We start from the raw sequence: 72,089 nt of genomic DNA, 5'->3' as shown, positions 1-72,089 counted from the left end.
AGTAACACAATTAAAACATGCACTTTAACAATCTAACAACATTAACTCATCCAAAATCAAGGATTAAGCAAACCCATTTCAAATGTTCAAACTAGTTACTCAAAACAACGAATCGAGCAAACAAAACATATATTCATGTTATACACGAGCCATAGACACTAACTAACACAATTTCAAGTATATAAAACGAATTTAGAGAAATTTAGTGTTTTAGAAATGTTACCCAAAATGGATGAAATTGGTACCAAATCGAAGAGGATGATGAGAGGATCACGAATATGTAATTTGTTTTGAAGTTTGCTTCCCGATCCGAATTTAGATGATGAATCTATGAAGTTGGGGTTTGTGTGTGTTCTTGCTAGAGAGAAAGAGAGAGAGAGGGAGATGATGGAAATGGTGGAAAAATGGGTTGACTAGTTGACCTAGTCAACTAGTTTGCCCATTTGGCAACTCCGGTCCCTCGAGTTTCAAAGCGGGTGCGGGATTTAACCGATCGAATATTTTTAAAACGCTCGAGTAAACGGGTGATGTCAAAATTAAATAGCGGGAATATAATGAACGTTACTCACGGAAACTATTAATTTAAATACGAAAGATATTATTTAAAAAAAAAAGACGGTGTTAAAAATAAATTTAACGGAAAAAACGCGGGATGTTACATTATCCACACCTCAAAAGAAATTTCGTCCCGAAATTTAGTTGGAAGTAGTAGTCGTTGTTTCTTCCTCGAGATCTTGCGTTGTCGGTTCTACGAATGAGTGAAGGTACTCCCTTGGGTATTTCAGCGAACTTGACGGTCGGGATCATATGTTGTTTTAAGGTTTGGTTTCACGATCCCTGGTTTTAACTGGTTTTCCCATGAAGAGAAGTTTGTCATCAATAGTTGGTGTATCTGGCAGGATTGCACGTTCCTGTTCCGCAGGACACGTTTCCAAATTTGTTACACGAAATGTAGGGTAAACGGAAACTTAATTGAGTCGAAAGTTCTAAGCGGTAGGAAGCGGTCCCAATACGCCCCAAGGTTTCAAAAGGTTCGATATTGCGGCTAGCCTTTCTCGATTTCCCCAAAATGGATTACACCTTTCCAAGGTGCGGTTTCTCAACATTATGCGGCTACACACTGGGATTTGTGAGGTTTTCATCTAAGCTTGGTATAACTCTTCTGGCGACCATGGGTTGTCTCGAGCCCTTCTCGGACTTGAAAGATCTCAATTGTTGTTTCTTGATGGAGTTCAGATTCGGTGATTTGCTTTGATTGAATGAACAGGGGTATGACATTAGCAGTCATATGGGGTTTCGGAAAGTGCGTGCGAACACACGAGTGGTAACTACTGTTGTAAGAGTGATCTACTAAAGGTGACAATACGAGTTCGTGACATGTCTTTTCAAGACGTAAATCGTTCGTTTGCTTGGTTCATCGGTTTGTGGGTGGTACGCGGTACTCATGTCTAAGCGGGTCTCCAAGGTTTCTTGTAAAACTAGAGTGAAACGAGTATTTCGATACGGGATAATTGACAAGGATACACCGTGTTGGAATAGAATCTCTTAAGATATGTTTGAACAAGTCAGTTAGGGTTCGAAAAATGTTCGTTAGGACTATTCACCCTCGTGGCGAATACTAATGTAATATGAGGAGTTTCTCTATCCATGGAGAAATGTTACAAGGAGTTTCCTTAAACGGAAATGTGAGCGATAAAGATAGGAGTGAAATGAGGACTTAGAATAGGATGAGCTTACATCTCGAGGTTGCCATATCGTGCCTCTAGTTGTCAAAAGTTGAAGTCTGAAAGAGAAACGAGATCGTACACGTAGTTGTTTAGTTCGGGGTTGAATAATAGTTGGCCGATTATTAGAAACACAATGACATTAAGTCAAAGAAGAGTGAAGTATCATTGGATCGTGTGTTATCTTACGTTCCAGTAATATCAGACGGTAACGGTGAAATAACAGAGATATGTAGCGTGGTATGTGATGACGAGAAAATTGATCGGATCCACAATTTAGTATTAGAATTCTTCGCGCAAAATAACGAATTTCAGTTACACTGATTTTGAGTCGAGAGAGCATGCCTTCCGGCGTTCATGTAGAAATATTTTCATAATTGAATTCCATCTGGTGCTATACGATTTTAACTAGAAATGTTGGTGTGAAGTATCACGCTCAAGGTTCGGACATGGGGGGGGGTTTAAATTTTTCCCTCAGTGAGTTAACGAGGTTAAAAGTCGTGTAACACGAGAAAAGGCAGAAATGAATCTTCGGTAATAACCGGCGAGATCTAAGATTTTACGAATACAAGTCTGAGTCGGGGGAGCTTCCTGATTACATGTGGCTTGATTTCGAGATTGATTGAAATGCCTAGACCATTCACATCATGGTTTAGAAAATTGTACTTCGTTCAACAGAAATTCTCACTCGGAGAATTTGGTATAGAGTTGCTCTTTTCTCAAAAGTTCGAGCGTAAGATGGTGATGTTGTTCGTTTTCCTTCTTTACTTGAATAACCCAAGATGTCATCTATAAATACGATAACCGATTTGTCTAGATAAGTTTGCATACGTGGTTTAGGAGGTTCATGAATACGGACAGAGTCCTAAATAAATCGAATGGTACTAAGAGAGATTTACAACTAACGTTGTGAGTTCGGAAGATGGCTTAGGAGACATCGTCTCCCTTAACCCCCAATTGATGATAACCAGAACGGAGGTCGTTTTGGAATACACACGGGATTCATGCAAGAAATCATGAGGTCATGGATGCGAGGGAGAGGGTATCGGTTTTCCAACCGAAAATTACTCAGTTCACAATAATCTATACAAGATGATGGGGAAACAAATTTTTTTTTTTTTTTTTTTTTTTTTTTTTTTTTTTTTTTTTTTTTTTTTTAACGAATAGGTTTCGAGCTCCCTAGTTCTATAGGTGTCAAGTCAAAAGTCTTAACGTATATCCTCCAATAAAATTTATAGGCACACAATATTTTCCGTTGGTCACTTAAATCGTCTAAGTAGTATCTAGGGGAAAAAGTGGAATGTAAAGAGCACGAGTCAAAGACTTGTTTATAAAATGTCTAACGGTAACCGAATCGAATAAACATGAAACGTGAGAATTTCGAGAAGAAACATACCCGTGACTAGTCCATCGTCGTCTCGGGCATCCTAGGCGTTGATGTTGAAAGTTTAACGGCGTGCGTTGAGGTTGATTTTCTTATTTGGGCACGCACTCCTAAAATGACCCGGTTGGCCACATTCAAAACAAACACCCGTCTTAGGTGCATTGTGCTCCTTTTGGGCGACGGGAGCGGTATTCCTACAATCGTGGGCTACATGGCCACTTCTTTGACACTTCAAGCAAAATGGTTTGCCACATTCGCCTAAATGATGTTTGTAGCACTCGTTACAATACGGTAGGTGTCCGGTATAACCTTTCTTGCCGTTGGGGATGAAGGGCTTCTTGGCAAAGTCGTTGTTGCTTGATTGGGAGGGTTCCCACTTTCTTTTGTTGCCGCCCGATTTATCCTCGGCCTTAGGTGCCGGAACTACGATTTCGTCAACCGTTTCAATTAGTTGGCGAGCCATGTTCATAGCGGCTTGATGAGTAGTGGGTTTGGATGACATCACCCCTTGTTTGATGCTTTTTGGAAGACCGAGCATGTAGAGCTCAATCCTTTGAGATTCGGGGTTAACAAGATTAGGACACATCAAGGATAGTTCGGCGAAGCGTTGATTATAAGCTTTAAGATCGTTTCCGACCGCTTTCAAAGCTCTTAGTTCTTCCTCAAGCTTTCGGGTTTCTTCGCGCGGAAAATATTCAACAATCATCTTTTCCTTTAGATTGGCCCAAGAGAGGGCATGAGCTTCATCGGTACTCACCGATTGAACATAGGTGTTCCACCATGTTAGAGCAATTCCGGAGAAAGTGTGAGTGGAGTATTTGACCTTGTCTTGGTCCCGACAACCGCTTATACTAAAGACGGCTTCCGTTTGCTCAAACCATCGGGTGAGCACGACCGGTCCCCCGGTTCCATCAAAAGTGTGAGGTTTGCACCCCATGAAAGCTTTATAGGAGCATCCCTCGTTTGAGTTTCCGGCTCCATTGTTGTTGTTGTTGTCGTTGTTGTTGTTATTATTATTGTTGTTGGATGAGTGACCGGCCATGGCCGCATCTACGGCGGTAGCTATCATCCGTTCGAGAGCTTGTTCGGGAGTTTCATTGCGGCGTACACGACGAGGAGCCATTGTTCCTTCAAGACACAAGAATATCATTGATTAGTATTCTCAATAATACTAACCGTGATATAGAATAAAGATAAAGAGAAGTTTTTCCTCGACTCGCCTTAAATTCTTTATGTCATAATGTCGGAACGTTCATATGAGTCACCGTAATATAATCCCGGAAATTATATTACCCTGATTCATGTGTGCATTCGACATCATTTCATATAGTCAAGGTGGCGCGTCAATCAAATTAAACAACGTGAGATTAAGATGAACTAAGAGTAGATATGAGTAGAAGCGTTCGAGTATAAATGCACAAGTAGTCAAGTAATTCCTACTTCAAGTCTATATGCCGGTTGTAGTCTAGACTCACCAATGTACCCTATGACTCGAGGTTGACACTAATGAACTCTAAATCCCTACAACCAACGCTCTGATACCATCTGTAGCGACCCGACCAAATCATGTTTGACGGCGCCGTCTACTTAGGTCCCGTTACGTGGTCATAAGTCTTTAAGACAAAGTTTGACCAAAATATGTCGCCTTCATTTCATAATAAAGATTGTTCCCAAAGTTTACAAGAATTGTTCAACCAATAGTTAAGTTACAACGTTATAATACGAATGAAATCTAGGCGACACGGTTTAAAGTAAAGTCAAAAGACGCTCCATGAAATGCACATATACTCGACGTCCAAAGCAAGTATCAAATAATGAGCGGAAGCATGTATCACATATCGTGCAAGACCTGAGAAAAACATAGAAATCTGTCAACGAAAACGTTGGTGAAATCATAGGTTTAGCAAGTAAATTGTATTGAACCACAAGGTTCTTTAAGAATTGTTCAACCAGAATCGTTCACATTCCAAAATAGTATTTGTATCACGAGCACCCAATTATCAAGGCTTAACCGAATCTTCCCTCTGAATTTTGAATTTAGTGTTAGAACATACACTATGCACGTTGAAATTATATTTCATCCACTAACGGTAGCGAACCGTCTGAATGAGGGTTCGTTAAACCCGTATGGCCACACAACATAATCACTCGCTTACACTTACACCCTGCAAGTGGAACTAATGATAATTGGATTGAGGACTTTTGTTCTAACTCGTCTGTATCCTTGTATTCGTATTTGTGTTCAAAGTATAAAAGTATGAAAAGTATATATATACATGTGAAATGTATATAAGTATGTAATGTATATGTTTCTCAGCCCACGATTTAAAAGAATAAAAGTTGTTGAAAAGGTGGGACTATGATCTCACCTCGAGTGCACGAGTAATAAATGTACTTCACAAAGTAAACGTGTGCATGAATGTTGCTTAGCCTTGACCTAAACAAGTAAATTGTATCAATTAACCGGTTACGACACAAGGTCGGGTGAAATGTGTTCAATTAGTCCTATGGCTCGTTACGACTCGAATAGTATAGCATGTGAATCACGTTGTCAAGTTTCATGCAAGAATCAAGTATAAAAACATGTTAGAACGATTGTAATAAAGTTTGAGTTGACATTTCAAAACCTTACCATTAGAAAGGAAATCTTATTACGTTTCCAACGATATTTGATTCATCGAAAACGGAGTTACGGTCAAAAAGTTATGGCCAAAACAAGTTTGCTGAAGTTCGGATGAAACAGGCAATTGTCGCGGCGCGACAAATTGCTCCGCGGCGCGACAAATGCCTATTTTGAAGGTCAGAAAGCCTGAAAAACATGTTCTAAAATCACCCTTTGGGCCACGGCGCGACAAATTGCTCCGCGGCGCGACAATGGCCGTGGCCTGGTACCAGGTCAGTTTCAAATGTTCAAGTCTTGGTCAAAACTTCAAACAACCATAAAACGCAAACCGTAAACAACTAGAAGACGTATCTTATACCGTTGGAAAGCTCTTTTGACAAGGAACACAACTAAGCACTTATCATCAAACAAAAACAACATTTTCCATAACCTATTTCTCGTCAAGTGATCGTTTAAAAGTCCATTTTCAAAGTTTCAAGTTCATCAATTGCATTTTAAGTTTCGGGAATCCAATTCACACATATGATATGCCGTTTTGAAGGTAATGAAGCATACATTACTACTAAACACTAACAATTAACATTCCATGGCATTTAAACATCCAAATGTTCATGTCAAGAACTATCAAACCCTAGTCAAACATCACAAAATCATTAATCGGGTTTTTGAAGTTTTCTTAATCAACCTACACATCCAAACGAAGCTAGTGATACTAGTAACACAATTAAAACATGCACTTTAACAATCTAACAACATTAACTCATCCAAAATCAAGGATTAAGCAAACCCATTTCAAATGTTCAAACTAGTTACTCAAAACAACGAATCGAGCAAACAAAACATATATTCATGTTATACACGAGCCATAGACACTAACTAACACAATTTCAAGTATATAAAACGAATTTAGAGAAATTTAGTGTTTTAGAAATGTTACCCAAAATGGATGAAATTGGTACCAAATCGAAGAGGATGATGAGAGGATCACGAATATGTAATTTGTTTTGAAGTTTGCTTCCCGATCCGAATTTAGATGATGAATCTATGAAGTTGGGGTTTGTGTGTGTTCTTGCTAGAGAGAAAGAGAGAGAGAGGGAGATGATGGAAATGGTGGAAAAATGGGTTGACTAGTTGACCTAGTCAACTAGTTTGCCCATTTGGCAACTCCGGTCCCTCGAGTTTCAAAGCGGGTGCGGGATTTAACCGATCGAATATTTTTAAAACGCTCGAGTAAACGGGTGATGTCAAAATTAAATAGCGGGAATATAATGAACGTTACTCACGGAAACTATTAATTTAAATACGAAAGATATTATTTAAAAAAAAAAAGACGGTGTTAAAAATAAATTTAACGGAAAAAACGCGGGATGTTACAGTATGTTAACTGGTTTTCATGCATTAGATGCATCTTAACAAAAAACAAAGAAAAATGTCTTTTAATTAAAAAAAACAGTGTTTAGGATTTAGTAATTAAGGTTTAGAAATTAGGGTTTAGGGTTTTAGAACGAGTTTTTAATGCGAACGGTTTAGGGTTTAGGGGTTTCGTAAACCCTAACCCCTAAACCCTAAACTCTAAATCGGGCTAAATCCTAAAAAAAAACTCAAAAAAACCTCAAAACACGTTAACATACATCACATGCATTTTAAGCTCCTGTTAAAAAAAAATTTATGAATCTACACAATGTCAATTAATCACGGAATTTTTTTTTTTTTTTTTTTTTTAAATTGGAGCTCTAATGTAAAAGATATAAAAATCTCATTTTACTTATCCCCTTATCCCAAAAATATCACTTATCCCTTGATCTCCCCATATATATATATATATATATATATATATATATATATATAGGCAGGATCAATGGGAAAGTAACCAATCGCGGGAAAGCGGGGGGAAGAAAAAAAAAAAAATTCCCCTTTTTTTTGAATTTTTTTTCGGCCATCAAGATCACACGAAAATATTATATATTTAATTGGTGAAGTTTTAAAGCAGAAAATGGTGCCTGAAAAGATCGTTCATCACATCGTACAGGTTTCATTTCTGACTTCACTTTTGGTTTGGAGGTCTTTTCAAAGTAATGAGTTCATCCCTATAACTAAAGTTAGTAAAATGAGCTGGTGGCAACACGATTTGGGTAGCGGGTTAGTTTGGGTTTAACAATCGCCTGATTAATTTCTATGGATCTTTTCTCTTGTGGTATATGGTTCCAGATTGTAATTTTTTGATATTAGTTTTCTTACAGGTCAGTGTGAAACCTGTGCTAGGGTCTTCAGCTCCTCCGTTGTCAGTAAAACTTATACAAGTTTTCGCCTCTGGTTCAAAAGACGCCTCGGTCCTTAAACAGGTCTTCTATATATTGACAATTTTTACTCATGACTTATATTATTTCTATAAAATTGAGTCCCATCGTGTTTCGGTAGTAGGAGTTTTAATGGTAGAAGTGATCAATTGGTGTTGAATTCTAATAATTCTTCGCTGGTGCCGAGTACTGGAAAATTCCCTTGAGTTTCGAGCAGTCCGTCATTGAAAATCGATCGTTTTCACGTTGGATTTGAAAAGAACATGAATTCAGAAGAGATTAATATGAAATTGAGTAGATTATCAAACTCTACTGCAAATTCTAATGAAGTGTTTCGGAGCAAATTCCAAGTGGCGAACTTGGATTCAAGAATCATAAAGATTCGAATTCCAGGAAAAGAATAGATAGTTCTTTAAAGGGAATAACAAAAAAGGTAATAAACCCATATGAATTACATAATACCCAGATAGAATCACTAAATTTTCTATTTGAATTTGGATGAAAATTGAAACTTTTTATTTTTCAGGAAGAAAAAAGTCAAAGATGATTCGAATTCGAAAAGACTGAAGAAACAGATGAAGAAAGTGGTGGCAAAATGGAAGAAGATACAAAGTTACCTGAGCCACCAAAGGATTATATTCATGTTAGAGCAAGAAGAGGGCAAGCTACTGATAGCCATAGTTTAGCAGCAAGAGTAAGCTTTTGGAATGATTTTATTAATTAATTATTTAATTATGGTAAAAGAATAATTTCAAGATTTTGGTGCTAATAAAGTTTCCACCTTTGTGTATAATTTTTAGGTTAGAAGAGAGAATATTAGTGAAAGAATGAAGCTTCTTCAAAATCTTGTACCAAACTGTGACAAGGTGAGTTAAAATTTCAACTTTGATCATTCTCCATGGTAATAAGTCAATTTTGTCACTTGAAGTGACTGAAAATGGCTAAAAGTTATCTATATTTTAATATGCAAACCTTGAGTATTTTGATGGTTTTATATAGAAAAGTAGCTAAAATGTGGTCTTTTTGATGATTTAGGTTACTGGAAAAGCACTTATCAATTGCGTACAATCGTTGAAAAGACAAGTTGAGGTAACACAATATTCTGATAAGCGTTCCGGTTTTTGATCTCCTAGACATTCAATAATCTAACTTTTTTTCATATTGTTTATGTAGTTCCTTTCAATGAAGTTAGCAACTGTTAATTCAAGTCTACTAATAATTTTGTGATAGAGTTGAAAAGATTGTATATTTTTTACATCAAACCTTGATATCATACTATCTGAATATATTTTGGCCCGTTACTGGTTCATTTTGACCCATACCATCCCATTTTGAAGCAAACATATCTTACCCCTTATTAAGAGAAGTGTAAATATATAAAATTGTGAGACACTATAACTAAGTGTAACTAAGGCTCCTATATTATGGAAGTCTATTGCAGATGGTTATGAAGATAAAAACCAAGATTCTAAACCATCTAAAATGTCAAAAAGTGTCTTCAAAAGTTTGTTGAAGTTAAATTAATTCATCGATTTAGCAAGTCTCTTAGTTTTCAAATGAAGACAACCCAATGTGTTATTTCTCCGTTGTTAGTGTAACTCACAATGGGGTACATAGTAATAAGTACAACTAGAATGAATGAGCCCGCTAGATTTCCAACCCATTTTAGTCACAATTTAAAAAAAGATGATTGAAGTGAAATCCATCATTACAAACATATATAACTAAAATAATAATACTCCTTCAGTTTTGATAGAAATACGACTTAGGAGTTTAAATCCAGCGAACTTGTTTCTAACAATTTCTTACATGACCAAACACAAAAAAAAATTATACTTCACAACTTTATTGCATAAACCCGCTATTCCGCGGGTCTTAAGTTAGTATATATATATATATATATATATATATATATATATATATATATATATATATATATATATATATATATATAGTTTCTATTAAAATCCTATAATGATGATGTCATTATTAGGCTATTTTCTTTGTTAACAAAAAATCAAAAATAAAAAGAAAAAAAATCTAAGCAATCTTGATGATGTCATTAACATTAATTAAATATTTTATTATTTATTTAATGTTTTTATCATATATGCCCTTCTTAACTTTAATAATAACATATTTACCCACTTAAATATGATTATATCATATGAGCCCATTTTAAACATATAAACTCATCATATTTTCTCATTTATTCAACCTTAACGTGATACGTTTTTATGCCCTAATTTTTTTAGCGACAATTATTCATGCTTGCTTTTTTTCTTCTTCTCCGAGCTATGTACTATGATATTGACTAGCATAATCAATACATGCTAATCATCTAATCCTCAACGGTATAAAGCTATTATAAGGTGAGAATACATAATGTGATCACTATTAGTTATCTTTATATATCTTTAGCTGACTGAAATTTTTTTTATTGTTTAATTGATAGGCTACGGATACTATAAATCACGTTTCGTCAATATGTTTGTAAAAACAATGACAAGTTTCTTAGTCGGAATATGTGGTTCCACGGGTCATTAAACTAAATGACTTTAGCATTTACGTTCACTTAATACATAAAACATATCGTTAAACTGTTTTATTTAAACAAACTCGTGATTGCACGGGTCATTTCACTAGTATATATATATATATATATATATATATATATATATATATATATATATATATATATATATATATATATATATATGCGAATTAATTGTAAATATATGTATTTACGGAATTAATTATATATAATATAAACAATTGTAAGATGGAAATGAGAATGAAAAGGTGAAAGAGTTGACATTTAAACTTACGCTGTGTTCTCGAGTTTTTTTTAATGGAAAGGAGAGGGGTGGAGAAGAGAAGAGAGAATAGAGATGGAAAGGATTATAATATAAAATAGTTTAGGGGCATTTTCGAGTTGAATAGAAATTAAAAGAAAGGAAAGGATAATAATCTCTTATTTCTATTCTCGAGTTACGGTGGAAAAGAAATGATAGTGATTAGAGTATACAATTTTACAATTATACCCTTTCATATATTTTAAAAAGTAAATTCAATTGTAAACCACTAAATCAATTATATGAATGCAGAAGATTAGAAAATCAAAATAATAAACCATAAATTGAGTCTAGATAAAAAAAAAAAAAAAAAAAAAATTTATCACAACCCAAAAAATCTATTTTAATCCAAACAAAAACGTACTATATGATCTTAAAACATCAAATATAAATAAATTTTAAATAAGTTTACCTGCAAAGATTCTTGGTACCTATCAATAATAGAAGATTGGAAAGAATTTTAAATAACTTTTTTTTAATCGTAAAACAAGAATAGAAGATTGGAATTAAATAATAGAGTTTACAAGGATAAAAAAGTCATTATACACATACAAGATAAGTTTTCCACTACAATCTCCCCAAATTTGGGCGGATAACATTCCGGACAAAAAGTCTATCTCCTATCACCCCAACCCCTCTCTTCCCCATTCCTTTCTTTTATGAAAAAAAACTCAAAAATGGTGAAATAGTGCACTATCTCTTACTCCCCTTTCCTTTCCTTTAAAAAAAAAACTCAAGAATACAGCGTTAGAGAGTCAAGCTCTTATAGATATACAACCTCGTGACATTAATTTGAGAAAGGAAGTTGTGAAGGTTATGTATGAATATTAGGAATCACTCAAAGATGAAAGGAAGCTCTCGAGTTGATTAAACTTTCGAGATGTTTACCCCTTACCCAAGTTGGTTAATTAAACTCTCGAGATGTTTCCTCTCCCTACTTCTCCTTACACACCAAAATTTCAGTCAACATCGGGCCGGAACCCACCTCTCCGGCCAAACCCCACCAAATCCTTCTCCACCAACATTCATCCTCAAGATCACGAAGAAGGAGAATGGATAAGAGTCGGAAAAAAGAACAAAAATACCAATTTTTCCAATAACCACAATGAACATATCAGATCAATTCGTACCTTAATTAACAAATATGGGAAGCATCCTAATCAAACTCCTTACAAGTCATCGATGAAGAACCATCACAGTCGGGCCACTTACCCTAACAACATACCCATCACAAACAAAACCACAAACAACCATGCCTCCGTCATGTTCTTTAACCACCCTCCTGAATGGAACGACTACGATCTCCGATTATTCTTCAAAAGATATGTAATAGTCTCAGACATCTACATCCCTCCCCACAAGTTCCTAAAAAATGGCAAGAAGTTTGGTTTCGTACGATTTGAAGGAATGGATGATCTAGACTCGGTCCTGCAAAGATTAAACACCATATATCTCAACGGCAACTGGCTGAGAGCTTATAAGGCACACGAACACAAAGGGCAGAACAATGCTAATCGAAAAGATGGCCTTGACCCAAACCAACATACTGCAAGCAACAGTTCGGGTCCAACAAAACAATCCTGGGTAAAAGTAAACAAATCACAACCTGAGAGTAGCAAACCTCACCACCAAAACGCGTTTCGTGATGATAGAAATTTTAAAGAGGTGGTTAACAATAACAGACCAGATAACCAAACCTCTGCCTCAAACAAACCCCGTGTCATCGACATTGAAGAATGTGAAGCAAACAAGAAGATACTCAAAAGAGCCATTATAGGTGAAATTATTGATATTGATTTAATAGAACAATTCCCTACCCTATGTGCTACTGAAGGCTTGAGACATGTTTAACCTTCGAAAACGATGAAACTGTGGAAAACATACTAAATTCAGAAGATCATATCGTTCGTCAGTGGCTTCGTAATATCAAACGATGCGATGATAAATGTTTTCAAACCGCTAGATTGTCGTGGTTAAAAATCAAAGGTGTCCCAATTTCTTGCTAGAATGAAAAGAACTTCAAAAAGATAGCAAGTTGGTACGGTCCTGTACTTGATCTCTATAATAGTGATTTTAATGGTAACCAAAATCTTGTCTTCGGAATGGTTCTTGTTAAATTATGGGGTCACGTACTGATAAATAACATAGTTGAAGCCAGGATTGATGGTGCACTTTATTACATCCAAATCATGGAAGATGTAAACAGCATAGTCGAAATTGAAATGGAGGAATTAGAAATCAACGATGATGAGGATCAATCTGAATCAAGAAGCATCCCGGAAATCTCAACCGAACCGGACCTTGAATTTTCTGATGATGAAGACGACAATCCAATTCCGGCGAAGAACGCTCCGGGCACACAAGACCCTCCAACGGCCACGTCAGACTCGTGCAACAGCATTAATGGAAATTACACTCCCAAAAAAGACAGCATTAATGATGCACCGAACCATGAAAGTTCATCATACTCGTCTGGGGGAAACGAGAATCTGGGAACTCACCAAAAAGAAAAAAAAACGTTGATGAAACAATCCCAATTATTGAAGTCGATTCAGAGGACTCTAACCCTAATATTGATGAAAGAGGCCCAAATACTTCTAGCCTTTCTAATAACTCCTTGAATGTTAGCCCACTTATCTATGAAGCAGGCCCAACTACAAAAAATCAGTCACGTGATCTGAACGATGATAAGGGTAATTGTTCAAAATACACTTTTTTTAAGGTTTCAAACAAAATACATTTTTTTAAAAAAATTGTCTTTTTACACCATTAGGTAGACGGATTTCCGTCTACCACCTTTATCTGTCGTCTACTACCATTTTTACAAAGTAGTCGACGGTGAGATAAAGGTGGTAGACGAATTCCCGTCTACTGGCAGGGTTGGTAGACAGCGAGAACAAAGCAGTAGACAGACATTTACAAAGTAGTCGACCGTCTACTGCCTTGTTGTTGCTGTCTACTACCTTGTTGTTGCTGTAGACAGACACTAACAAGGCAGTAGACAACAACAACAAGGCAGTAGACAGTAACAACAAGGCAGTAGACAGTCGACTACTTTGTAAATGTCTGTCTACTGCTTTGTTCTCGCTGTCTACTAACCCTGCCAGTAGACGGGAATTCGTCTACCACCTTTATCTCACCGTCGACTACTTTGTAAAAATGGTAGTAGACGACAGATAAAGGTGGTAGATGAAAATCCGTCTACCGAATGGTGTAAAAAGACAATTTTTTTTAAAAAAGTGTATTTTGTTTGAAGCCTTAAAAAAAGTGTGTTTTGAACAATTTCCCCCGATGATAATGATATGTATGTGGGCCTTGCTAATTCATGTTTTAACCATTTGTCAACCTCTACTGAGCACAATCCTTGCAACACTTCTGATGGCCCAACAAATGGAACCTGTAAATACTCGAGATACTCCAATTGATTTAACTAGTTGTGAGCCCTCGCTTCGCGCCGGGTGCTCCGTTTTGAATGCGAGTTAAAAAAAATCTTTCCTTTTGTGGGTCTATTTTGTAAAAAAGAATTTTTTTCGACATCTAACATTGAAGGGTTGTTCCTTTTGTGAAAGTTGCTTCTTTTAGCGTTAAAGTTAGTTGATCTATTTTGTAAAAAAAAAAAAAATTCTACATCTTTTGATAGCATTGAAGGGTTGTTCCTTTTAAGAAAGTTGATTCTTTTATTGTTGGAGACAAAAAAAAAATGTAGCACAGTAGTGGCCTATGTGGGTTCTACTGTTTGAGCGCAGTGTAGAAGCCGGTAAAGTGTGGTGGGTGTTTTTGGTGTTAGTGATGGGATAAATAATAATTTATAATATAGGTATAAAGTAGGGAGTTCGATTTGTATTTTAATAAAAGTTAGGGGGTTGATTTGTTAAAAATGGAAAATTGAATAGTATTATTCATAACAAATAAAAATTATACAAATTTTGTCTGGTTATATTGGTAATTGTAATTCCCAACTTCTCCTTCAACAACAACAACAACAACAACAACAACAATACCCAATCCCACCAATGTGGGGTATGGGGGAGGTTGATCGTAGACAATCCTTCCTCTATCCTAGAATAAAGAGCGATCATTTCTCCACCCCGAGTGTAACACTCCCAAGAGTAGAGAAATTCCTTTCTCTCTATATTCGTCAGATAGAGAGATTGCTTCCAGGGACCTCCGGCCAGAAAGTAAAAAAAAAAAAAAAAAAAAAAACGAGACGCCATGAAAATGGTGAGATCAAATCTTCATGAGTTTTACATCATGCCAACTTCTCCTTCAACTCAAAGCAAAACACAACTACCCACCCTGGGAAAAAACGTAAACTGAATGTGGGAGGGTCTGTCTCACAAAAGTCATCCGATAAACTCTGGTCAAATATTCGAAGATGGAATGGATCCTCAAAAATCAACAAAGCCATATCAGAAGCCAGGAACAAGATGAAACGCAAATACACGGCTCCTAAGCAAAATACAGGAACTAGCAAAAGTCGTGGAAGCCAATCCCTTTCGGAAAAATCCATTAACTGTGACGAAATTGGAACTATCCTGGGTCTCTCCAGGAAGGCAAAATAAACAGGTTCATCCCTCTCGAGTCTCTTTTAATTTTGTTTAATGATGAAGTTACTTTCCTTAAACATTAGAGGTCTAGGGTTAGATGACAAGATTAAGTCTAACTGGTTTAAACGTTTAATACATCGAGAAAATCCCTGTTTTATTGCATTACAAGAAACCAAATGTCGTCAATTTTCATTAGATTTGATAGAAAAGATTTTTGGTAATAATAATCTACAGTTTGCGGTCAAAAACTCAAAAGGCAATTCGGGCGGGTTATTATCGGATTGGGATCCAAATATCTTTAATGCTAACCTTTTCATTGAACGAGAGTCCTTTAGTGCGGTAAAAGGACATTGGAAACATGTAGGTACAGAGTTGTTCCTGATAAATGTATATGGACCACAACATGATACTGAAAAAAGAAAAATGTGGCAAGACCTCAGTGAAGTTCTAGAGTACGATAATGCGATGTGGGTCATCTTTGGAGATTTTAATGAAGTCAGATTCACAACCGAAAGGAAAAATACTGACTTTATTGAAAGAAGAGCAGAGGCTTTTAACGATTTTATTAAGGCAAACAGCCTTATAGACTTACCTCTCGGAGGTCGTCTATACACTCGTATAAGTGATAATGGACTTCAATTCAGCAAATTGGATAGATTTTTGGTTTTCGAAAATTTTGTTCAACAATGGCCAAATATACATGCCATGATTCTCGAAAAAAAGCATTCGGATCATTGTCCGCTAATCTTAAAAGAAGGTAATCTTGATTTTGTTCCAAAGCCTTTAAAAGTCTTCGACGAATGGATAACTCATAAAGACGCTCGTGATATAATCAAAACGGTATGGGAAAAGAAAGTTACGAGTTGGAAACCGGACTGCATTTTTCGGGACAAACTGAAAAACACTAAACTCGAACTGAGAAAGTGGTTTGCAACCTCCCATTGTAAGCTAAAAGCCGAAATAGAAGAATTAACAAAAGCGGTTACCGAATGGGAATTAAAAGCCGAGAATGTCGACTTAACAGAGGATCAGTTACATAAATGGGCCTCGGATAAAGAAAAACTCATTGCAAAAGAAAAAAGCCAACTCGAAATGTTAAAACATAAAGCTAGGTACAAATGGTCCCTTGAAGGCGATGAAAACAGTAAATTCTTTCACTCGTTTATTCGGCGACGACAACAAAAAATTAACATCCATGGTGTATATGTAAATGGGATCTGGCTACTAGCCCGTCTGACATTAAAAAAGAGGCACATGGTTTTTTCAAGAAACTCTACACCAACTTGAACGCGGATGGATTCGAGCTAAATCATTAGAATGGGTTCACAATCGATCACTTGATGGCGAAGCAGCTTAAATCTAAGTTTTCTGAATCTGAGGTTTTTGATGCAATTAAAGGTTGTGGAAAAAACAAAGCCCCGGGCCCTGACGGCTTCAATCTCCTATTTTACTCGAAATATTGGGATGTCATCAAGGACGATCTCATGTGTGCACTCAACTGGTTTTGGGAATCGGAATCTATTTTCAACGGGTGCAATGCCTCCTTCATCGCGATCATCCCCAAGGTAAAAGACCCCTTAAACTTTTCAAATTACCGCCCCATTAGCCTAATCAACAGTTACTACAAAATTCTTTCTAAAATACTTGCAAATAGAATTAAAAAAATAATCCCGAGGCTAATAGGTGAAGAACAAACCGCTTTTTTAAGTGATAGATACATTCTTGATGGAGTTTTAATTGCCCTTGAAACTATCGATGACCTTAAATCCAAAAAACAAAAAAGATTCATTTTTAAAGATGATTTTGAAAAGGCGTTTGATTGTATTGATTGGGATTTTTTTATCTAAAATTATGCACTTTATGAGTTTTGGGGCTAAATGGATTAAGTGGATTAAAGCTTGCCTAGAGTCTACCTCTATCTCCATTCTTATAAATGGCTCTTCCACCGATCAATTTTTTTCAAGAAGGGGGGTAAGGCAAGGTGACCCACTTGCTCCTTTCTTATTCATATTGGCCAGCGAAGGACTAAATTACCTCCTTAATGTTGCGATTAAAGAAAAATTAATAAAGGGTGTCGAGTTTGGGAGTGATAAAGTAATAGTGTCTCATTTGCAATATGCCGATGACACAATTATTTTTGGGAAATGGAATAAGGTGGAAGTTAGAAACATTTTAAAAATCCTCAAATGTTTTGAAGAGCTTTCGGGCTTAAAAATAAATCTCAACAAAAGTTGCGTGTATGGTATTGGAACTTCGAAAAAAGAACTCGAAACTCTTTCTAATTGGTTCGGTTGTAAAGAAGGTACTTTCCCATTCAACTACATCGGTTTACCGATTGGTGCAAACTTAAAACTTTACAAAAATTGGTCCTCGGTTTTCGAAAAATTTAAAAATAGACTTTCGGAATGGAAAGCCAAATCTATCTCCGTCGGAGGTAGACTCACTCTCATCAAAGCGGTATTAAGTAGCCTTCCATTGTATTATTTTTCTCTTTTCAAAGCCCCAATTGGTGTATTAAATGATCTCGAGGGTTTGAGACGAAATTTCTTTTGGGGTTGGTCAAATGATTGCAAAAACATGGCTTGGATCAAATGGTCTCAAATCCTACTTCCTTATGAAAACGGGGGTTTAAATGTGGGTTCTTTGAAAAATAAAAATCTAGCTTTACTAACGAAATGGTGGTGGCATTTTCTCACAAACAAAAACTCGTTTTGGACAAAAATTATCATAAGCATTTATGGTCAAAATGGCGGCTTGGGTTGTCTCTCTAATTCTAACGATCTTAATCTAAAAAAATTCTCGGGTAGAACTTGGCACAATATCATAAAAATTGAAGACACCCTAACCAAGTTAGGGTGTGATATTTCTAACGCCTTTGTGAGAATTGTAGGTAATGGCTCGGACACTAAATTTTGGATCGACAAGTGGTGTGGGGATACTCCTTTCAAAGCCGCTTTTCCTAAACATTTTCGGCTAGAATCGTGTAAAGATACTTTAATCGGTGACCGGATCCTACTTTCGTCCAACAAAATCTCCTTCAGGTGGGCGTGGACAACAGAACCTAAATGGCGGGCTGCTTCCGAACTGAACCGCCTGCTTGCTTTCTCTGTTAAACGAATTCAGCTTCGATCTCGATAAAAAGGATGAATGGTCGTGGAAATACAACAACTTCGGGTCCTATTCTTCTAGATCCCTTACTTCAATTCTCACGGAATTAAACGCCCCTAGTAATCTTCCTTTTGGGACGACTGAAACCAATACCCTCCTCCCTCAAAAAATTGGCATCTTTGTTTGGCGTGCAAAACAAAACAAGTTACCTGTCAGAACCGAACTAGACAATCGAGGCATTGACTTAGACTCAACTCGATGTCCCATATGTGATGACGGGTTAGAAACCATTGAGCATGTCCTTTTGAATTGCAAATTTGCGGTTGATATTTGAAACCGAATAAGTAATTGGTGGAACTTGGGCAACTCTAATCCCTCTTCACTTGCGAGTATCTCCAGGCCTTCTTACACAAACCTCCCCTCCGACTTTGATCCGAAAATATGGCAAGCACTAGTATGGGTCGTGGCCTTCTTCTTGTGGAAAAATCGTAATGAACACGTTTTTGGGCATAATACGTTTAGCGCTCCTAAGATCGTCTCGGAAATCCAAACCAAAAGTTTTGAATGGATCAAATCGCGCTGGAAAAAAGGTTCTTTAGAGTGGCATAATTGGCTTCTAAATCCTAAATGTTGCGTCGCGAATCCTAAAGCAAAAGTCGGCATTGGCTAAGGTGGGTTTTTTCACTCTTTGTCTTTTTTATTTCTTCAAATGGTGATTAAACAATATGCTAGTCATGCACTTTGTCGTTGGTTTTTCAACACTGTATGTGTTTAGTTTGTTGGCTTGATTCCCAAGTTCGCTAGCCATTTGGAGAAATGATTGAAACAAAGGGTTTTTCCCACTAATAAACATAGCCGCCTCTAACCTTACCACATGTATTGTCTTGTTTTTTGTATCTTTTACTTTGTTGTTTAACTTCCTATGTTATTGTAAGGCTCGTGCATGTACAGCCTCGTGGTCAAGATGCTCCAATTCAAGCAGCCTTTTATTGTATTTCTTTCGCGGTTTTTATAATATCTGACCTTTCAAAAAAAAAAACTGCTCTACTAATAACTAAGATAAGATGGTTATTTAAAGGGGGATAAGAACACAACATATTTTCATGGGATTCTAAAATTCAGAAAACATAAAAAGTCAGTGGAAGGAATATGTAATGAGCCGGGGAATAGATTTGAAGGGAAAAAAGTTCGAGATCAATTTGTCAATCATTTTGAATTTTTTTGGGTAAGAGTAAAACTGTGAAGCCTATTGGATATCCATAAATTCCTAACATCAAGGGGAGCTTACAAAAGGGAAAGCCAAAGTGACTTGGAAGAATGTAAGCAAACCAAAGGATCAGGGAGGATTGGGGATAAAGGATATTAAAAATGGAATAAATTATTTTTAATGAAACAATTGTGGAAATTGTGGAACATAGTATCTTTGGGTCAAATGAGTCAACATTGTAAAACTAAAAAATAAGAGCATCTGGAACATTGAACCCGGACCTAATGATAGCAGTGGGTGGAAGAAATTATTGGAGCTAAGGGATAGTGTCAAAAGTCACAATGTATATGTCCTGGGCAATGTTAAATACTTCGCTCTGATATGATAAATTGGATAGTAATGGCCCATTATGCAATTTAATAACTCAGAAAGAAGAAAGATATCCATGATGTAAGACTAGGTACATAATTAAAAGTTGCTGACTTTGTTCATGATTGTCATTGGCAATGGCCAGATGAGTGGCTTATTAGATTTTCAGTGTTGCAAAGGATTAATGAGCCTAATTTGGTGGAAGATGTTAAAGATAGTGTGTTATGGGTTTCTAATGACATGAAGAAAAGTGAGTATTCCACAAAATAATCTTAGGAAGATCATAAAATTGACAGCCGAAAGGTGCGGTGGAGTCATATTGTCTAGTTTAATTATGCTATCCCAAGTCATGCGTATATTCTATGGTTAGCCATTAACAGATATTAGTGACTCAAGATAGAATGCAAAAATGGTATATGAGTAGAAAGTATAAGTGTGCTTTGTGTAACAGGTGCGTGGACTCTCATGAGCACTTACTTTTCAAGTGTGATTTTGCCCAAAAGTATGGAATATGATTAAGAATAAGTTGTTGTTCAGAGGTTTAAAAGATGATCTGGGTGAGATAATTAACATGCTAAAAATTACCCATATCAAAAAAAGATTTGGAGTATTATTAATCACTTAGTGATTGCTGCAATGGTTTATTATGTGTGGAAAGAAAGAAATTGGAGAATGTTTAGGCAAGATAAGATAAATGCGGAGGATTTGGCTAAAGTAATTGTTAATACAATCAAATTGAAATTGGTTGACCCGACAGTCAAAAAGTCAATGGTGTTGGTGATTTTATTTTCACTCAAGGATTTTGGTGTAATTGGGTTCGCCAAGTAGAGAAAGGACCAGTCTATCAATACTCTAAAACGGATTGGTGAATGTGGAGTACACGTTCGTAAAGAGTGAAATAGATTGCGGTAATTGGAACATGAGCGTGGTGATGTTTAAGTGTACCATTGGGATCTGACTGAACTAGGTGGACCGCCGGTCCACTTTGGGCCGTCGGTCCACTTGTAGTGATTTTGTTGACAGAAGTGAAGTGGACCGGTCCACTGACTGTTTCTTGTCAGTTTTTTGGGTATTAACTTACCAGTTTACCACTTGTTCCATATAGTTTTCATATGATTTTTCACACCCTTTCTCTGCAAAAAGATACAGAAACCATTCTCGACATTCATTTGATTAATTCTCTTATAGTCAAGAAGATTAATCACTCCTTGTCTTATCCCAATCGAGATTTCGTGTAAACCATGGCTAATTGGGTCGAAATACTTGATTTGAAAAGTGCTCACACGATTCAAGGAACAATCCGCTGATTCTTTATTTACAGCCACACACATTTATACAACAAATGGCGGTATTGAAAGCTGCGAAAATATGGAAGCTGGAGTGGGAAAAGAATAGGTTTCAGTTTGATGTTGATGGTTCATAGTTTTTGATGTTATGTATGTTGGTAGCCTGTTGTATTTTTGTTGTTGTGGATTATGTGGAAGCACTTGTTTGTTTTATTTTGTGTGGTTAATATATTGTCTTAGTTTCAAAAAAAGATTTGGGTATTTTGATTTGGATGTTGAAGATGAAGCTAAGGTTATTGATTGAATTTCCGGACATTCATTCCCTATTGTGAGACTGTGAATCTCTTCTCTTTTTCTGTTCCAGTATATAGCAAACGGGGATGAAAGAGAATGAGAAGGGAAAGGTGAGATGAACTGATGAAAATACTTTCTTGTCTCACGCACATAAGCACACTTAACGGAGAAATACTAATGATCGTTAGTGTTTAAGTTTCAATTGAAATAATTGCAAACTTCAAGGTCATTTAGATCAAAATTTAAAAAAAGTCATCAGGCAATTCTTGACAAAGTTTAAGGACCAACTGCGTAATTTTCTTTTTCACAAACAACACCGCAAATCAAAAGTCATGAAGCTAAAACCCATCGAGGGATGATGATCGATAGGTTTTAATATCCTTTTCTTTTCGAAAATACAGAGATAATAAAATGGATTTGAAGATCAAACATAGTACAAGTTGATACTGTTAGAAACAGGGTATATAAACAGATAATCCGGATATTTCTAGAATCGTGAGACACTTTCCTAATTGAATATTCCGACCCTCCTTGTCTCGGGTTACACGAAATTTCAATTGGGATAAGACTAGAAATGCAAATCGTTTCCAGACAAGAAGAACGCGATTTATGTGTATAGATTTGTGTGTTCGTTCTGTGTGAAATTGAATAAGAATGTGAAAGCAGTTTTCCAAAAACTGATGATATAATACAGTTTAGGCAGTTATTTTTCGAACGGTTATAACGGTTGACGCGAGCCAGGGGCGTTGCCCGTTGGACCCCGCAAGGGGGCGCAGCCCCCTTGACCCCCGCCATTACCGTGCGCCAGTTCACTCTTATGGGCGTACACTCCGCACTCACCGAACACATGTTAAGTATCACTAGTCAACTCCTGCTTTCTAGTAAATCAAAATTAGCTAAAATGATAGTTGAATGACACTAAAATCACCAACAGATACCACAGAAAACATAATCTAGTAGACTAGTACTAATCAACATCCAGATTAATCAACAATCGTAAAATAGATTTCAATAGCTAGCCCCCTTCTCAACTTTGGTTTAAATCCAAATACATCGTATGGATAAAGTTTTCTTAGACCTTTCAGGTTGAATATTTTCATATATCGGTGATTGTTAGGAATTCGGTAGGCCCTAACAAAACAGGTGATTCATCAAACCACCAAACTCACAAACGACAAACGATTAATAAAACTAGAACGATAAATAAAAACGTTAAAATTATTTTTATTTTCAAGACCCAACCACCATAATCACCATAAAATTGTTTCTTAAATTCACACAATATCTCATCTTTGGTGTAGAATTTGACCTCATTTTCTGACTCTTGACCCACTAGTGGGTTTGTAACAACTTCTTCCATCCATTTATGTGCTTTTGTGTTTAATACCAAAACTGGGGCTTATACTCTTATTCAGTGGCGGATCCAGAATTTTTTTCCCACCGGGGGCGAAATTTTTTTTAAAACCATAGCAATTTTTTTGAGTAAAATATGGAGGTTTTGGGGCAAAAAATTGAAGTTTTTAGGCAAAATTTGAAGATTTGTGGGTAAAATTTGAAGGTTTTGGGTCAAAATTTGGAGAATTTTGAACAAAATTTGAAGGTTTTGGGGCAAAATATAAAGCTTTTGGGGCAAAAAAAAAAATTCACCGGGGGCAAAGTCGAAAAATCCAAAATTTTTACACTAAAATTTCGAAATCCACCGGGGGCGGGCGCCCCCCCTCCTTACACACTAGATCTGCCTCTGCTCTTATTATAGCTACTGTTATCGATATGTGATCAAAGAAATAAAAATAAAAATAAGATTTTTATATTAGGATTAACATAACTAATTTTTATAGTGTTTTCAGAGTATACGTAGTGATATTTCCAACATTTTAAATTTAATTCACTATAATCAAATCAAATGTAAGGATGAAAATATTAAGACACTTCCTGTTGGAGGTTTTATTGAAATTTCGTGTAGGGTAAAATAATCGATAGCCTGATAAATCACTGAATCGTCGTATCACTTTCCGAAAGTAATTATTCGACCCTTATTGCCTGAGTTACACGAATATCACTTTGGGATAAGACAGAGATTAGTTCTTGTTATTGGCAGTAAACAAGAACTCTTTTGCATAAGAGTATTAAGGTGTTTTTCGTATATCTTATTCTCATAAATGATAGTCCTTATTTATAGGCACCCAAAAATAAGTATTATTCCACGATGGAGATGTTTCACTAACTAATTTCGTTTTCAAATCTAAAACAAATCCTTTACATAAAGTTGTTTGTTTTATTTTCAACAACCAAATCAAGGAAATCGTTTTCAAATCTAAACAAATCCTTTACATAAAGTTGTTTGTTTTATTTCCAACAACCAAATCAAGGAAATCGTTTTCAAATCTAAAACAAATCCTTTACATAAAGTTGTTTGTTTTATTTCCAACAACCAAATCTAGGAAATCGTTTTCAAATCTAAAACAAATCCTTTACATAAAGTTGTTTGTTTTATTTCCACGATGGAGATGTTTCACCTAGTGCAGGAATAATACTTCCGTAATCACTCAAATTTGTGATAATGGAAAATCACTTTCGGGTCCGGGCAATCTATCACTTAATGAGTGTACACTCCGTACCTCCTAACCCGTTTACAAGTGTAGATTAAATCCCTCAATTACACTAAATTTCTAACAATCCTCCCCAATTTAGTGCAATTCGTTTCATGAGAATTAAACAAATTAAAACAAAAACTTATGCATAAATGAAAATATCTTGAAGATTGAATTTTCACCTTAGTACATTACACATTCCAAATATTTGAGAATCGGGGTGTTCTAAGAATTGAACCCTTCAACCCATTTGAATAACTGAAAATAACATACACATAAGTTTTCAAATACTCTAAAGCTATCCTGACACTTTACAAGCCATGTGTCCATATCCATTCATGAATGTATCTAAAGAAAAAGTCCAAGCTTTGTTGAAGCGGCAAAACTTCACATTCACATAGGTAGTTCATTTCAGTCATGCACCTGCTATTGCACTTTTTCAAATAAACCATTAAGAAGCTAAACTTCATCCTCACCTTCAACAGGTCCGAGTACATACCTTACTTTGGGATGATACAAAATTTTGTACTCCAAATTTCTAAGTATAAGCCTTCCACATTGAATTCAACTTCTAATTTTCATCAGAAGGGAATTGGGTATCTTATAATTAGAAATTTATGTGGACTTTAAACCCATCCCCACAGCAGACTTGTTCACCAAGTCTCTTGCCAATCCCTTCGTCAAGTGATCAGCTAAATTCTGTTGTGACCTCACGAACACTATAGAAATCACCCCATTCATGATGAGTTCACGAATCATGCTATGTCTGACACCTAAGTGTCTAGACTTTCCATTGTACATCTGGCTATAAGCCTTTGCCAATGTCGCCGCACTATCACAATGGATAGACATGGGTGCTATAGGTTTAGGCCATAATGGTATCTCATGGATCAAGTTTCTAAGCCATTCTGCTTCTTTACCAGCAGCAGCTAAAGCAACAAACTCAGATTCCATCGTTGAGTTGGTAATACATGTCTGCTTCTTAGAAGCCCATGAAATAGCACCTCCCCCAAGCAAGAACACCCAACCACTCGTTGAAGAATGATCTTCAATATTGGTTATCCAACTCGCATCAGAATATCCTTCTATTACCGAAGGAAACCCATTATAAGATAAACTATAGTCCATAGTTTTCTTCAAGTACTTCAGTACCCGCCTAATTGCTTGCCAGTGATGAGTACTAGGATTACTAGTATATCTACTCAGTTTTCCCACAGCAAAAGCAATATCCGGCCTTGTACAAGTCATGGCGTACATCAAACAGCCAATCACCTGAGAATACTCAAGTTGTGATACAGCTTCACCTTGATTAGGCATAAGCTTCTCACTTGGATCAACAGGGGTACTCACAGGATTACATTCAAAGCAATTGAACTTTTTCAACACCTTCTCAATATAATGAGATTGACAAATCGAAATTCCTTTGCTTTAACGTTTGATCCTAATGCCAAGGATAACGTCAGCCTCCCCCATATCTTTCATGGAGAATTTTGATGACAAAAATTCTTTTGTTAAATCAACCTGACTTTGGTCAGTCCCAAAGATTAACATGTCATCAACATATAGACAAATTATAACTCCTTTACCAGAATCATCAAATTTACTATATACACATTTATCTGCTTGATTTAATTTAAAACCACTAGATAAAATCACTTCATCAAACTTTTGATGCCATTGCTTAGGTGCTTGTTTCAAACCATATAAGGATTTCACAAGTTTGCACACCTTGCCTTCATTTCCTGGCATGACAAAGCCCTGAGGTTGGTTCATATAAACCTCCTCATCCAATTCACCATTCAAGAATGCTGTCTTCACATCCATCTGGTGAATAACTAGATTGTGAATCGTAGCCAAAGCAATCAGCAGTCTAATGGTAGTGATACGTGCCACGGGAGCATAAGTATCAAAATAGTCAATTCCAGACTTTTGTCTAAAGCCTTGAATGACTAACCTTGCCTTGAACTTTTCAATAGTTCCATCCACCTTCATCTTCTTTTTGAAAATCCATTTGCAACCCAATGGTTTGCAACCAGGAGGTAGATCAGCTAACACCTAAGTGTTATTGCCCATGATAGAATCTATCTCATCATTAATTGCCTCTTTCCAGAATGCAACATCCTGAGACCTCATTGCTTCATCATATGTTTTAGGATCATCATCAACATTGAAACAATACGAATATTGGGTAGAAACATCATCCCTAGAACCTTCAACTAAGTATAGTTGAAAATCTGGTCCAAATGATTTAGGTTTCCTTTTTCTTTTGCTTTTTCGAAGCTCAAGTGACTGATCAACAGCCTTTTCAGAGACTTCATCATTACAATCCTTATTGATTCCATTGTTACTTGGAATCATATCCTTTGGTCTAGGTATAGATGAAAATCGATTTTCATCAAAGATTGCATCCCTTGAATCAATCACAGAATTGATTGAGACAAACTCATTAGGCTCTATTACATAGAACCTATATGCCTTGGAATGTTCAACATATCCAACAAATATGCAATCTATACCTCTTTCACCTAAACTTTTCTTCTTGAGATCAGGTAGTCTTACAACCGCCCTACAGCCCCATACCCGAAGATAATTCAAGTTAGGTTTTCTTTTATTCCAAAGTTCATAAGGTGTAATCTTGTTTCTTTTGTTAGGAACTCTATTAAGCAAATAACAAGCTGTTAACATAGCTTCCCCCCAAAATCCTTCACTTAAACCCGAATAGGATAACATGGAATTAACCATTTCCTTAAGGACCCTATTCTTCCTTTCAGATATACCATTTTGTTGTGGAGTATAAGGAGCTGTGGTCTCATGGATAATACCAACGGATTGGAAATACGATTGGTCAATGTATTCACCTCCCCTATCTGTTCTAAGTCTTTTAATCAAAGCCTTTTGTTGTAATTCTACTTCAGTTTTAAATATTTTAAATTTATCTAATGCTTCATCCATAGTATGTAACAAATAAACATAGCAAAATCTAGAAGCATCATCAATAAAAGTCACAAAATATTTCTTGTTCCCTAAAGTAGGAGTAGCATGCAAATCACATAAATCACTATGTATTAATTCCAAAATTTCAGTATCACGATGTACATTTTGAAATGGTTTCTTAGTGATCTTTGTTAACATACACGTTTTACACTTTTCATTGTTCATGTCAAAAACCGGTATTAATCCATCTTTAGACATATCTTGCATTCTTTTAAAGTGTATATGTCCTAGTCTAGCATGCCAAAGTGTAGAATTATTTATGCTAGAAGTAGATATAAAAGCAAAATTAACATTCAAGTGATTAATGTTAAGTCTAAACATTCTATTGCATAAATAACCAAAACCAACAAACATACCATGTTTTGACAAAACAAACTTATCAGATTTAATCACTTGTTTATAACCACAACAATTTAACACACTACTGGAAACCAAATTTTTTCTTATTTGTGGTACATGCAAAACATCAAACAAACAAATAGTTTTTCCAGAACTAAAACACAAATCCACACTTCCACGTCCATGAACAGAGGCTGTTGACTCATTTCCCATATGAAGAATTGATCCATCAGTCACGGACTCGTAAGTCTTGAACCAAAATCTATCCTTGCATACATGGGTGGTGGCTCCCGAGTCAACCCACCACGCGACATCATCATCCTGCACAAAATAAGCCTCAGATATATATGAAACATAATAATTCTCATTTGAATTATTAAATATATTCTGACCTTTCGAGTTGTGGTTGTTTAAACCATTTCCCGAACCGCTTGTGCTAGATCCTTTGGCATTATTATTACCAAAAATAACCTTGCAATCCTTTTTCATGTGTCCAGTTTTACCACACTTCCAACAAGTCAATTTAGACTTCTTGTTCGGATTAGCCTTGTTATAACCTTGATGTTTACGTTTGCCCTTTTTGTCATTATTACTAGTGAACTTTTTATGTTCCACCATATTGACAACAGACGTACCAGCAACTTCGTTGCTCTTTGGCTTGTCATTATCCTGCAACCTGAGGGATTCCTCAATACGCAGATGACTACCCAACTCAACAAGAGTTAACTCCTCCTTCTTATGTTTCAAAGAATGTTTAAATTCTTTCCAAGATGGAGGTAGTTTATCAATTATGCTTGAGACTTGAATAGACTCATCCATGTTCATCTTATGTTGTGTGAATTGACCAAGTATACGAATGAGCTCATTGTATTGTTCCAAGACCGGTCTAGAATCGACCATCTTGTAATTATTAAAATTACTCACAAGGAACTTTTTACTAGAAGCATCCTCAGACATATACTTGGTTTCTAAACAGTCCCATAGTTCTTTAGAAGATTCAACATTTAGGTAAATATCAAAAAGGGAATCAGCCATACCATTGAGGATTAAACCTCTAGCGATGTAGTCATCGTTCTCCCACTTGCACCTTTTCCGAATTTGTTTAATAGTGACATCATCACCATGATCTTCAGGAATTGGTGTGCTGAGTACGTACACCACACTCATGCTGCTCAGAAAGAAGTGCATCTTCTTTTGCCATCTCCTAAAATCAATTCCCTCAAACTTATCAAGTTTGAAGAAATTCGCCGTCATGTGTTTCATCGTAGCCGCCATCGATTATAACGAATAATTACTTTCGATTGTTGGAGGTTTTATTGAAATTTCGTGTAAGGTAAAATAATCGATAGCCGGATAAATCACTGAATCGTGGTATCACTTTCCGAAAGTAATTATTCGACCCTTATTGCCTGGGTTACACGAATATCACTTTGGGATAAGACAGAGATTAGTTCTTGTTATTGGCAGTAAACAAGAACTCTTTTGCATAAGAGTATTAATGTGTTTTTCGTATATCTTATTCTCATAAATGATAGTCCTTATTTATAGGCACCCAAAAATAAGTATTATTCCACGATGGAGATGTTTCACTAACTAATTTCGTTTTCAAATCTAAAACAAATCCTTTACATAAAGTTGTTTGTTTTATTTTCAACAACCAAATCAAGGAAATCGTTTTCAAATCTAAACAAATCCTTTACATAAAGTTGTTTGTTTTATTTCCAACAACCAAATCAAGAAAATCGTTTTCAAATCTAAAACAAATCCTTTACATAAAGTTGTTTGTTTTATTTCCAACAACCAAATCTAGGAAATCGTTTTCAAATCTAAAACAAATCCTTTACATAAAGTTGTTTGTTTTATTTCTACGATGGAGATGTTTCACCTAGTGCAGGAATAATACTTCCGTAATCACTCAAATTTGCGATAATGGAAAATCACTTTCGGGTCCGGGCAATCTATCACTTAATGAGTGTACACTCCGTACCTCCTAACCCGTTTACAAGTGTAGATTAAATCCCTCAATTACACTAAATTTCCAACACTTCCGATATATTATGCAATCATTTCTTATTGTTTCTTTTATTATAATTGAATATAAGATAAGATATAAAATATAATATATATTAAAACTTTTTACGTGAAATTTTGGTGAAAATATAAACAAACTGATTCAACTTGTGTTAAAAAATAACAGGGACACAGGGTGCAGTGACTTTGTCAGGTATCCAACCCGAGTACAAAGTCCAATGTGGTAGCTACCCAAAATGCATAAATTACTACTCTACATTTTTTACTACTCATTTTTATTCAAACCTAGCTTGTATGCTGGAGCATAACTACCATTTTTTTTTATTTTTTTTTGAAACAGTTTTTATCCCTTCAATTCCCTTGACATAGTTGGTCTAAAACGTTGTAGCAATGTACTAGGCGGCGTATGTTTCCGAGTTTCTTTTTTATTTATTTATTATTATTTTTTTTTTTTGAAAAGCTGTTTCCGAGTTTCTTTGTGTTATCTAACGAGAACATGATTCACTAATATAATGCTACCAGTATTTTTGAACTGCCCAATTTTTTTATCATGTTCTATAAACAAGATACATCACTTTATACACAATTGCTAAGGCCCATTCTGTTGATTAAAATTTGAATTTCTCAAACCAATTTTTAAATATGATTTTTACTTGTTTCATTAAAAGTTGCATTGTACAATACAACATATTAAATCATTCAGTCTCGAACATGAATAAGAAAATAGAAACAGCAACATAAATCCAACTGCAGAACCATCTAAGTTACTACTGCATACTCGAACTACAAAACAGAAACGTGTTTCGTATTTGATCATACCCAAATATGTTGATCTTCCATTACATAGTTTTTTGTTTTCCAACCAAAGATTTACTAGTCCTTTGTTATCATCCAAAACATTTGTCACTATGATACGTCATGTTGGGTCATAGACTCATGCACTCTTTGATTAGCCTTCTTTGCCTACACGAAAACACAACACTTAGTTCAATAAGATAGTTTAGCCTTTTGTATATACGTAATCACATTATTTGTATAGTTAACCATTCAGGCTTGCCTGAGTTGCCACCGAGTTGCCCAATGAAGCACACCACCCGGGTTCAATTCCTGGCTATGCCAAATTGTTCAAAAATGGAGTGTGACTAGAGGGTGCGCATAATGCGCAATTCACCCGGTATCAGGTCTCGCGCTCGGGGGGCTTGATTATCCGAGGTTTTACCTTCTATGGGGGAGCCAATGTGCCCGTTCATAGGAGGGTTTCCTCGCTTACCCAAAAAAAAAAAAAAAAATAAGGATGACAACGTACTTCCTTGTCCCAGTTGGTGCATAACGTCAAAATCAAAAGAAACAACGCTTGAGCAGATAATGCTGCAATGATCCCAAACCATAATCCCTGCATATTAAACAAGAGTTACATTACATAATATGGTCATTAAAAAAAGTGGATTAATTGAAGGGAAAAGTTGTTACCTTTCCTCCCATATGAAATACGAAAGCGAATAAGATCGCCAAAGGAATTCCAATAAGATAATATGCTCCTAAGTTCACAATCGCACCAACTTTTTGTCGTCCACTTCCTCTAACGGCCCCTACCAATTATGACCAAATTGTATATAATAAGTACATATGAAATCATGCTAAAAATATACAATTTTAGATAATAGTTGTGATTGTTTGTCACCTGAAAGTACAGATTGGAAGCCATCAATGACATGACCTCCTGCAAGAAGCAGCATCATTTGTGCAATGTAACTCACTACTTCTTCTTCATTACTATAACAATATCCCCATAATTTTCTGCCTAAAATCAATATTAATGCACCAAAAATGCCTTCAGTTACTACAATAAGCATGGAAACACGTATTGCTAAACGTGCTGCTTGTGCCCTTCCAGCTCCTAATTCATTTGACACCCGTACGCTGCCAAAATATAGAAGTAATGTAAGGAAAGAATATTGTATAAGAGTACTAAAAAAGCATGCGAACTCACCTTGTGGCGCTGCTTAGACCAAGAGGAATCATGTAAATCATTGAGCATGTATTCAGGCTGAAATTAGCATGTGTTATTAGCCATATTAAGATCATAAAATGCAGAAAATAAATACTAAAAAGGTCTAATTTTTGCTTTGAGCACCAACCTTATTGAAAGAACTGAGGTTTCTAGCTGTGGATTAGGAAGAAGACCAGATAGTAACACCATCATTTCAAACGACCATATCTCCAAACTGTTCAGATATGCACATAAAACTCATGATTCAAAAAAAAAAAAAACTGATTCAAAAACAAAAGGTTCATGAAAAAGTAATCTTGACAATTACCAAACCATAACTGCAGAAGGAATTGCAAGTTTTAAAAAGGTCGGAATGTTATGAAACGCCTCTTTTGAGAAGCCAGTCCAAGTCTTTTTACACGAAGGAGCAACTCGAACATAAACGGCCAACAACAGAACATTAATCCATAGAGAAACTGCATTAGCCAATGCTGCACCTCTACTACCAAGCCCAGATTTAAACACCATAATCCAACAAACTAATATATGAAGTAAAGTTGTAACCCCAGTACTTATCATCATCGGAACCACATTATTCTGAGATTGTAAGAATCTAACATGACATTGAAGTAACGCGTTTGCGAAAAGACTAGGAATCATGAATCTTGCATAGTGCCCTGCTTCAGCTGAAATTTCAGGATCTTGTCCTAAAAAAACTAACAAGTTTCCTGCATTGTACCAAATAAAAGCAAGTGGTATGCTTGCAGATAAAAGAACAATCATGGCTCTTTGCTTATGAATTCCTAGCATATGATATTGTTTTGCACCAAAAGACTGTCCACAAAATGTATCTAATGCACTTCCCATCCCAATCTATTCACCATTAAAACAAAAATAAAACTTCATATCATATTGTATAACTAAACAGGGGAAAACAGAGGAAAACAGGGGAAAACAGGATATGAAAGATGACTAGTTGGTAAAAAAATTGACTAACCATCAAACTTGTACCAGTTACAGAAGCAAAAGAAGTAGCCATTGAAGCACCAGAAAGAGCAAGCTCACCCAAATGACCAACAAACATAACAGAAATCATTGATAAACCACAAACTAATAGATTTACAGCCATTAAAGGTCCTGCCAAGTAAATTTGTTTCTTAATCTCACACAATATTTCATCTTTGCTATAAGATTTGTGCCTAGATTCTGATTCTTGACCCACAAGTGGTGTGTTAATCCCTCCTTCCATTTTTGTGTATATTGTGTTACTCAAGAAAAATCAATACACACAGTTTGTTACTCAGAGTCAAGGGGTTCAAGTAGATTGCATACAAGTGGTGTGTGATGGTTTTGGAAGTTAGTATCAAATAAATCTTTATATTTCTTTAATTTAATGTGGTTTCCAGGAAAATAGTTGGATTTATTCGATTTTTGTTTTTTTCCACATTGGAGTGGTGGGCAAGGCCAACTGTGAGACAAGTATTCATATGAAATTGGAGAGAAGTGTTTATAATAATTGAAACTTTTTAGCAGTCTTTATGGAACTATTTTATTGTTATTATATTCTATGTTTTGGGAGTGTGTTAAAAAGCTTTATTTGAATACTTGGGTGGGTGGGAACCAGATGGGTGGGCTGGGGAGTGTAACATCGTTGAACTTGATGTTAAGTATTAAATTTTGGGAGCCAATACCAAATTCTGTGTAAAAGGGTAAATGGATATAATTTTTCTTCAAGTTCAGTATTAAATTTTGGGAGCCAATACCAAATTCTGTGTAAAAGGATATAATTTTTCTTGTTTTGATTATCCGAAGATGTTAGTATTTTTATTCACGTATAAGCAGTCTAACAGAGTTATCCAATAATCATTACCGACATTTTTCATTATCACATACAATATGATGCTAATTCTAATGATTTTTAAATCTTATATTAGAACCACAAACCACTAAACTATGGTTGAATTGTTAAACTCTGTACCGTAATTGTTTTGAAAAAAGATGAATAAAGATGCTATGGAAGCTTTGGGGGCGGGTTATACAAATGCAAGAGATGAACGGGTTATAGTATGTGAACTAATTGTCTATCAAGTTAATAGCACTGCAATGTATGCTTAGGAGTTAGGAATCAAACAAACATGTAGGTTCTTAAACAAACCTTAAGCAATCCAAAATAAAAAATAAAAAAAATAAAAAAATAAAAAAAAAATTAAAATACAATAAAATTGTAGTATAAGATGAAAATATAATGACCTGAAATCTCATGAAACAGAGTCAGCTGCTGCTGTTAAAAGCACCAAATACAGTAAGTAATAACAATAATATTAAACATATCCCTAAATAAATAATATAGAAGATTGTGGAGGCATAGGCTGGCCAATATCAAGCTTCATCAAGGGAAATCACAAGTGCCGCGTGGCGTGCTGCTCTTGGGTGGAATCCTTGAATTGAGGTGTGACATTGTACAACACGGATTGGAAGTTGAGTGATTTTTTTGCTTTTGCAATGACTAATGCACATCTTCAAATCTTGATCGTTTTCTAGCTGGATCCATAATGGTCGAGTGAACTGAAATGAGTAGTAGGTCAGCCTGTAATCAATATCAATACCATTCTTGGAAGAAACCGGATGAAACAATTGAGAGAATTCCGTCTTCAGATTTGCAAATTTTACTGAGGCCGAGACGGATGAATATTTAATCTTCTGTTATCAAAACAAAGCAAATATATATGTATATGTATGTATATGTATATATATATATATATATATATATATATATATATATATATATATATAATCAAGAGGGAAGCACTTTTTTGGGGGAAAGTGGGGGAAGTAATTTTTTTTCGTTTTTTGAAAAAACTTTGTTCACGAACATTATAGATTAGATGAAAATATGAACATTTAAAAAAAGACACTTTGTGATGAATGTCATTATTTTGGCGGGAAAACGCTCAAAGAAAAAAAATAAAAACATTCAATGCATTGAATGTTTTCCTGCTGAGTTTTTTTTTAAGGGGTTAGAAATTAGGGTTTAGAAATTAGGGGTTATAAATTAGGGTTTAGCTGTTAGGGTTTAGAAATTAGGGTTTTGGGTTTATAAATTAGGGTTTAGCTGTTAGGGTTTAGACATTAGGGTTTTGGGTTTAGAAATTAGGGTTTAGGGTTTAGAAATTAGGGTTTAGATTGAATATTTTAACACGAACGGTTTAGAATTTAGGGTTTAGGGTTTGAGGTTTTGGGTTGAGGGTTTACGGAGTAAACCCGAAAACCCAAAAACCCAAAAACCCAAAACCCTAAACTCTAAATCGGGCTAAATTCGAAAAAAACACTTCACACAAGATGAAAACAAAACGATGCAAATAAACTCAACAGCAAAACATTCAATGCATTGAATGTTTTTATTTTTTTCTTCGAGCGTTTTCCCGCCAAAATAATGACATTCATCACAAAGTGTCTTTTTTAAATGTTCATATTTTCATCTAATCTATAATGTTCGTGAACAAAGTTTTTTCAAAAAACGTAAAAATAAAAAAAATAAAAAAAAAAATTGCTTCCCCCTCCCCCCAAAAAAAAGTGACTCCCTCTTGATTATGACCCTATATATATATATATATATATATATATATATATATATATATATATATATATATATATATATATATATATATATATGTGTGTGTGTGTGGGGCAAGCGTGCTAAAATAAAAAATAATTATAATAATCGTAATAATAATAATTTATTATTATTATTATTATTATTATTATTATTATTATTATTATTATTATTATTATTATTATTATTATTATATAATTAACAATAATTATAGATATTATTATTATTATTATTATAGATATTATTATTATTATTATTATTATTATTATTATTATTATTATTATTATTTATATTTATATACATAAGAAGAAATGGATAGATTTGAGAGAAGAAAACGCATACCACCGACGGTGACAATTGATCTACCGATGCTATAACACTGCCAGCCTGTAGAACCAGATGATCAAATTGTGGGCCAGAAGAAAGCTTAAAACTTGGCACATGATCAGCAAGTGTTAGTAAGACTGAATCAAAGGTTTCACAAAAGTTTTGTGTTAAGATGACTGATGAGAAGAAGAACTTAAACGCATAATCAAGATCTACAGTATTAGTATTCCTCATGGGTATGTGAATGCCAACATCTTTAGGATTCCTAGAGCCCGTGGAAAAGTACGGTGGATCCAGACCCTTATAACTATGGTGGTGGGTCCAAACTTGACAAAAAGTTAGGCCCCGATGTACAGTCAGGATCGATATTGCTTTTTGAATTTCAACAAATGCAAGTTTGAGACCATCATTATCCTCATACTTGATATAAACAAAGCAAATATATATTATATGCAAATTAATTAGTAATAAATAAATAATAATAAAAAGTTATAATAATAATTATTTATTTATTTATTTATTATTATAAATATTATTATTATATATACATAAGAAGAAATGGATAGATTTGAGAGAGGAAAACGCATACCAACGGTGACAATTTATCTACCCATGCTTTACTGTCAGCATTCGGACCCAGAGTATCAAATTCTGGAGGAGAACAAAGCTTAAAACTTGGCAAACAAGTGCTGAGTGAATCATATAATTTATTGATTTTTTCGATTTTTTTAAAATAATACAACTCACATAAATACTCAATATCTCCAGTGTAAATATTCCTCATGTCTATGAGATAGGCATAGCACTGATCTGTACCCTTCTTAGTTCCCATTCTAAAGTCAGGACGACCGTTAACACTGTGGGTGGTCCAAACTCGACAACATTTTAGGCCATGATATTTAGTCAGGATCCGCGTTGCTTTTCCAATTTCAGCGATTGCATCTTTGTAGCCATACTGAGACGTAATTAAAACAATTGAAATAATAATAATTAAATAAATAATAATAATAATAATAATAATAATAGCAATAGTAAATAAAGAATAATAATTTGTATTATTATTATTATTTATTTATTTATTTATTATATTAATCATTATTAATTATAATTATAAATTATATACAACATACATATAAGAAGAAACACAGATATATTCGAGAGAGAAGAAAACACATACTGGTGGTGATGACATTTGATGTTTTTCCAATGCTTTAAAAGTGTCAAAATCTAAAACCAGTGACTGAAGACCAATTTGTGCGCCAGAAGAAACCTTGAAACTTGGCAAACATTTCTCTAGGTTTGTAAACAGTGAATCCAAGAAGACAAGAGGTTGGCACATGTTGTCGTCATCTAATTTGAAAATCATACCAAAAACAAAATCCTGTGATCCAATAATCTTAATATTCTTCAAGCAAATGCCAAGACGGATCGATCCTTTTAGCTTCCCTTCTTGAATATATGTGGAGATGGACAAATGTGTTTTGTAAGTTTCAAATGCCTTCTGAGCAAGTACACCAATCCCATAAGCGAGTCCACCAATCCAATCTCGTATAGATTGTCCATATTTCGAAAAGTCTTCATTAGGATCACAAATATACATATCCAATGCGGAATCCCAATTCTCGATCCCATGTGAAGCATAAACGATGGGATCACCACGACAGAAAACTAGGCCATGAGATTTAACCATTATAGAATTTGCTCGAATTACTTCTCTAAATGAGCGTAAGACGTCATTCTGCGCCGATTGCCGTCTCTGTTATTAATAAATAAATAAAAAATATTAGAAATATTTATATATATATTCAACAAATTTCAAATGGAAGTTAAAGGGTTTTTCCTGTTTCAGCATCAACCACAACAAAGTAAAATTACTTTCCATCATCAATTCAAACAATTTTACCTTATTATGTATAAATGTATGTATATGTAATATGTAATATGTATACTAACACAACTATTAACATAAAAATTAACAACAACAAGCTTCATGTATTTTTTTTATTTTATCAACATTCAAATCAAAGTTGTAAAGGATTTTTCCCTACTTCAACCATAAGCACCTAACAGTTTCTTCAGTCAACAACAACAAATGTAGAGGTAATCATGTACAGTAGCAGTATATTGTCGTCCCCAACTAACGCACGCACGCACGCACGCTTGCTTGTAATACATGAAACATGATGATTCAATGTAAAAGTGTTGTAAAGACGAACTGACTAATAATAATAATGATAATCAAAATCATCAAACTAGTCTTAATATCTTAATAATAAACAATAACATAATAATAATGTAGTACAGTAATAAATAAATAAGGGATTTTGATTCGATGAATGGATGGATGGATCTATCTGAGATAGAGAAGAAAACACATACAAATAATTCCTCTTCCTTTAAATTTTGATACACCTTCCCATTCCGCATCTCCATCGTATCGAGTATCGATCGTCTGCTGCCAACAAGAGAAAAAAACCCTAACTTACTTTCAACGATTTATTGATTGATGGCGTAGTAACTAAGATTTCGATTCCATGGATTTAAGAGATACCTTTTTTTCCTTCTTGTAATTATCTGATCTGATGATGAGCCGTCTCCGTAAGATAACAACCCTAACTTCTAATTTGCCCTACCTACAACAAAGTTATGCTTTCTATTTCTGTTGGTAGATATTTTGGCACCAATGTTTTTTTTGTTGGTTTACTCTATTTTAGCCAGTATTTTATTTTTTTTCTTTCTTTTCTTTTTTTCGTTATTTGGGCCTAATTTAATTCCTGTAGTCAGTTAACTTATTATTTTGGCCCAATTTTATTTATACATGGTCTTCGGTGAAAATTGAAAGTTACTCCACCACTAATTACATTCCCGAATGTACATGTACAGAACACAACATTTCAATCTTCAAAATAAAAAAGGACGGAAGAGATATGTCAGCGTTCAAAATCAATCATCGACAGATGGAGTTCCAATATCTAATTGTGATTGTGATCATTGTTTATAGTGAGACTCTAATTGTGATTGAGTTTGACACCATTCTTTCTTTTACCAGTTGAAAACCAGACTTCTTTCGGTGAGGATTTCACATTTAAATCAGAATACTTGATCATTTTATTTGTTTCAGTGTGAACAATTAATAGGATGACGCTAACTCACCAAGTTTAATTTTATAGTGGGTCATTGACATTGTTGGTTATGAAAAAAGAAAGAAAACAAGAATCGCAAAATGCATTGACAAAATGAGAGTGTTGAATTATGGTCCATGGATGTAGTTGTAAAAGTCAACGGGGTTACATGACAATTTACTTTTGGTCAAAGTTATAAATAGGTAGCTGATGGTAAGAAGTTTTGCCTCGTCTTTTGAGAATATTTTAATGTTAGCATGCTAAAGTTATGTACAACGATGTTGCGAGTGGGTCTTTTGAGACTTTTTTAATGTTAGCATGCTAAAGTTTTGTGCAACGATGACCGTGCTAAATTTTTGGGTAGTTAAATAATTGTTGAGTTCAGTTTCTTATAGAGGTTGATTGTTATGTTCATGGATACTTTTAAATGAGTTTTTAGAAAATAGAGTTGCTTTTTTCAATTACCTTTATTAGTAGGTGAACTAATTGTCTATCAAGTTAATAGCTACAAAAACAACTTTTTCTAATAATATATATATATATATATATATATATATATATATATATATATATATATATATATATATATATATATAGGACGCCAAACTGCAATGTATGCTTAGGAGTTAGGAATCAAACAAACATGTAGGTTCCTAAACAAACCTTAAGCAATCCAAAAAAAAAAAAAAAGTTAGTAGTATAAGATGAAAATATAATGACCTGAAATCTCATGAAACAGAGTCAGCAGCAGCTGTTAAAAGCCCCAAGTACAGTAAGTAAGTAAGTAATAATAATAATATTAAACATATCCCTAAATAAATACTCGTAATATAGAAGATTGTGGAGGCATAGGCTGGCCGATATCAAGCTTCATCAGGGGAAATCACAAGTGCAGCGTGGCGTGCTACTCTTGGGTGGAATCCTTGAATTGAGGTGTGACATTGTACAACACGGATTGGAAGTTGAGTGATTTTTTTGCTTTTGCAATGACTAATGCACATCTTCAAGTCTTGATCGCTTTCTAGCTAGATCCATAATGGTCGAGTGAACTGAGATGATGAGTAGTAGGTCAGCCTGTAATCAATATCAATATCATTCTTGGAAGAAACCGGATGAAAAAATTGAGAGAATTCCGTCTTCAGATTTGCAAATTGTACTGAGGCCGAGACGGATGAACACTTAATCATCTTCTGTTATCAAAACAAAGCAAAATATATTATTAGCTGCAAAATAAAAAATAGTTATAATAATCTTAATAATAATAATAATAATTTATTAAGAAGAAATGGATAGATTTGAGAGACGAAAACACATACCACTAACGGTGACAATTGATCTACCGATGCTATAACACTGCCAGCCTGTAGAACCAGATGATCAAATTGTGGGCCAGAAGAAAGCTTAAAACTTGGCACATGATCAGCAAGTGTTAATAAGACTGAATCAAAGGTTTCACAAAAGTTTTGTGTTAAGATGACTGATGAGAAGAAGAACTGAAACGCATAATCAAGATCTACAGTGTTAGTATTCCTAATGGGTATGTGAATGCCAACATCTTTAGGATTCCTAGCGCCCGTGGAAAAGTACGGTGGATCCAGACCCTTATAACTATGGTGGTGGGTCCAAACTTCACAAAAAGTTAGGCCCTGATCTACAGTCACGATCGATATTGCTTTTTGAATTTCAACAAATGCAAGTTTGAGACCATCATTATCCTCATACTTGATATAAACAAAGCAAATATATATTAGATGCAAATTAATTAGTAATAAATAAATAAAATAAAAAAGTTATAATAATTATTATTTATTTATTTATTTATTATTATAAATATTATTATTATTATTATTATTATTATTATTATTATTATTATTATTATTATTATTGTTATTATATATACATAAGAAGAAATGGATAGATTTGAGAGAGGAAAACGCATACCAACGGTGACAATTTATCTACCCATGCTTTACTGTCAGCATTCGGACCCATAGTATCAAATAATTTAAAACCATAGTGCTGAGTGAATCATATAATTCATTGATTTTTTCGATTTTTTTAAAATAATAAAACTCACATGAATACTCAATATCTCCAGTGTAAATATTCCTCATGTTTATGTGATAGGCATAGCACTGATCTGTACCCTTCTTAGTTCCCATTCTAAAGTCAGGACGACCGTTAACACTGCGGGTGGTCCAAACTCGACAACATTTTAGGCCATGATATTTAGTCAGGATCCGTGTTGCTTTTCCAATTTCAGCGATTGCATCTTTGTAGCCATACTGAGACGTAATTAAAATAAGGCAAATATATTAGCTACAAATAATAATAAATAATAAATAGTAATAAATAATAAATAGTTAATAATAATAATTATTATTATATTATTAATAATAATAATAAATAAATAAATAATAAATATAATAATAATAATAATAATAATAGTAATAGTAAATAAAGAGTAATAATTTGTATTATTATTATTATTATTATTATTATTATTATTATTAATTATTATTATTTATTATTTATTATTTATTTATTTATTATATTAATCATTATTAATTATTAATTATATACAACATACATATAAGAAGAAACACCAATAAAACACATACTGGTGGTGATGACAGTTGATGTTTTTCCAATTCTTTTAAAGTGTCAAAATCTAAAACCAGTGACTGAAGATCAATTTGTGCGCCAGAAGAAACCTTGAAACTTGGCAAACATTTCTCTAGGTTTGTAAACAGTGAATCCAAGAAGACAAGAGGTTGGCACATGTTGTCGTCATCTAATTTGGAAATCATATCAAAAACAAAATCCTGTGATCCTTTAATCTTAATATTCTTCAAGCAAATGCCAAGACGGATCGATCCTTTTAGCTTCCCTTGTTGAATATATGTGGAGATGGACAAGTGTGTTTGGTAAGTTTCAAATGCCTTCTGAGCGAGTACACCAATCCCATAAGCGAGTCCACCAATCCAATCTTGTATAGATTGTCCATATTTCGAAAAGTCTTCAGCAGGATCACAAATAAACATATCCAATGGGGAATGCCAATTCTGGATCCCATGTGAAGCATACACGATGGGATTACCACGACATAAAACTAGGCCATGAGTATCAGCCAGCACATCATGTGCTATAATTAGTTCTCTATATGAGCGTAAGACGTCATTCTGCACCGATCGTCGTCTCTGTTATTAAAACAAAAAAAAACAAAATATATATATATATATATATATATATATATATATATATATATATTAGAAATATTTATATATATTCAACAAATTTCAAATGGAAGTTGAGGGTTTTTCCTGTTTCACCATCAACCACAACAAACTAAAATTACTTTCCATCATCAATTCAAACAATTTTACCTTATTATGTATATATGTATGTATATGTAATATGTAATATGTATACTAACACAACTATTAACATAAAAATTAACAAAAACAAGCTTCATGTATTTTTTTTATTTTTTATTTTATCAACATTCAAATCAAAGTTGTAAAGGATTTTTCCCTACTTCAACCATAAGCACCTAACAGTTTCTTCAGTCAACAACAACAAATGTAGAGGTAATCATGTACAGTAGCAGTATATTGTCGTTGCTTGTAATACATGAAACATGATGATTCAATGTAAAAGTGTTGTAAAGACGAACTGACCACCACCACCACCACCACCACCACCACCACCACCACCACCACCACCACCACCACCACCACCACCACCACCACCACCACCACCACCACCACCACCACCACTACTACTACTACTACTAATAATAATAATAATAATAATAATAATAATAATAATAATAATAATCAAAATCATCAAACTAGTCTTAATAATAAACAATAACAAAATAATAATGTACTAGAGTAATAAATAAATAAGGGATTTTGATTCGATGAATGGATGGATGGATCTATCTGAGATAGAGAAGAAAACACATACAAATAATTCCTCCTCCTTTAAATTTTGATACACCTTCCCATTCCGCATCTCCATCGTATCGAGTATCGATCGTCTGCTGCCAACAAAAGAAAACACATACAAATAATTCCTCCTCCTTCAAAATTTGATACACCTTCCCATTCCGCATCTCCATCGTATCGAGTATCGATCGAATCGACTGCTGCCAACAAAAAGAAAACAACCCTACCCTAACTTACTTTCAACGATTTATTGATTGATGGCGTAGTAACTAAGATTTCGATTCCATGGATTTAAGAGATACCTTTTTGGAACGAATGTTTTTTGTTTATTACTCTATTTTAGCCCAAAGTAAAAGTATTCTATTCTTTTTTGTTACTTGGGCCTAATTTAATTTTTGTAGTCAGTAAAGTTATTATTTTGGCCCAATTTTGTTTATACACAGTCTTCGGTGAAAATTGAAAGTTACTCCATATAATATAACTAGATTTATCGAGCCCGTGCGTTGCACGGGGACTCTTACGAAAACATTATATAGTACATTGCCAACGTATATTCAATATCGATATTATACGATCCTTTGTCATAAATTTTGTTGTGTGTTGAAGTTGTATAATAAAAATAATACACATCATCAAAAAGTTGATAATATGTGTTAATAAATTTATTCATATCAAAAGTGTAATATATTTATTGTTGACATTTTGAAAAAGATAAAAAGAACGCTCTTTATAGCGGTAATTGAATAAATATTTTATGCCAGGTTTTAAACGATTTTCTTTTCAGTTCAAAATAAATTTAAATTTGCATCAACCATTTGAGATTATCTCCTTATGTATAACCTGATCCCACAACTATGAACAAAATCAATATCTTTTAACAAATCCTCGGCCGATGTCTCGTGTATACTTAATATTTTATGGTATTTTTGATAGCCCAAAATTCGATTGGGTTTAAATAATCACCACAAAGTATACCTAAATTAAACATACTCATTAAGTATTGACAGTCAAACTAAAGGAAATCATATTTCATACATTGTACTAAAGGGCAGGAAACCAAACATATATTACCCGCCAATACGTCTACATCCCTCCCATCACCTGCAATCGAATTGTACACAGGTTTTAAGACTTGTGTGCAGCATACAGTTTGACACATTTAAATACCCTTTTTACCATTAACATTAAACCAACTTCTATGTTTATCGAAGCAGCATAATTTTCAACCCGCCCATGTCACCACTCTTCAACAAAAAGAAGATGTGCAGCATTCATTCAATATCATCATTCGCAAATCATGATAAACTTATTAGACAACTGAACAAATGATTAAAAAAAAAACACACACTAAGTTCACATTTGTTGTTATACAAGATGTAGTTCAAATTAAAAAAGACAACTAATAAGTTGCTCACATAATAATGATTTGGTGGCGAAATGGGTGGATCATCCTACATAACATGTTAAAATAAGTTAAAGACAAGACACAAATAACATAGTTGATTCAAATGTTGGTGTGTGAGAAATAACTTATCTTTTTATTGATAATAATACACCCGTGAGAAGTTCAAATATATCTGAAGATGCCATGGTAAAACCAACTATACCTCCACCTCTGCCAATCATTAAAAAAATATAAGAAGAAAACACAGCTTCTAAGGATAACTAAAAAATAACACTATGTCTATATGTACATAAATTCTACCTGTTTGATGATACGAAGGAATAAAAAAAGTAGATGTGTATTTAATAAAGATAATGGATTCGAAATGATGTAAAGGTAGCAAAAACAAACCAGATTGTGTTCAAAATACTTGCAAATGATATATCAGTTTCTTAAGCATACAAATACAACGATTTATGTGCTTAAAATCATTATGGTCACTTTGGTCACTCTGTCATTTATCTTTATGAAAAATAAAGGAAATTTGTTCCATTCTCAATCAAATGTGCCAAAATTGCCACTTAAGAATGAAGAGACATTTTGATCTCACCTAACTTTTCTTTGCTGGGATTGTGGTGTTCATACTATCGAGCTTAGAGAAGAAACCGCCAAGTGTCTCTTGAACCTGACTGATATTATATATACGACTTCCTAAAGTGTTTCAAATGAGGTTTTTGCAATTGTGTATAACACAATAAAATATCAACATTTTGAACTTGTTTGTTAGCTGACATGGCAGACCTGTAACCTGAGACCTTTCCCGACCAAACCAACCAAAGACATGTGCCATTATCATTTAACTAACAACACAATTTGACATTAAGCCGTTTAACCCATTTACCCATCAGAATAACCAAACAATTACCTTTAAATCACTGTCTCTATACCATTATTGCCCATTAAAATGTTGATGTGTAGCGCCTCCCTAAAACACAAGCAAATAGATAGTTAGGATGTCAATAACGGCTCCCTAAAACCCATTTACCCATCAGAGCTTTCATTATTTTCATATATCCACATGTTAGTACTGTTTTTTGCATGTATTCGAATTATGGAGCATCCATGTATAAAACCATTTCGGTTTAAAAGCCAAAAACCATGTCATATAAAAACCAGTCAGATCATAGAAAGAAGATTCAACGATAAAAATCATATGTAAATCAATCTTCCAATCTTAATCATATATCTCCACCCATAAATCAATTGATATCGTCATATATACAATATTCAGTCAATCAAAATAGCCCCTCTATAAAACTAAATTCTAAACCTAAAAAAGAACATTCAACCATAAAAAACAAACCTGATCATAATGATTAGTTTTAATATTAAGGTTGGTTTTGGTATCTAATATTTATATCATACAATTTTTCATGATGAATTAATCGTTATAAACTTAGTTATGAGTTTATAACTTTAACATGTAAACTTAGTTATAAGCCATAATGAACAAATTATAAACTTACAATTATTATGATTTGAGACAAAGCAAAGCACCAAAATGATTTGGGAAACTTCTTGAAAGAGTCACATGAAGATTGAGACGGTTGGCATGTCAAAAGTTGATTTATGGGTTTAAATTTTTAGTAGGGATAACTACCATAATTTTTCCATACATTTCACCAGTTGATTAAAGATTGAGCCGCTTGTTAAATCAATAGAATTTACAAATAAGAAAATAAAAAATAAATTAAAAGAATTCAACTTTAATAAATCTTCTCAACTTTTCATGATCTTAATACTTCAAAATTCTAATGACAAAACCCAACAGTCACCCTTTCAAGATAAAATGTTAATAAAAAGCTAAGCTACTCAAACTACTTTCTATAGTTTCATATCTGAAAGTAACAAAACAACCTAAAATGGAGCTTATGCATGTACACTTAGAAGACCATCAAAGGTAAAACAGAACCCAAATATGAGTAAAAAACGTAATTTCAAAGATTATCACGGCTCAAATAAATGAACATTAAGCTTACCAACAGTAACATGGCATCGTGGTAAATTGTTCACAAATATTGTACAACACATTGAGCAATAGTAACGAACTATAGAATATTATAGTATAACATGGGAAATACCTGACATTGTGATCATTAGATAGTTATGCTAGACATAGGAGTGAGGCAAAGTGTCTTTTATATCCGTACACGAATCACATAAAAGCATCGTCTTCCCACTACCCAATTCAGGGATAGATGTCATTTCTGGATGGGAATGTCTTCACACAATTGGCTGACCACTTTGTTTTCAGCTTCAATTGTTTGGGATACGTTCACTACCAATCTGAACACATAATAGAACATTCAGTTAACAAAATCTGATAATACAATCGACACAAACCATCTTGCCCTATTAATATACAGTTTATGGATAATAATAAAATATATCTCCTTCCATATAAATCATAAATGGAACAATGCAGTTGGTTAGGTAGAGAAAATGATGAACATAGAGTTAATAACGTACACTGTAAGAGATGACTGATTATAAACTCATAGTTGGTTGAAACAAATAAATACCATCAGCTATTATCACATCAATATACCAAACAAACACTAAATGTAAAAAATCCATTAAGTAACTGTTTAAAAAACTTGAACTTGAAAATCAAACAGTTAGATCATACAGTATGTTATTCAACCAACTCAGGTCTCATCACTCCCATTGATGCCACACATACATTTTTATGGCTGTTAGATATGCATCCCCCATACCTTTTACAGTCTTCAAAATATTAATTAGGCCTGTTTCATGATGACTCATGAATTTACGGATCACCTATTGCTTGGTAATAACATCATTAAAGGTAGACAACGTAAAGGTTGGGAGAAACTGAAAATGAAATAAAAAATGCTTTTTATCAATAAGTTATTGTGTAAATATTTTTGGCATATAGTAAAGAAATTTAACCTTTAATCTCTTCTTCATAAATGGACCATCTTGTTCAAAAGTCAAACCTCTCCAATCCGTAGTCCATGACATTTGCATCATACAATTTAGCTACAAATACTTACAAATGCCAGATAACTATTTCCGAATAATAATGGCCCATTTTACTTATCTAGGTGCCAATTTGGGTCATTAACGTGGTCATTAAGAGACTATAATCAATTTAATAAAAGCCTTGATTACTCACCTGAGTATATAAACAAACATTAAGTCATTAACATGGTTCATATACAAATTACATACTCTAACATAGTAGCATACACAAATTACTCACCTTAACACATACAAATTTTACTAATATTAAGCCTTGATCATCAAGTGATCCACTTGGAGAAACTGGATACTTATATTAGCCTGAAAAACATTCATTATTATCAATAACACAACGTAATGAAAGATTAAACATGTACAAAACAAATTTGAATACTAACTGAACATAAATTAAAATAGGGAAAACTTACAGTCCTCCATCTTTCACATCTATGTTTCTATCTTAACTCATTACTCTAATACCAAAACAACATCAATTATCATCAGTTCAATATATAAAAGAAATAATACCCAGTTTACACGGTCTCACTATTCTTTGCTATTCATACTATTTTTTACATAGAACTGCTACTATCAAAATCAAATTCCCTGATACATAGTCTTTGTATGTTTACTTCTTTATTACAGCTTATAAAAGTGATACGTTTCTAGTAGTATACCACACAGGAGAGTTTTTAATGAAACTCCCAAACTCAAAGTCCAAAAAACTAATCTAATAATTGTCCTCATATTTAGATTCCAAACCTTTTGATTTAATTGTTTATGGCAAGCCTGTAACGGAAGAGATCAATTTGAAAATCGTAAGAAATTACATTAAATCAAATTTAAAGAAAATGAAGAAAACACAATAGTATGAAAAAATAGAACCTGTATTAAAAATCAATGCATTATCAAAATACGGTTTAATGAGGTAATACTTACATTCACAATTAGCATATTTGGTAATGGTAGATGAAAAAAATAAATAAATTGATGTTTCACTAAATTATGAACGTAATCTAAATCAGTTTAACGTGTGTATTTATAAAATTAATTTACTCATTATTATAGAAATTAAAACCCAAGATCAATTTTACGGAATATTTAATAAATTAACAAACAAACTACAAACCTGATGGAGATTGAGAACAACATGAAGAAAAATATAGTACACATATGATCTAGGCTTCAATTCGATTTGAAAACCCTAATCCGGTTTCTTGTTGTCGACCCACGCGGTGACTGTTCCGATCTTTGTCAATTCTTAGAACCCTATTCAGAGTAGAATGAAGATGATAACAAACAAATAAAAAACTTATAAATTGAGCGGACTACCTTGGATACAGATTGGCGAAATCGTTAATTAACTGTTGCTAAAACCCTAAACCTTTTTGAAGGAATCGTGAAGAAGGAGAGAAATTACACTGACCATTTGATGTTGCGAACCCTAATCGCCGAACATGGGTACTGGATTGGATGAAGAACAGTTTTAGGGTTTTTGATTTTGATAATAACGATTGTGTTAGTATTCTGTCAAATTAGATTTAATTGATGAAAGATGAAAATGATTTTGACAAAGTAATAATGTGAGATGATTGTGACTGCTGAAATTATGAGTTTTGAATTCAAATTTGATCCAGGCAGGATGTCAGATCATCACGGAAAAAAAAACTGACCAATGATGATAATACATGTAGGATGACACGTGGACTCGAAGAAGGAGGAGGTGACACATAGGATTCAATCTCTTGATTTATAATATTGTATAGATATAGACTAGAAAAATTTTTATCACGCGTTGCGGCGGAACATTCTAATATCTTTTATAAAACTGATGTTGATCGATAACTGAGAAAGAAAAATTACTACCAAAAAGAAAAAAAGGGGCCAAAAGGATTCAAACTCAGGTCGTTTCCCTTACATGTAATGTTTATAAGCTTTATGCTTCTATTGAATGTACCTTTGTAATCATTAACGCGCTTCGCTGTGTCATTTCGTTTTTTTTTTCGATTCCAGGTTATTTTTGTTGTTTATTACAGTCAATAGATAGTTGATTCAGAAATTTGTTACTGTCATGACCCGGAAAATTTCGACTAATTTTGAACCAAACTTACGATACGATTTTATAATTTTGACATGATAAGCAAAGTCAGTTAGGTTGAGTCTCAAAAATTTTGAACTGTTTCATATGTTCAATTGACCTTCGACCATTCCCGACGATTCACGAACAACTATTTGTAAATAGATATGTATATATATATATATATATATATATATATATATATATATATATATATATATATATATATATGTATATATATATATATATATAATAATTAAAAATATAATTTGAAATATTATATGTTGTTGATAATAAAATTTATTTATGCAAAATAAAATAAAAATATGATATTATGATAATTATTATTTAAAACATATCTATATATAAAAATAAAGTATGTTAAATATATATTTTGTGATTTCGAATCTAAACAACAGTAATACTCAATTTCCATTCGATGGATATTAAACAAGTTAAAAATAAATTCATGTGATTTTAAGATAAACGATGATCCGAAAATGAGTGATACAAATTATAGGCTTATTAGAAATTAGGAACTATTTGTTAAGTTTTAAAATTTTGTATATTTTATCTGGGATCGGGAGTGGACAGTGAGTTAATTTTTGTTTAATAATTTTAAATAGTTAATGATCGAATTTTATACCATAATGACCAAAATAACAAAATATAGTTAATTTAAAAATATGAGATTTTTCAGAATACTTTTAGTCCGCCACTGATTTATCAACGAAGCACTAATTTCAGTCCGTAAATGAAATAGTAGACGACGGCTAACAAATTACACGTTTTATATTTAAATTATATTATATTATATTATATACCACTGTGCCTAATTGAATTATTCGCGAGATTACTGTGCAAATTGATTGATACGCTTTTGTTTGCAATCTATATTAAATTAGTATTATTATTTATTGAATACGGTTATATATCTATATATTGAGATGGAGAGAAAGCATGAACCATCTATCTATCTTCTCATCTGTGTAATCAAAATACCACAGACCATCCCTCACTCTTTGATTGAGCCACCATCTTCTCCATTTCACACAACCACACATACACTAGCACCATTCTGTAACCATCATCCGCCATCAACTTCCATATCTCTTGTCACCTTCAACCTTTATCCGGCAACCAAACACCACTTCAAGGCCACCACAGCTCAACCACTTAAAAACCGCCACCACTTGCGTTGATTATTTCTCTGTTTCTTTTTCTTTTTGTCGATCACCAATATCAACTATGAACTATACCCATGAAATATCATCAATCTACTGCTTATACTACGTGTTCATGTTCGATCACCCCAAAGACGGTTCCGACCCACAACACCAACAATATCTTCGATGACCACCATATCACCATCTTCCACAAACACACCACCATCTTCATAAAACACGAGCCATAATGAGACCACCACCACTTCATCATAACCATCACCACCTTACCTTGATCAACCTCCACCATAGAACTCCACCACCTCCGATAACCACCAATTTCTCTCTCTCATATCCTGCTGCGTTTTTTTCTACGAACCCAGACCGAAACCATCACATGATCATCACCGTTAACTACAACCGTCGGCCAACTTCACCATGATCACCACATTTTCACCACCCCTTCATCTTCTTTTAACCGCCACCCTCACTTCAACCTCACCATCTCATATTTAAAACTCGATCACCACCTATCAATATTAAGACACCCATTAAACCATTACTTCAACTCAAACGTTTCTATTTTTGCTCGTTGATTTCCAGACCCAAACATCATCGTTTGATTGCTACTGCCATGTTCCTGTTTACTAATCCAGGGACGAAATAGGTAATGAAGACGATGAAAAAGATTGAATATGTTTGCAGTTTAATGTTTTGGTCAACTTGATGTATTAAAGTTTTATATACCGCCAATTGGTTAGACAAGTGGGATTAATTACTACATAATGGCCGACCAAGAAATTGGATTATATTAAACTTTTTATATGATGATGACAGGCCTGCGGTTTTCTTTTTTTTTCTTTTGTGCTGTTCGATATACACAAAACACACACCACCGAGTTTTTTTTTTTTTTACGAAACCATAATATGATGAAGATGAAGTGAAGATATTCGCTGTTAAGGATGATGAGGAGACGAGGTGTTATGATATAAAGAATATGATGTTAGATGATAATGTATGATGATGATAATGGTTACGGTTTGTATGATGATGATGAAATCAAAGATGATGATGGTTGCGTTTATGAGGGTGACGATTAGTAAGAAAAGATGATTAGATTATGATTATGTTAACGTCGTGATGTTCAATGATGATAACGCTGATGAATTGAAGATGATCACGATGTTGTGATTATGATGATGTTATGTTGATGATATTCATGATGAAATCTATGATGATGTTGATGGTGAGATGATGTCGAGGTTAATGATACGTATTAATGGTGTTGACGATGTTAATATGTGATGAGGAGACAAATGATAATGATAATGATAATGATACATGAAAATGATGATGATGATGATGATGATGGTGGTATATATTTTTACCATTATTATGATTCTTATTATTATTATTATTATTATTATTATTATTATTATTATTATTATTATTATTATTATTATTATTATTATTATTATTATTATTATTATTATTATTATTTTATCATAATTATTATTAATATTATTATTTTTATTATGATTATGAATCGAGTATGATGATGACGATAATGAAGATCATGATGATCATGGACGACGGTGATGATGAATGACGATTATTATCGATGACGTTTAGGAGGGTATAACTCTCATTATCATAAAATTTTATTATTGTTTATTATCATTATTATTATTATTAACATAATTGTTATTATTATTATTATTATTATTATTATTACTAATATAAATAATATTATTGTTATTATTATTATTATTATTATTATTATTATTATTATTATTATTATTATTATTATTATTATTATTATTACTACTAATACAAGTATTAAGTGTCATTTATTATTATTATTATGATTAGGGTTACAATTATTATTATTATTATTATTATTATTATTATTATTATTATTATTATTATTATTATTATTATTATTATTATTAAGTATTAAGTATTATTATCTTTATTATTATTATTATTATTATTATTATATTATTATTATTAATAACATTATTATTATCATTATTAGTAATATTATTATCATAACTAGTAAAATTATCATCTTCATTAAAATTATCATTTTTATCACTAAAACTATTATTATTATTATTATTATTATTATTATTATTATTATTATTATTATTATTATTATTATTATTATTATTATTATCATTATGATTGAAACTGTCATTATTATTATTATTATCATTATTATTATTTTTATGACAAATAAATATTATGTATATAAAAATGTACTTATATTAATACTACATATAATTATATATTGAACATACTAGCATTTTTTTATTATATATTACATATAATAAATTATTGATTTTTGATAAAATACTTATTATATATATATATACATATACATATATACATATATACATATATATATATACATACATACATATATATATATACATATATATATATATATATATATATATATATATATATATATATATATATAATCATGTGTATAAACATTAATTACTTTAAATATGTATACAAAATAAATATAGATAACATATAATTTAAGATATAAAATATACATAGAATATATATGTTAATTAGGGTTATTATAAATTCCATATAACTACAACACTTAATATTATAAGATTAATAAATGAAAGTACTTGATTACAATTATATGTGTTAATATATATACTTGATATAGGTTAGTGAATCCGAGGCCAACCCTGCGTTGTTCTGTTCCGTCGTATGCATATTTTACTACAAAATATCGTATAGTGAGTTTTATTTGCTCCCTTTTTAAATGCTTTTGCAATATATATTTTTAGAACTGAGAATACATGCGCTGCTTTTATAAATGCTTTACGAAATAGACACAAGTGATCGAAACTACATTTTATGGTTGGATTATCGAACCAAATATGCCCCTTTTTAGCTTGGTAGCCTAAGAATTGGTGTTTATGATAATTGCCACCAATTGACGCGAATCCTAAAGATAGATCTATTTGGCCCAACAAGCCAAATCCGAGTTACGGATGCTTTAGTACTTTGATTTATCATGTCCGATGAGAGTCCCAGAATGATGGGGATATTCTATATGCATCCTGTTAAGTTCGGTTACCAGGTGTTCAATCCATATGAATGAATTTTAAACGCTTGCGAGTGTATGATTATTGAAAAAATGAAATCTTGTGGCTTATTAAAATTATGGAAATGATTGATTACGATAAACATATGACTCACCAAACTTTTGGTTGACAATTTTAAGCATGTTTATTCTCAGGTATGAAAGAAATCTTCCGCTGTGCATTTGCTCATATTACATGAAGTCGTTCATGGCATATTTAGGACAACACCTCGCAATGGGACCAAATGTTGATGACTTCTTCTGGATGGATTAGGACGGGTCTCTACAGTTACAACCTAATTAGTTACTACTATGAGTTGAGTAACTTACTAAATTACAACATAATAAAGGTCCATAAAAGGATAGATAACACGATTTAAGTTGGGTTACCAGTTGCTCACATGATAGATGTAATAATGTTTTTAATACATTTCTCAATATTAAATCTTGTGGTCTAATTATATTCAAGTTGTTATATTAAACTTATATCTCACCAACATTTGTATGTTTACAGTTTACTCGCATGTTTTATTCTCGGGTACTTAAGTGATTAATTATGTGTTTCCGCTGCCTAGAGAGTCTGCATAATGTGTCACAGATTTTATTTAAACATTTATCAATATTGCATTCAATTTTCACACACACCTTATTTATTATGTTTGTTGGATGACATCTTGAGTCGATATTTATAGCATTTGGTTTGTCTTTAAACTTACAAATGTTTGGTTTTCCTTTTTGGAAAATCTCTTTTTAATAAATGAATGCAATGTTTGTTTAAAAATATTCATATAGTGTCTTCGATTAAGGTTTCGGGACCGAAATAACGTTGGTTGTCCGGAGGTTCTCTGACGGGGCGTTAAATCTCACGATTTATCTATTTGGCACGCTTACATTGGACCCGCTGGTTCAAACAATGACATAAACGTGCTTAATCAATCGGATTTGTTTAACGAGTTACTTCAAAACACAACTGCATCGTGTAATTTTTCGGTTAGTGTGTGTAACTTCAGTATGGGTTACTATTTAACCAATGAGATATATCCAGATTGTAACACCCCGTTTTTCCGTAATATGTTGCTTGTGGTGGTGTTTAAGTTCCTAGATTCGAAGTTGGGTTTGTAAACGTTAAAACTTGGACGTCATTTAAGTTACATGGTATGAAAACGTATCTTTTGACCTCAAATAAATTTTGATTTAGTGTTTTAGAACTTTACCATTAGAAAGTACCCCTTGAGAGGTTTCCAACGATATTTAATTCATCAAAAACGGAGTTACGGTCTAAAAGTTACGACCAAAACAAGTTCAAAAACCGGAAAAAAAAAAATGTGCCAGGCGCAAATTGCGGGTGCCAGGCGCAATTTGCGGCTGGATGGGGTTCAAAAATCCATTCAGGACCCAAATAGGCGCCTTTTTGCGGCTGAGTTTGCGGCCCGGCCACAATTTGCGGCCATCTGGCGTAATTTGCGGTTAGAACGTGTTTTTGGTGATTTTCTTGATATTTTGAGTTTTAATGAGGGGTATTTGAGTCTTTCACTTTGCGAACGGTTTGAGACCATAAAATCTTATCCAAAGCTTATCATTAACTCATTTATCACTCTTTCACCTACACACTTAAATTCTAGAGAGAGAGTTAGAGTTTTAGAGAGAGAGAGAGAGAGAGAGAGCTCATTTTGGGGAAGACGGAGACCAAATATTTCCCGAGTCCAAGTTTTAAAGTTGTTCCCTACATTTCTAGCTACGTTTTGGTGGTAGTGGTAAGTTTTAACTCCGATTTTCGAGTTCAATTTGATTTATAGCTAGGGTTTGTTCATGTGTAGTTTGTAAGACCCATTTTAGTGTTAAAGGGATGAATTTGGGTAAACTTGATGTATGAAAACCCTAAGTTTTGTAATCTAGGATTTAGTCATGTGATTTGGTGTTTGTAGAATTAAATGTGTTGTTGAATCACTAACACACTTATGTGTTAGTGAAAGATTACTAATGGATTCAAGTTTGACCAAATTGTGGGTCTTGACTTTAAAATGGGTCAAATGGGTAATGGTTGACCTAGTTGGGCAAGATGGGTATGGAAATACCCCAAATTTGTGTTAGTTGGTGTAATTGGACTTTAATCACTAGCTTTTAGTGATTAATGATAGTCTTGACTTTGGATGGGCGGTTTTTGTGCAAATGGGCCATTTAATGCAATTGGGTCATTAAATGCACAAGAGTTAAGTGTTGGTGTCTAGTTCAACTAGTTTGTATGTTGATTGTGTACCTAATGTATTAGGTACTTTGCCTTGAAGCTTGCGGAGTTGTATAATCATCACCTAGGCGTTAAGGTGAGTGGAATAATTATGCATGTATGTATATAATGTATCTATTTGCATGCTACGGCATGATCTGAAATGTCCCGTTCTTATTGATTAAAAATGTTCCATATTAATTGATTTCGTTGCGAGGTTTTGACCTCTATATGAGACGTTTTTCAAAGACTGCATTCATTTTTAAAACAAACCATAACCTTTATTTCATAGATAAAGGTTTTAAAAAGCTTTACGTAGATTATCAAATAATGATAATCTAAAATATCCTGTTTACACACGACCATTACATAATGGTTTACAATACAAATATGTTACAACAAAATAAGTTTCTTGAATGCAGTTTTTACACAATATCATACAAGCATGGACTCCAAATCTCGTCCTTATTTAAGTATGCGACAGCGGAAGCTCTTAATAATCACCTGAGAATAAACATGCTTAAAACGTCAACAAAAATGTTGGTGAGTTATAGGTTTAACCTATATATATCAAATCATAATAATAGACCACAAGATTTCATATTTCAATACACATCCCATACATAGAGATAAAAATCATTCATATGGTGAACACCTGGTAACCGACATTAACAAGATGCATATATAAGAATATCCCCATCATTCCGGGACACCCTTCGGATATGATATAAATTTCGAAGTACTAAAGCATCCGGTACTTTAGATGGGGTTTGTTAGGCCCAATAGATATATCTTTAGGATTCGCGTCAATTAGGGTATCTGTTCCCTAATTCTTAGATTACCAGACTTAATAAAAAGCGGCATATTCGATTTCGATAATTCAACCATAGAATGTAGTTTCACATACTTGTGTCTATTTTGTAAATCATTTATAAAACCTGCATGTATTCTCATCCCAAAAATATTAGATTTTAAAAGTGGGACTATAACTCACTTTCACAGATTTTTACTTCGTCGGGAAGTAAGACTTGGCCACTGGTTGATTCACGAACCTATAACAATATATACATATATATCAAAGTATGTTCAAAATATATTTACAACACTTTTAATATATTTTGATGTTTTAAGTTTATTAAGTCAGCTATCCTCGTTAGTAACTTACAACTAGTTGTCCACAGTTAGATGTACAGAAATAAATCGATAAATATTATCTTGAATTAATCCACGACCCAGTGTATACGTATCTCAGTATTGATCACAACTTAAACTATATATATTTTGGAATCAACCTCAACCCTGTATAGCTAACTCCAACATTCACATATAGAGTGTCTATGGTTGTTCCGAAATATATATAGATGTGTCGACATGATAGGTCGAAACATTGTATACGTGTCTATGGTATCTCAAGATTACATAATATACAATACAAGTTGATTAAGTTATGGTTGGAATAGATTTGTTACCAATTTTCACGTAGCTAAAATGAGAAAAATTATCCAATCTTGTTTTACCCATAACTTCTTCATTTTAAATCCGTTTTGAGTGAATAAAATTGCTATGGTTTCATATTGAACTCTATTTTATGAATATAAACAGAAAAAGTATATGTTTATAGTCGGAAAAATAAGTTACAAGTCATTTTTGTGAAAGTGAGTTATGCGTAGCGTACTTCACTTTGTCCTCTTCAGTACACTTACTTATAGCAAACACCGATTCGACCTTCTCGGTCCACCATTTCAATCCGATCGGTCCTTCGATTCCATCAAATTCCAAAGGTTTGCAGGCAGTGAATTCTTTGTAGGTGCATCCTATACGATTTCCTGTACTGCTAGATCCAAGGTTATTGTTGGTATGTAGCGCAGCCTGTTCTGCGGCTATGTTTGAAGCTAGAAAAGTACGGAATTCCTCTTCATTCATATTCACGGTGTGTCGAGTAGTCGGTGCCATTTCCTTCAAAATAGTCAAATGGAACAAGTTAATCATACAGAATATTAAGAGTAGTTAATAGTATTTCGTAGCATAATATGAACTCATTTATAAAAGCTTTTTCTTCATATTAGCATTTTATAAGTTTAAATTCGGGTAGTACCTACCCGTTAAGTTCATACTTAGTAGCTAATATACAATTCAACTACTACAATTCTATATGAAAAACTGATTATAATAATATTTCGCGTTCAAACTTTTACACAATATTTTACAAACTTACAATACCGCTTATTTTACATATAGCATGAAATATAGCACACAATAAATTTGATACAAGATGGTTGTGAAGATAATTCTAGCTAGTACACAAGTCGTTCAGCAAAGGCAATAAAGACACGTAATTCATACGTCCAGAAACAAGTCATGCATTCTGGTTTTACTAGGATTACTTCCCATCCTTAGTCTTGTGGAACATAACCGTTATGGCCGTTGATAAGACAGCGTGTTGTAACATCGTCAAAGGGACGAGGGTTTCGTAATGTCCAACAGTCCCGTAACAATCTAAAAACCTCATTTCTTACCCCAATTACCGACTCCGTCACTTGTGGAAACGTTTTGTTTAATAGTTGTAGCCCGATGTTCTTGTTCTCACTTTGATGAGAAGCGAACATTACTAATCCGTAAGCATAACATGCTTCTTTATGTTGCATGTTAGCCGCTCTTTCTAAATCACGAAGTCCAATATTCGGATATATTGAGTCAAAATAATTTCTTAACCCATTGCGTAAAATAGCATTTGGGTTCCCCGCAATATATGCGTCAAAGTAAACACATCGTAACTTATGGATTTCCCAATGTGATATCCCCCATCTTTCGAACGAAAGCCTTTTATAAACCAAGGCATTCTTGGAACGTTCTTCGAATGTCTTACAAACTGATCTCGCCTTAAATAGTTGTGCCGAAGAATTCTGACCGACTCTAGACAAGATTTCATCAATCATGTTTCCGGGTAGGTCTCTTAAAATATTGGGTTGTCTATCCATTTTGTGTTTTTATACTGTAAAATAGACAAGAGTTAGATTCATAAAAAAAAATACTTATTAATACAAGCAATTTTTACATATATCATAAAGCATAAGCACACTATATTACATATATTACACCACACGAATACAACTATCTTATTCCGACTCGCTTGTTTCTTCTTCTTCGGTTTTGGTTTGTTTTGCCAAGTTTCTAGGGATATATGATGTTCCCCTAATACGAGCCGTCGTTTTCCACATTGGTTTAGAAAAACCTGGTGGTTTAGAGGTTCCCGGGTCATTGTTACAACTTAAGGACTTCGGGGGTTGATGATACATATAAAGTTCATCGGGGTTGGAATTAGATTTCTCTATTTTTATGCCCTTTCCCTTATTATTTTCTTTTGCCTTTTTAAATTCAGTTGGGGTAATTTCTATAACATCATCGGAATTCTCGTCGGAATCCGATTCATCGGAGAATTGGTAATCCTCCCAATATTTTGCTTCCTTGGCGGAAACACCATTGACCATAATTAACCTTGGTCGGTTGGTTGAGGATTTTCTTTTACTTAACCGTTTTATTATTTCCCCCACCGGTTCTATTTCTTCATCCGGTTCTGATTCTTCTTCCGGTTCCGATTCTTCTTCCGGTTCCGACTCTTCTTCCGGTTCCTCTTCGGGAACTTGTGAATCAGTCCACAAATCATTCCAATTTACATTTGACTCTTCATTATTATTAGGTGAGTCAATGGGACATGTTCTAGAGGTAGACATGTATCACATAATATCAAATGCGTTAAGAGATTAATATATCACATAATATTCACATGTTAAAAATATATAGTTTCCAACAAAATTTGTTAAGCAATCATTTTTCAAGTAAACACGGTCGAAGTCCAGACTCACTAATGCATGCTAATAAACTCGATAAGACACACTAATGCAAAATTCTGGTTCTCTATGACCAACGCTCGGATACCAACTGAAATGTCCCGTTTTTATTGATTAAAAACGTTCCATATTAATTGATTTCGTTGCGAGGTTTTGACCTCTATATGAGACGTTTTACAAAGACTGCATTCATTTTTAAAACAAACCATAACCTTTATTTCATAGATAAAGGTTTTAAAAAGCTTTACGTAGATTATCAAATAATGATAATCTAAAATATTCTGTTTACACACGACCATTACATAATGGTTTACAATACAAATATGTTACAACAAAATAAGTTTCTTGAATGCAGTTTTTACACAATATCATACAAGCATGGACTCCAAATCTCGTCCTTATTTAAGTATGCAACAGCGGAAGCTCTTAATAATCACCTGAGAATAAACATGCTTAAAACGTCAACAAAAATGTTGGTGAGTTATAGGTTTAACCTATATATATCAAATCATAATAATAGACCACAAGATTTCATATTTCAATACACATCCCATACATAGAGATAAAAATCATTCATATGGTGAACACCTGGTAACCGACATTAACAAGATGCATATATAAGACTATCCCCATCATTCTGGGACACTCTTCGGATATGATATAAATTTCGAAGTACTAAAGCATCCGGTACGTTGGATGGGGTTTGTTAGGTCCAATAGATATATCTTTAGAATTCGCGTGAATTAGGGTGTCTGTTCCCTAATTCTTAGATTACCAGACTTAATAAAAAGGGGCATATTCGATTTCGATAATTCAACCATAGAATGTAGTTTCACATACTTGTGTCTATTTTGTAAATCATTTATAAAACCTGCATGTATTCTCATCCCAAAAATATTAGATTTTAAAAGTGGGACTATAACTCACTTTCACAGATTTTTACTTCGTCGGGAAGTAAGACTTGGCCACTGGTTGATTCACGAACCTATAACAATATAAACATATATATCAAAGTATTTTCAAAATATATTTACAACACTTTTAATATATTTTGATATTTTAAGTTTATTAAGTCAGCTGTCCTCGTTAGTAACCTACAACTAGTTGTTCACAGTTAGATGTACAGAAATAAATCGATAAATATTATCTTGAATCAATCCACGACCCAGTGTATACGTATCTCAGTATTGATCACAACTCAAACTATATATATTTTGGAATCAACCTCAACCCTGTATAGCTAACTCCAACATTCACATATAGAGTGTCTATGGTTGTTCCGAAATATATATAGATGTGTCGACATGATAGGTCGAAACATTGTATACGTGTCTATGGTATCTCAAGATTACATAATATACAATACAATTTAATTAAGTTATGGTTGGAATAGATTTGTTACCAATTTTCACGTAGCTAAAATGAGAAAAATTATCCAATCTTGTTTTACCCATAACTTCTTCATTTTAAATCCGTTTTGAGTGAATCAAATTGCTATGGTTTCATATTGAACTCTATTTTATGAATATAAACAGAAAAAGTATATGTTTATAGTCGGAAAAATAAGTTACAAGTCATTTTTGTAAAGGTAGTCATTTCAGTCGAAAGAACGACGTCTAGATGACCATTTTAGAAAACATACTTCCACTTTGAGTTTAACCATAATTTTTGGATATAGTTTCATGTTCATAATAAAAATCATTTTCTCAGAATAACAACTTTTAAATCAAAGTTTATCATAGTTTTTAATTAACTAACCCAAAACAGCCCGCGGTGTTACTACGACGGCGTAAATCCGGTTTTACGGTGTTTTTCGTGTTTCCAGGTTTTAAATCATTAAGTTAGCATATCATATAGATATATAACATGTGTTTAGTTGATTTTAAAAGTCAAGTTAGAAGGATTAACTTTTGTTTGAGAACAAGTTTAGAATTAACTAAACTATGTTCTAGTGATTACAAGTTCAAACCTTCGATATTATTAGTCCATAGTCGATAGTCTACAGTTAACAATATATAATATTCGAATTAATTAATATGTGTCGTGACCCGTGTACATGCCTCAGACTCGATCACAACTCAAAGTATATATATTATTGTAGAATCAACCTCAACCCTGTATAGAGAACTCGACCATTACTGCATATAGAGTGTTTATGGTGATTCTAAATAATATATATAGATGCGTCGATATGATATGTCAAAACCTTGTATACGTGTCCCGATATTTAAAGTGCGTAAAATAAATAACAGAATTTAAATAACGATAAATAAAGTGCGTAAAGTAAATAACAAAAATTAAATGACGATAAATAAAATTACGAGAATGTAAATTGCGATAATTAAATTGCGATAAATAAATTGCGATAACTAAAATGTAATATGGAATTAACAGTTAGTTAGGAACAGTTAGCTAGGATCTTGTTAGCGTGGTTTCTTAACAAAATTTCATATTGTCAATTAGTCTGTTTATAATCAATTTTTATTGTGTCCATTATTTCTTCATTATGCCATTTGTTGGATTCTGATAGGTCAAAATCCAAATATAAAATTGAATGAAAAATGGTTATTTTGTGGTGAACGGATTCATATAGATGTGGTTGTAAGTAGGATAGTAAATAACAGTTGAATCAGATTTATAGAATGTACAATGTAACTTATTAATGCGAAATCTAAATATTCCTCGGGTATTACCTACCCATTAAAATATTTTCACCATTAGCAGTTTGTACAATAAAAATTTTAATTACAATCTTTATGAAAGCATATATACATATATATTTTCTTCAGACGTAATCATAGATTTAATGAGTCAATGTGATATTAAACTCATCAGATTTAAAGCTAGAACTAGAGTACATAATCTCTAAAACATTAGAGATTACATAATTGCCATGAAGAACGAAGGTAGTTTATGTAGAACGATGATTATACTCGAGGTACAGAATGAGGTGTCGAAGCTAGTGATGCGGATGTTGTTGTTGGTGGTACTAGTGCTGTTGGTGCTAAGGTCGGTGATGTGACTGGTGTTGGTGATACTGATGGTGCTTGCAAACTGTGTACCATGCTCTCTAAAGTTAACACTCGAGCTCGGAGTTCTTTAACTTTTTCTACTAACCCTGGTTGGTTATCAGTGTGAGGTAGAGATTGGATATCTTCTCTAGTTCCATTAATGGTAGTCTCAAGACGAAAAATTCTGGCAAAAAGGGTATAAACGGTGTTGCGAACAGGTTCGCCGGTGAGCGGGTCGAGTACTCCAAGGTTAGGTGGTAGATTCGGTTCATGATATGGAGTACCTTCTTCCCTTCTCCACAGGGTGAGTATATCGCGAACCCACCCCAATTTTCTCCAGTAATCACGATAGTTGATTGATTGATGTGCTCCTGTCACGCTGTCTTCGGAGTCAGAGGAACTTGGTCGATTCGTAGAGGCCATCTTACGCGATCTCCGGAAAGATTTTTGATATGAAGAGTTTAGTGACAGTAATTGATAGTTGGATGGTATTCTCAATGTATAATTTACATAGATATATATAGTACCAGGATCCCTTAAATTAAGGAGAAATTTACGAGAGATATCAGGCAAGGTCTACAGTAACAGATACGCTAAGATATGAATTGTCAGATACGCTAAGATATGAATTTTGTCTATACACTTATTCATGCAGTCAATGCAGTAAAACGTGTCTAGACTAAGAATAATGAACATGTAATTTCCTAAGAATGATAAGCAGATGATTTCCGAAAAAAAATGATAAGAAAAACTTTTGACATGCAGACACGGTCGAAGTCCAGACTCGTTAATGCATCCTAACGACTATCAGTTAGACACACTAATGCAAGACCCGGTTTACTAAGACCACCGCTCTGATACCAACTGTGAAAACCCATCCTAATCCATCTGGACGAAGTCCATATTGATTATAAACGATTCACAACAGTTGATTACATTGCGAGGTACTTGACCTCTATATGATACATTTTACAAACATTGCATTCGTTTTTGAAAAGACAATCTTTCATTACATCGAAAGTTGACAGCATGCATACCATTTCATAATATATCTATCTATATCTGACTTAATAATAATCTTGATGAACTCAACAACTTGAATGCAACGTCTTTTGAAATATGTCATGAATGACTCCAAATAATATCTCTAAAATGAGCAAATGCACAGCGGAATATTTCTTTCGTTCCTGAGAATAAACATGCTTTCAAGTGTCAACCAAAAGGTTGGTGAGTTTATTAGTTTAACATAAATAATCATTTCCATCATTTTAATAGACCACAAGATTTCATGTTTCCATTTCTCATAAACATACGTCCCATGCATAGAGACAAAAATATCATTCATATGGTGAACACCTGGTAATCGACATTAACTAGATACATATAAGAATATCCCCATCATTCCGGGATCCTCCATCGGACATGATATAAATTTTGAAGTACTAAAGCATCCGGTACTTTGGATGGGGCTTGTTGGGCCCGATAGATCTATCTTTAGAGTTCGCGTCAATTAGGGTGTCTGTTCCCTAATTCTTAGATTACCAGACTTAATAAAAAAGGGCATATTCGATTAGATAATCCAACCATAGAATGTAGTTTCGATTACTTGTGTCTATTTCGTAAAGCATTTATAAAAGCAGCGCATGTATTCTCAGTCCCAAAAATATATATTGCAAAAGCATTTAAAAGTGATTAATGAAACTCACGCATATAAATATTGTAGAACAGTTAATAAAGCATTTGCATGTATTCTCAGCCCAAAAATATATATAAAAAGGGAATAATGAAACTCATAATACTGTATTTTGTAGTAAAAATACGTATGACGATATTGAACAATGCAAGGTTGGCCTTGGATTCACGAACCTATAACATGTATATATATTAACACATATTATGGTAATCGAACAAATTTATGTATTATTAATGATATAGTTGTTATTTTAATGTTTCAATAATAACTTAATTAGATATTTTTATTTTTATATACTTTAACGAGATAGTTAATATTTATTACTAAAATATTAATATAGTCATGATTTATGTCATAAATATATGTTTATTTTGAGAAATCTTTATTTGATATATTAGTAATACTAATAATTATAATGATAAAAATAATACAAAAAAAATATGATAAATCTAATAATAATAATATGAAAATTTTAATAATAAGAATGATAAAAATAATAGTAGTAATAATAATAATGTTAGTAATACTAATAATTTTAATAAAAATGATAATAATATTAATAATAATAATAATAATAATAATAATAATAATAATAATAATAATAATAATAATAATAATAAGAGTATTAGTAATAACTACCTCAAAGGAGTAGCTCTTAAAAAAATGCCCAAGTTCGGGTTTGAACCCGCGACGTCCCGCTAACCAGATAACATCCTTAACCAACTGCTCTATCTTGATTTTCTGAAATAACTCGTATACTAAATATACTTACCCCGAATATTTCTGTTTTCTTCATCACCATATCACACATCATCAATCATATTATCATGTATCATATCATCTATTTATCCTACGTTATCGTCTAACCCATAATCATGTATCATTATCATTTCATGAACATCCTCCTCTTTGTTAAATCTTAATACCGAAGCCATCATCATCTGCCTCAAGATCATCATCTCATTTCATTCTCTATTGTGTCACAGTCCATAAAAACGTACGGCCCGGTACATAAAATAAAAGGAAATCGGCCCAAGTTTCCTAAACATAGTTCACGGCCCAAGTTTCATAATTCATGGCCCAACCTTAGAAAATGTTAACCGTGGCCCAAGTTTCATATCATTCAAATTATTTTCTATGTTCCTGGTAAAATCTCAATGTAAAATACCTCTAGTGTAAATTCCACGTCTACTAGGTAAAAAAAAAAAATGATACGTCTCCTTTTTGAATCACCCAACTTTGGTCTGCCAAAAAAAATGGTAGCCATGTATAAATTGATTAAACTAATCCAAAAATCCAAGTTGCAAGTTGAGTGGTCCACAAAATAAAAAAAATTCGGTGGCTTTTGTGTTTGAGTTTCGCTGAAGCAAAAAAAAAAAAAAAAATACTCCGTATAGATTAAATGGTGCCCCAATCAATCCACTTTATACGGAATGATTTATTGTTCCATTATCAATCAATTGAGACTTTTTGGGGTGTAAGTGTCGGCAAGAAAGAAAAAAATAAATGAAAAGGAAACGCACCCATAACTATATTGTTTGTTTAATTGGTTTAACAAAGACACTCTTGCTGCAACTTTTGAGTTATATAAATGGCAATTGTTTCAATATAAAATACCTAGTTAAAGCATAAAAGGGTTCGAAGGAACAAGAAGAAAGAGTACACAGTAATGAAGCAAGATGGTTTACGATGGAGTTGATGGACGTTTCATGAAAGAAGAAAAGATGACGAGATGGTGTTCTTAAATGGGTAAGAAACGGAAAACATTGTGTTGGTTATAAATCAAGAATCATGGTCACGATGGTGTTTGAATCGATCCAGGTCAGTATTAGTATCGCTTCATTATTATGTGTGAGTTTGTGTTGGTGTTCTCATATATGCATAGGTACATCTAATAGAAAATAAGGAAACGAACAATGGTAGTTTGGAGGTTGGTTTGGTGAACTTGTTCGATCCCAATAAGCAATTAAAAGCTACAGTAGCGGTGAATAACAATTGCTGTTGTAGTGATGGTCGTGGTTTCTGATTTGAAAGCAAGACAGAAGGGCTAGTAGCGTAACAGTGACAGTAGATCATGGTTTCTGGTATTCGTTATGTTTTATTAATAACAAAGGATGAGAGAGAGGGAGAGAGAGGAGAAGGATTGAGATGGTAGTTACCGATGTTTTTGTTGAGTTCCTATCAGCCGGACAAGACAGAAACATGGATCGAATGGGAGTAGCAGCTGCAACAATATAGTAAGGGAAATATGGTAGTTTAGATGAGTTTCAATGATGTTGGTGTGGTTAGTTGGTGCGGGTTTTCGATGGTTGAAGAGATATAAGGGTGATAGCAGATGGTTAGCTTTGATGATTATGAAGAACGTGGATTGATAATGCAAGGTGGTCTCGATGTGTGGTTTTCTCTCCAAATACAAAGATGTACAAGTTTATATATAGAATGTAGATAGATAAAGATAGATAATTAAAAGTGAGGAAGTGGGTTTCGGTTTCCTCCAGGCGATATGTACTATGAATTTATATATATGAATATGAATTATGTAGTAGATATGATTCTTTGTCTATGATAGAGTGTCGTAGAGTTTAACTAATCCTGTATGTAATCGTATTTTATTGTAATTAAAGGTTGTCAAGTAAATATTCGTTCAGACAATTCTAAGCAGAAGAAACAAATAAAAAAGTAAAAGTGAAACAGACATTTACCTGATTTTGGAATTGAGTTGTTGATTGAATTTGCAATTTGTACTAGTTAGTGATTGAAGGACAAATTAAACATAATTAGATAGTTACATGTAAAGATTTGATTCCAAAATCTCTATATATAATCTTTTATATATTTGTTTAATAATTATAATAATAATATTGATAAAGTTAATAATAATAACAACTTAAAATTATAAATTTTACTACTAATTATAATGATATCATAAATTAGATGTATCAATTATAATGATTTACTAATATTAATATTAATTTTAATACTAATATTAATAGTGAAAATAAATAATATAACATTCATATTTTTATATTGTAATTAAATATACTAATATTATTACTTAATAAACACTATTAATTATATGTGACATATATTGAATATTTAATATTTAAACTTTTTATATATATTTACATATTTATTTACACACAATTGTCCGTGAATCGTCGGAAGTGGTCAAGGTCAAATACATCAATGTAAACAGTTCAAAGGTTTTGAGACTTCAACATTACAGACTTTGCTTATTGTGTCAGAATCGTATAAAGATTAAGTTTAAATTTGGTCAGAAATTCCGGGGTCATCACAATTTAGGCGACTTGAGATATGTGCCTAGACTTAGACTTTTTGTGCGTGTTTTATGCGGGACTTGCAGGGGGCGGGTCGGACCGGGTTTTGGTTAGTGCCTAGGTTAGGGCAAACCTAACTAAATGATAATTGTTTCGTTTTGTGTTTGCAATCATCAAACGAGATAGACGTTGTATTAGCAAGTTGATGCGAAGTGCTAGCGTAACAATGACTTGCTACCATTGTTACAGGTGCAAATAATGTCAAACAAGCGATGTACGACAAGTATTAAGCAAGATGAGGCGGTATGGTATATGTATGTGTCATTTCCGTTCGTTTCGTTGTTTAACTTATTCCGTTTTATAGAATGAAGATGAGAAACGGACACGATCCTGATAACGGAGGTATAAGCAAGGACTCTGAGTTCACGGCCAAGGTTGAGGCCATTATGTAAAGGCGTCACACGGCCTTTCCAGAGGACGTTAAGAAGATGTTCCTAGATTAGATTGACGAGCAAGTAGTCAATCTAGTTAAGAAACAAGTTAAGGTTGTTCTTCACGAAGATAATGTTGGAAGGAGAGACTTCCACTATAAAAATTTCAAGGATGCTCAACCTCCCACTTTTGATGGTGAACGAGACCCACTCAAGAGTGCTCGTTGGATCTCCGATATGGAGGGGGCCTTTCGTACTAGCGAGTGCCCTCTCGATAAGAAGACGAGGTATGGTAGTAGCATGATGAGGGGTGATGACAAGTTATGGTGGGACGCTAAAATCCGACTTTATGGCGAAGAACAAAGTATGAGTTTGACGTGGGATGAGTTTAAGGTGGAGTTTTTCAAAGAATATCGAACTTCGACCGATCTTTCGAAGCTTAAGGACGAGTTGCGTACTTTGAGGCAATGGTCAATGGATTTGAACACTCTCAAGTCCACTTTCTTATCAAAGACCCAATTTTACCCGGAGTATGTTGGGAATGACCATATGTTGAAAGAAGACTTCTACCGAACCTTGAATGATAACTATCAAGAAAGGATTAGTAGGAACTCGGTGAAAACTTTTGATAAATTGTTCGACATAGCTAAGGGTTTTGAGTCGCTTGCTCCGAGAAAGAGTGACTTCACCTTTGGCAAAAGAAAGTTTGAAGTTACTAGTCATTCCAACAAAAAGAGTAGGAGTGCGAGTGAGAGTGTCGGTAGTGTGAAGAAGGGTACTTTCGGGGGTTATGGACCCAAATGTTATAATTGTGGATGACAAGGACACATGGCTCGTGATTATACAAACCCATCTTCAACACCAAAGCTCACTTGTTATAATTGTCAAAAGGAAGGGCACCGAAGGATGGAATGTCCCGAATTGCAAAATGATCAAGTTAAGAAGCTAGAGAAGGCGGAAGGTACGGCCAGGGGACGAAATTATTTGATGACCAATGATGAAGCCAAACAATCCAATGAAGTTGTCTCATGTACTTTTATGGTTAATTCTAATTCGGCGAGGATACTATTTGATAGTGGTGCTAATTTTTCGTTTGTGTCTCCACGATTTGTGTCTAAGCTTAACAAACCACTAGCTAAGTTAAGTCATCCGGTAGAAGTTGAAATAGCATATGGTAAGACGGTGCTAGGGGTTGATGTGTGTAAAGATTGTAATGTTGTGTTTGGTGCCGAAACCTTTAAAATCGATCTTATCCCGATGACTTTGGGTGAGTTTGATATTGTTGTGGGTATGGATTGGCTCGATCGTTATAGAGCCGATATCGCATGCCACAAAAAGTTCATTCATGTAAAGACCCCAAGTGGGGGAGAGTTAATTATTCATGGCGATAAGTGAAGGAGACTCATACCATTATGCACTTATGCACGGGCGCGTCGTTTCCTTAATAGTAGGGGCATGGTTTTTCTTGCCCATGTGGTTGATACTCGTGAAGAGCCACCATCCATTTGTGAAATTCCGGTGGTTAATGAATTCGAAGACGTTTTTCCGGATGAGTCACCGGGTGTTCCGGCGAAAGGCAAGTTGAATTTCGCATTAAGTTGGTTCCGGGGGCTACTCTCATTGCTAAAACTCCTTATCGTTTAGCACCACTGGAAATGCAAGAGTTGTTGAATCAAACCCAAGAGTTTCTTGAGAACGGTTTTATCCGACCAAGTGCTTCGCCATGGGGCGCTCCGGTTTTATTCGTGAAGAAGAAAGATGGTAGTATGTGGATGTGCATCGATTATCGGGAGTTGAACAAAGTGACGATCAAGAATCGTTATCCATTACCTCGGATTGACGATTTTTTTTACCAATTCCAAGGCGCGACCTATTTTCCTAAAATTGACTTACTGTCCGGCTATCACCAAATGCGGGTCCGTGAGGAAGATATTGAGAAAACGGCTTTTCGAACTCGTTACGGGCATTTTGAATTCGTAGTAATGCATTTTGGTCTTACGAATGCACCGACGGCATTCATGGATCTTATGAACCGGGTGTGCCAACCTATGTTGGACAAGTCGGTAATTGTGTTCATTGACGACATACTTGTCTATTCTAAGAGTATGAAGGAACATGAACACCATTTGCGCGAAGTGTTGAAGACGTTGCAGAAGGAGAAGTTGTATGCTAAATTCTCCAAGTGTGAATTTTGGCTAAGGGAAGTGCAATTCCTTGGCCATATTGTGAACAAAGAAGGTATTCAAGTAGATCCGGGGAAGATAGAGATGGTGAAGAGTTGGGGACAACCAACTACACCTACGGAAATCCGAAGTTTTCTCGGATTGGCCGGTCATTATCGTCGGTTTATCCAAGACTTTTCTAAAATCGCTTCTCCTTTGACGAAGTTGACAAGGAAGAACGTGAGGTTTATGATGTTATGCAAGGTGTATACAAAATAGTTATATAATTTTACTACAAAATACTATTAAATACGATACAATTTTACACAAGTTATTTATTTATTTATAGAGTGGATATACCTAAACCTTGCTACAACACTTATAGGCAGTGTACCTAATCGTACAGTAGTGTAGTTTTTAATAAGTCCGGTTCGTCCACAGGGAACTTGCCAAGTTTAACGCTATATTTTTAACTTATAATTGTAAAAATACAAAAATATATATAAGTAGTAGTATTATTATAAAAGGGGTTTTTACCGTTTAATGACCGGTTTGTCGATTTTAAAACTTTAGTCACAGTTAAAACCTAATGTAAATTATTAAAAATAAATACAACTTAATTTAAAGCGTAAAGTAAAAGACAATAATGAAATTACGATAAATAAAAGTGCGTAAAGTAAATGACAATAAATGAAGTTGCGATAATTAAAAAGTACGATAATTAAAAGTGCAATTAAATATGAAATAAAGGAATTATGCTTATTTAAACTTCCGTAATCATGATGTTTGACGTGTTGATTTTAGTTTATTACCATGGGTTAACTGTCCTTTGTCCTGGATTATTCAATATGTCCATCTGGTTTTTGTCCATAACAGTCCATCAGTCATAAATATAAAGTGCGAGTGTCCTCGTCAAATTATCCTTATATCCGAAGTCAAATATTCCAACTAATTGGGGACTTAAACTGTAACAAGGTCTTAATACTTTGTTTAATAATTACACCAGGATATCGACTGCGTGTAACCCAAGGTTTTAATACTTTGTTAACAATTACGCCAAGTGTCCTTGTACATAATTCACCCCTGTTTTAATAAGTCCATTAACTATTAATCCATTCCCATGTCCGGTTAAATGAACGATTATTAGTACTTATAAATATCCCGCCCATCGTGTTCGATTGAGTGTATGTGGTTATTTATAGGTACGTCCAATTGTAAACCTTTATATTAAATTAACAAACTATCATTTAATTAAACAAATATAAAGCTCATTAATAGCCCATAGTCTAATTTCCACAAGTATCATTCTTTTGTCCAAACCCCAATTATGGTACAAAGCCCAATTACCCCGTCTTAATATTTTAGCCCAACATCACGATTACTTCGGCTTAAATAAGTATAATAATAACTTAGCTACGAGACATTAATTTAAAAAGGATGAACATAACTTACAATGATTAAAAATAGCGTAGCGTTACACGGACAGAATTTCGACTTACACCCTTACAACATTCGCTAACATACCCTTATTATTAAAATTAAAATTAAAATTAAAATTATAATATATATATATATATATTTATTTATACGTTGAGAGAGAGAGATAGATAAAGATGTGTTTTTGTTCGCTGAACTCGTTGCCTTTTATAGATGTGGCCAGAATTTCAGGGCCATGCGATCGCATGGATTTTTCACTTCCAGGCCATGCGATCGCATGGCCTGCTTTTCCAGCTCACATGATTTTGTTTGCTTCTTTTGCCGATGTTTTAATAAATAAATATAATATATATATAATTTTTAAGAATTATTTATATATTATATTATATTTATGTGCATAGTTAACTTGTAATTTAGCTCCGTTGCGTCGCGCGTTGAGAGTTGACTCTGGTCTCGGTTTCGGATTTTCGAACGTCCTTTCGTACAATTTAATATCTTGTATTTTGAGTTTTGCGGCTTGTACTCTTGTAATTTTGAGACGTTTCTCACCAATAATTTGAACCACT

The 72,089-nt window shown here is 33.6% G+C and overlaps 2 protein-coding genes across 2 annotated transcripts; both read right to left on the bottom strand.

Annotated features, from left to right (window-relative positions):
* Positions 1-30,282: 30,282 nt before the first annotated feature.
* Positions 30,283-33,087, bottom strand: LOC139885375 (protein DETOXIFICATION 16-like). The gene is made up of 8 exons (XM_071869254.1): positions 32,637-33,087; positions 31,968-32,512; positions 31,788-31,874; positions 31,640-31,696; positions 31,331-31,569; positions 31,120-31,238; positions 30,956-31,042; positions 30,283-30,612 (listed from the first exon to the last, which is right to left on the bottom strand). Exons 1-8 carry the CDS (start codon positions 32,886-32,888, stop codon positions 30,556-30,558), a joined length of 1,443 nt encoding a protein of 480 aa, XP_071725355.1. The 5' UTR covers positions 32,889-33,087; the 3' UTR covers positions 30,283-30,555.
* Positions 33,088-39,444: 6,357 nt separating this feature from the next.
* LOC139885359 (uncharacterized) lies at positions 39,445-41,791 on the bottom strand. Its single transcript, XM_071869253.1, has 4 exons — positions 41,323-41,791; positions 40,779-40,986; positions 40,018-40,139; positions 39,445-39,891 (listed from the first exon to the last, which is right to left on the bottom strand). The coding sequence occupies exons 1-4, from the start codon at positions 41,743-41,745 to the stop codon at positions 39,727-39,729; spliced, it is 918 nt and encodes a 305-aa protein (XP_071725354.1). The 5' UTR covers positions 41,746-41,791; the 3' UTR covers positions 39,445-39,726.
* Between the last annotated feature and the right edge of the window lie 30,298 nt (positions 41,792-72,089).

The sequence above is a fragment of the Rutidosis leptorrhynchoides genome, chromosome 1, assembly GCF_046630445.1.
Source record: "Rutidosis leptorrhynchoides isolate AG116_Rl617_1_P2 chromosome 1, CSIRO_AGI_Rlap_v1, whole genome shotgun sequence".
In the NCBI taxonomy this organism is placed as follows: domain Eukaryota; kingdom Viridiplantae; phylum Streptophyta; class Magnoliopsida; order Asterales; family Asteraceae; genus Rutidosis; species Rutidosis leptorrhynchoides.
This window is presented reverse-complemented; position numbering and strand designations above follow the sequence as displayed.

Bases quoted from the DNA above. Each gene is read 5' to 3' on its own strand.
- LOC139885375 (XM_071869254.1), bottom strand. From the start codon at position 32,888: ATGGAAGGAGGGATTAACACACCACTTGTGGGTCAAGAATCAGAATCT. The intron at 31,570-31,639 runs GTGAGTTCGCAT...ATATTTTGGCAG, and splicing joins GGTCTAAGCAGCGCCACAAG to CGTACGGGTGTCAAATGAAT. The intron at 31,239-31,330 runs GTGACAAACAAT...CATAATTGGTAG, and splicing joins CTTCCAATCTGTACTTTCAG to GGGCCGTTAGAGGAAGTGGA.
- LOC139885359 (XM_071869253.1), bottom strand. From the start codon at position 41,745: ATGTTTATTTGTGATCCTGCTGAAGACTTTTCGAAATATGGACAATCT. The intron at 40,140-40,778 runs GTGAGTTTTATT...CCTTTGATTCAG, and splicing joins TGGAGATATTGAGTATTCAT to TCTTATTAACACTTGCTGAT. The intron at 39,892-40,017 runs GTATGTGTTTTC...TTTTGATAACAG, and splicing joins ATCAATTGTCACCGTTAGTG to AAGATGATTAAGTGTTCATC.